The sequence below is a fragment of the Furipterus horrens genome, unplaced genomic scaffold (genome assembly GCF_987537825.1).
Source record: "Furipterus horrens unplaced genomic scaffold, mFurHor1.1.pri manual_scaffold_3, whole genome shotgun sequence".
In the NCBI taxonomy this organism is placed as follows: Eukaryota; Metazoa; Chordata; class Mammalia; order Chiroptera; family Furipteridae; genus Furipterus; species Furipterus horrens.
Window position 1 is genome coordinate 125,954,565 of NW_028327173.1, and position 72,089 is coordinate 126,026,653.

Genomic DNA, 72,089 nt, shown 5'->3' on the forward strand with positions numbered 1-72,089 from the left:
TTATTCCTAATAGTAGTGCCATTGGGAACCTGTTTATTTTTCTGATGCTACTGCTGCCAAAGTGTTCTAAGAGCTCTTCTTTCTTTTATTTATTCCTTCATCAAACATTTGCTGAGAACCTAATTTGTCCCAGGCACTGCTGGGACATAAGCATGAAAAGGCATAGGGCTCGTCACCCAGGAGCTCTCTGAATGGTGGGGTGACAGTGACAAATATAGGTAGCAGGTGCTCTTGGGGAGGGGTGAGCTAAGTGCTGTGTCCTCATGGAGGGATGGAGGATTGTTTGGGATCTGAAGGAGACAGTGAGGGCAACATGAAGGAGGAGGCCGTGGATCTGATCCTTGAAAGGCCAGCTGGAGCTCCCCAGGAGGAGCGGCAGGAGTGGGACTCAGGTGCTTCCCAGTAGAGGGAAGGAATAGTAGTTCTCTTATGCAGGCAGAGAGAGGGTGTGCCGCACAGGACAGGAGTAATTGCTCATAGTGCTCGGGGGAGAGAGGGCAGAGCAGAAGTGTGAAGAAACTTGCCTGTCATGCTGAGATGGTAAAAAATCATAGAGAGGTTCGTATAAAGCTCTCTTCAGCAGTAGTGAGGAAAGATTGGGTTTGGGGACAAAACAGAAAGATGAGGTATGAGGCTCATGCCGCTCATCTGCAAAACTTGGAGGGGACACCGTGGGAGGTGCCTGGGAGAATATGTAACCCCACCCCAATTCCTAGAGGGAGTGGAAAAGCTTTTAGAATTCTCAATGTGGTGGAACTATCCAATATATGAACCATATATGTAGCTGGTGAAATGTAGCCCACAGTTTCATGTGATCTGCAAGAACATAACAACTGAATATTTTTCATCAAAATAGAAAATGATAACCTTTTTTCCACCGTTTCCCTAACCAACAAATGTGTTAGTCATACTGTACCTTTAATTCATCCAGGTGAGGATCACTGGTTAACCTAACAGAGGAACTGGGAAGAAAAGTACTGAGGTGGTCAGGATAAAGGAGTCATTCAATGGCTAGGGAAATGGTTGTAGAGCTTGGTCAGTAATTTAAGGTAAGAGTGGGAGCTGAGGGAGTATTCTAAGATAATTTATTTACAGTATTTCCAGCTTGGTCACTAACATATTTATTTATTTTAAAAATATGTTTATGGATTTATTTTAGAGAGATAGAGGAAGAGAGAGAGAGAGAGAGGAATATCGATGTGAGAGAAACATTCATCAGCTGTCTCCTATATGTACCCTAACCAGGGATAGAACCTGTAACCTGGGTATGTGCCCTGACTGGGAATCGATCAGGAGACCTTTTGATGTATGGGACAATGCACCAACAAATTGAGCCACACCAGTGAGGGTGGGCTACTAACTTTTAAAATTGCCTTCTGAATCCCTTTATGGGCCAAGAAGAACAAGTTCATTACTTTTTTACTCACTTCATGGAGCATGAACCAGTTTGGTAACCTACATGAATCACTAGATTCTCCTCTAATTGCCTTTAGGATATTTACAAAAAAGGATCTTGTTTCAAAGGATAAGGTTTACCTCCAGTAAGGAGAACACACATGCCCAAGCTCTGTCCTAATCTTCAAAATATTTCTTCTTTTATCTGGAACTGGGAAAGCATTTCATAAATGGAAAAATTTAGTGACAACCCAGTCATGAGCTGAACCAGTGTGCTTGCTATTCTAAGAGGCCGGGGACATTCATGTCCTCAGTGCCTCTGGCTCAGGCAGTTTCTTCTGTCTGGAATGTGTCCACATGGCCACCTCCTCCTGATTTCCAACTTCAAGCTGGAGAATTATACACAATCTTTGAGGCTCAGGTCAAAGGTCACCTCTTTTGTCTTCCTGACATCCTCACATCCCAGGCAGGGGAAATTCCTACCTCTTCTAGACTGTTTTCTCCAGTGGACTGTGCCCTGTTTTCATGGAGGCCTTGCATGCTTCTCTTTGAGTAACCTGCATGCTCATCATTCACACACCTGGGAACAGCACAAGTCTGATTTGTTCGGTTGAGTTGTAGAGGATTGAGAAATGTAGTAACCAATGTTCCATCTGCCTAGGAAGGTTGGAACCCAGAGCCCACCATGAGGATGTGAGGGTGCCCAGCCAGGGGGCGGGATCCCCTTGCGCCTGGCAGCAGCAGTAGTGAGAACCAGGGAAGACTGACAGGAAAGCAGGAGGGGGCTGAGTTTCAGGGCCACGATTACTGCTTCTGGAAGGCCTGGAGGAACGAACTAGACAGGGACCGGGATAGAGACTTGGCATGGAGTTGGGGAAGCAGGGGAGGGAAAGTGGCTATTGGGATGATTTAGGGGCGGGCTTAGGGACCAGAGCTAAGGTGTTACCCAAAAATATCAGAAAAATTAAGTGACAAGCAAAATTGTTGGCACCAATAGGCTGCCACTGTATTGGGAAGAGAGGAAATTATTAAATTTGAGAAGAAAAACTTAAGCTGGTCTGTAAGAAGATGATTTGGACATTTAGAGGCAAGTGAGAAAGAAATTACAGGCATAAAAGTGGGAGCAAGCATGTAGTGTTTATGAATGGAGGGGCCATTTGCGAGTGTGGGGCCACCAGCTGGTGTGGAGACAACAGTAACCAGGAGGGTGCAGTCTCCTGTGGAGATTCTAGAAAGCGTGACAAAGGAGCCTATACCAAATGCAGAAGGAAATAAGGGATACCTATGGTTTCTGAGCAAATAGAAGTGTGGTAGGAACAGCTCTGTGTTGGGAAGATGGTGTGAGCACCTAAGTGAAGCCTGTGAATCCTGGATTCCTGGAATTGCCAGGAGACTTTGATCATCAAGTCCAAGCTGAAGGTGAGATGGGAGAGGCTGAAGGCAGGTTTTCAAACTTGAATCTCAGTTGGTGTGTGCGCTAGGGATACTTGAAACCACCATGTGCACAATTCCCATCTTCCTGAAACAGTGGATTCACTGGGGGATAATACTTATATATTGAAACAAGTGCAGATATATAAATACTTCTGGAGTAGAATGCAAGTTTAGAATGAAGGTTCAAATAAATGTTGAGCCTGTTCCTTGGCACCCCATTTTTCATTTTTTCCATTGCTTCATGCATCATAGTACATTTAAGCTGGATTTAAATTAGATAAAGAAACTTAGCTGACATTATTGAAAGAGGACATTATTGAAAGGGGTTTGATAGAGTTACTTTAAAAAAATGCCAAGTTGGGAACTGCTTCCTTTCACAGTAAGTTCCCAGGAGACTAAGACTTTAAAGATAACCGACTGACACATGGAGATTTTGATTATTGGAAAGGACATGAAATAAAAAACATTCATCAACCCCATTGGAAGGGATTTATTAGGTGCCTAACTACAAGTGGACATCTACCCCTCTCTATGGACATCAAAGAGTCCTCAAGGATGGGAAGCTGCAGACGCTGGAGGTAGACAGATATCCGAAAACATAGACAAGGCCTGAAAACCTATAAATTGATACTGAACTCAGAATCCATTTTGTTTGTTTTTACTTAGTTGTTAATGATATTAGTCATAATAGTTATACTTGTTCTTAGATTTTTTATGTAATCCAACTGTTATGCTTAGTAAATACATATAAGACACTATTAATGGTTTATGTAAATGTTATATTAGATGCCAAATGTGGAAAAATGAGACAGAAGGCAAAGCTTGAATTGTGATAGTTCATAGGATAGTAATGATTTAAAGTTGCTTTTTTTTGTTTGTTTGTTTTTTGCAATGAAGTGCATAAGTAGGACCTGACTGCCTTCCACTTACCTGCCCTTCTTTATTGGGGAAAAATTCAGCCTCAACGCAGATCCCCTGGTATTGCCCCATCCCCAGTGGTCAAAAAGATGACATCAGTACTGAGACTTCCTAGGAATAAGCCTTCCTAGCACTAGGAGACTGCACTATTCAACCAAAAGATTGGTTATCAATGCATCCTTTGGATTGACTTATGACCAAGAGGGGAAATGGTGGACAAAAAAAAAAAATAAAACAACAACAACAAAAAAAAAACAAATAAAAAAACGTTTTACTGAAAGAAACCTCAAGGGTGATCTGATCATAAATTCCTAACGGGGCAGGTCATGGTGGGTAGTTATGCCCCAGGCACATAACTATTCCTTTCTTTCTTTCCAGACATATACCTTCTTAGTAAAAGGTTTATCTTTGCCTCAAGCAAGATCTGTCCATTGTTCTATTACTCTTAGGATTTGAGATATTACTCCCTGGCATATGTAATCAGTTTGGTCAATATAAACTCATAAAAATTTTCTATGTGTTTGGACATTTCTTACATCAACAATTTTATATATTAAAATCAAAGGAGAAGACATAGAAAGATCACATGAAACCTATTGGTGGCAGATTAAGGGGACAGGAGAAAAAAAAAGGGGAAATCTCTAGGATTGAATAAAAAATAAAATAGAGAGATACATACTTCTTCTACTTTGGTGGGTGCAGGATAGTTAACATTATACATACCTGGTTTACAAAAGTATACAGGTATAAGATAATAATGAGAAATGTTGAATTTGTCTCACCCATATCAGGTCTAGAGAATAGATTGTTTTCTTTTTGTTTTTAAATTTTTAAATGATATTTTTCCAATTATCATTTAGGCTCCTTACACCCCCTCCCCCTGCAACCACCACGGTGTTGTCCATGTCCATGAGTCCTTTTCCTTTTTGCTCCATCCCTTTACCCTCTACGCTCCCCCTCAATAGTTGCCATCCTGCTCTCTATGAGTCTGTCCCCATTTTCCTTGTCCACTTAGTTTGTTTATTAGATTCCACATATAAGTGAAATCACATGGTATTTGTCTTTCTCTGGCTTATTTCACTTAGCATAATGTTCTCCAGGTCCATCCATACTATCACAAAAGGTAAAACTATATATTTTTTTATAGCCGAGTAGTATTCCATTATTGTAAATGTCCCATAGTTGTTTTATCCACTCATCTACTGATGGACACTTGGGCTGCTTCCGTATCTTGGCGTTTGTAAAATAATGCTGCAATGAACATAGGGGTGCTTGTGTTCTTTTGAATTATTGTTTTGGGTTTCTTCATATATGTTCCCAAAAGAGATTATTTTCATATTTTAAGTATGTTATTATAGATGCACAAAAAGAACAGACAGAGATTAATCTATCATATAGGCATTAGGACATGACTTCCACCATAACTTGCTCAGCCAGGATTAAAAAAAAAAAGATCACAACATCCTGTGTGGTTACTTTTAGTTATTCAGCTTGTTAGGCTTGCCAAAGTAGCCTTTTTTGGTTCACAATTTATTTTACACATATTTTCTAAGAATTTTAAGCTCTCTCCACCCTTCCTCTGCTCTTATGAATGATCACAACAGTATTACATGCTTGTAGGAAAAGCTAAAGCATATAGAATTATGTAAAGTAGTAAGTGGCCTCCTTTCTCCTTCCTTCAGTCTTTCTCCCTCATGGTTAGTTGTGTAACCATTGTGTATTTTTTTAAGGACACAATACAGGATTATCTGAACCAGAGGGTAATTTTCTAGCTTCTGGAAGACTACATGGAACATATAATGGACAAGGTTGTAGTCATTCTAGATCTTATTTTTTATAAACATTCACCCATTTAACAAATATTTGAGCATTTACTGTGTTTCAGGCATTGTTTCAGCATTGGATTGCCTCCATGCACAAACCAGACAATGTCATCATAATACATGTCCTGTTAAGAAAAGAAACAACAAGTCAAAATGGAGTCACTTTTGCCAAGCCATATCACTAAATCAACTAATTGCAGTTTTAGCCTCTCTCAAGAGTGGAATTTTAACCAATCAGTCTGGGATTTCCTAATCAATATCAGTGAGGTAATCAGCATGATAAGACCCCTTCCTGATTTCAGTGTAGGTAGATATGGATCACCTCTTTGCACAACCTCATCAAAATTACAACTAAAATATAGAACAACCATCACTCAGAACTGTCAGAAATTGAGTTGAATGGAAGTCTGACAATTATGGAATTAAAGAAACCACATCCATCCAGACTGGTAGGAGGGGCACAGATGTGGAATGGGCTGATCCCTCACTCATGTGTAGTGGAAAGAAATTCAGGAGGAATATCTTGGGAGTGAGGTGTCCCAGCCCAACACCAGGCCCCCTAGCCCAGGGTTCCAGTGCTAGAAAGATAAGTCCCCACAACTTCTGGCTGCAAAAACCAATAGGGATTGAGTTGGTGGAAGAAACTGCTTGAGCCCCAAGAAGTTCCTCTTAAAGAACCTACACACAGACTCACCTGCTCAGTCTCACTCCCTCTGAGCTCCAGCACCAGGGTAGCAGCATGAAAGGCACCAGTGGTATACTGGGAGGAACTGAAGTGTCTGGCATCAAGGCCAGCAAAGCCATTGTCTCTTTTCCAAGCCCTCCCCCTACAGAGCCACAGAGCTGGCAAGCTGGTGCCATATCTGAGACTCCATCAACCTGGCTGACACACTGTTTGACACACCTTGGAGATCCCCAGAGACTCTGCCCCACCCAACTTACAGGCCTACCCAAGCTGTTTTTCCATATGAATGGCTGGTCTTGGCTCATGCTGTACAACTTCCTAAATCCTCTCAAACAAGCAATAGCTGGCCTCCAGTGAGCCCCAGGCCCAACACTAGCAGCAGCCAGCCTAGATTCACAGTTTGCTTTTGCCTGGGAATCTCTAGGCCCAGCACAAGTAGCAGTCATCTCAGATTACTTTATAGCTTAGGCAGGGTGCCCCATGTGGGGGACAGACAGGCATGGGGAGATGTGGAAGATAGGCAGGCATGGTTCAAAAGACTTTGACCGCTGTGTGGAGCCCCTCCCCTGCGACCCCCGTCCCCCCCGCCCCCCCCCGGGTCTTAACTGGCAGGTTGTCTTCCATGCTTGCTATGAATCCCACCCTCTGGGAGATTTTAAAAATAGAATAGAAATACAAAGTGGCTTTTAAGGAAAAGGGAACCTGCTCTGTTTTTCCCTGAATAGCCCCAAATTTTTGTCAGTAGGATGTGAAAAACAGAATGATTGAGTAAGAGTAAATGTTTTTGAACTTGTGTAAAATACCTGGGTGTTTCAACCCTGTATTAATCTGCATTTCCCTTTGTTATTACTCCCAACCATTTGATGAAGGGCTAGATGTTTTTCTTATGCATTTCCCATGTAGAAAGTAGATAAAAACCCTGGCTAATAAAGAAACAAGGGCAATTTTCCTCAGAGAAAACCCCTTCCCTTCCATCCTCAGATGGTGAGTGTCTGAGTAGTTTCTTATCCGTTCTGAGGGACCCAGAGTCTCTCTCAACCCCAGGCAAAACACAGTGGGGACTGACCTTGGCCTGCACCACCAGGGAAACCCCAGGACTAGTGCACCCAGGGGACACTACAGTCCATGTCAAAGCACCACCACCCTGCCCCTGCATAGCTGATTCCCCCACAGAGGGTGGATGTGGGTGGTCAGTGGTCACAGCCAATTATTGCAGCTGACTGGCCTGGGTAAATCCCTCCCATTGATCTTCCAACAGCAACGAAGGCTTAACTACAAGAGGAGGGTGTCCTCAGCCCACATGAAGGGTGTACCTTGAACACCCAGCTTGGGTGAAAGGGGAGGTTATGCCACGGGACCCTATAGGACACTCAATGCATTAGGCCACACTATCAAGACACAGAGTCAAAGCAGCTCTACCTAATACATGGAAACAAACACAGGGAGGCTGCCAAAATAAGGAGACAAAGAAACATGGCCCAAAGGAGAGAACAGATCAAAACTCCAGAAAAAGAACTAAACAAAATGGAGATAAGCAATCTATCAAATGCAGAGTTCAAAACACTGGTTATAAGATGCTCAAGGAACTTAGTGAGGACCTCAACAGCATAAAAAAAATCCAATCAGAGATGAAGGAACCTGGCTGCTGTGGCTAAGTGGATTGAGCATCGGCCTATGAGCCAAGTGTCGCTGGTTTGATTCCCAGTCAGGGCACATGACTAGGTTGTATGTCAGGTCCCCAGTTGGGGGTGCAAGTGAGAGGCAACCACACAGTGATAAAAAATAAGTAAAAGAAATGAAGGATACACTAATTAAAATAAAGAAAAATATATAGGGAAACAACAGTATAGAGTGGATGAAGCCAAGAATCAAAGTAGTGATTTGGAACATAAGGAAGCAAAAAACAACCAATCAGAACAGCAAAAAGAAAAAAGAATCCAAAAAATTGAGCATAGTATAAGCAGCCTCTGGGACAACTTCAAGAGATCCAACATTTGCGTCATAGAAGTGCCAGAAGGAGAAGAGAAAGAGCAATAAACTGGAACTCTATTTAAAAAAAATGAAAGAAAACTTCCCTAATTTGGTGAAGGAAATAGACATGCAGATCCAGGAAGCACAGAGAGTCCCAATCAAGATGGATGCAGAGAGGCCCACTCCAAGACACATCATAATCAAAATGCCAAAGGTTAAAGATAAAGAGAGAATCTTAAAAGCAGCAAGAGAAAAGAAGTTAGTTACCTACAGGGAATTCCCATAAGACTGTCAGCTGATTTCTCAAAGAAACTTTGCAGGCTAGAAGGGATTTGCAAGAAATATTCAAAGTCATGAAAAGCAGGAACCTATAGTCAAGATTGCTGTATCCTGCAAAGATATCATATAGAATGGAAGGGCAGATAAAGAGCTTCCCAGATAAGATAAAACTAAAGGAGTTCATAATCACCAAACCATTATTATATAAAATGTTAAAGGGACTTATTTAAGAAAAAGAAGATTAAAACTATGAACAATATAATGGCAAAAAATTAAAATCTATCAACAATTGAATCTAAAAAACAAACTAAGCCAACAAGAAGAATAGGGAAATAATCATAGATACAGAGAGCATTTTGATGGTTGCCAGATGGGAGTGAGGTGAATGGGTGAAGAGGTGAGGGGATTAAGAAGTGCACTAGGTCGATACAGAATAGCCATGAGGTGTAAAGTTCAGTATAGGAAATGGAGTAGCCAAAGAACTTATACACATGACCCATGGACATGAACAATGGTGGGGGAATTGCCTGAAGGAGTGGGGGGTACTGGTTGGAGGGGAGCATGGGGGAAAATATAAGGACTACTGTAATAGCTTAATCAATAAAATATAATAATTAAAAAAAAAAAGCCCAGATGCTCACAGGCTTGACAGATATCCTTAAGTACGGCAAATGCATAAGGGAAGAAGTGAAGGCTATGCTAAATGAAATGAAGAAAAACCCACACAAAACCAATGGTGAAGGGAAGGAAACCAGGGTTCAAATCAATAATTCAGAACACAAGAAAGAAAAAAATAGTCAACCAGTACAGAATGAGAATACAAGAATTGAAAAAAATGAGAAGCTTAGGAACCTCTGGGGCAACTTTAAATGTGCCAACATCTGAATCATAGGGGTGCCCAGAAGGAGAAGAGAAAGAGCAAGAAATTGAAAGCTTATGTGAAAAAGTAATGAAGAAAAACTTCCCAAATTTGGCAAAGGAAATAGGCATACAAGTCCAGGAAGCACAGAGTCCCAAACAAGCTAGACCCAAGGAGGACCACACCAAGACACATAATTAAAATGCAAAAGGTTCAAGATAAACAGAATCTTAAAAGCAGCATGAGGAAAGGAGAGAGTTGCCTACAAAGAGGTACCTATAGGACTATCAGTTGATTTCTCAAAAGAAACTTTGCAGACAAGAAGGGACTGGCAAGAAGTATTCAAAGTGATGAAAAGCAAGGACCTACAACCAAGATTATTCTATGCAGCAAAGCTATCATTTACAATAGAAGGGCAAAAAAAGTGCTTCCCAGACAAGGGAAAGCTAAAGGAGTTCATCATCACCAAGCCATTATTCTATGAAATGTTAAAGGGACTTATTTAAGAAAAAGAAGACCAAAACTATGAACGTTAAAATGACAACAAACTCACAACTATCAACAACTGAATCTAAAAAATAAAAACAAAATCCAACTAAGGAAACCAGAATAGAAACAGAATCATAGATATGGGGATCATTTGGAGGGTTATTAGCTGGGAAGGGGGAGAGGGACAAATGAGGAAATGGTGCAGGGACTAAGAAGAAGCATAATTGGTTGGTACAAAATAGACAGGGAAAAGTTAAAAATAATATAGGAAAAGGTGAAACCAAATAACTTATATGCACGACCCATGGACATGAACTAAGAGGGGTGGGATTGCTGGACGGGAGGGGGTATGGGTTGAGGGGAGCAAAGGGCAAAAAAAAATAATTGGGACTACTGTAACAACATAATCAATAAAATATGCTTAAAAAGAAAAAGAAAAAACAAAAAACAAAAAACAAACGCTTCCTTTCCCCTAAATGATGGTGTCCTTGCCTTAAATAATCCACTCTGTTGTACTTAACTTCTTAGCTCTACCTTCTTTCTGCCTATATTAACCTTTCATTTTGTGTTGGTAAAACTGGACAGGCACATAATAAATAAAAAAATAACACCGGACCACCTTCTTCTACTACGTATATAAAAAAAATTCAAAATAGATTAAAGACTTAGATGTAAGATTTGAAACCATAAAACTTCTAGAAGAAACATAGGCAATAAACTCTCTGACATTTTCCCTAGCATTATTTTTTCTGATATACATCCTTGTGCAAGGGAAACAAACAAACAACAATAGCAAAAAAAAAAAAAAAAAAAAAAAAAAAAAAGCCAAATGGGATTACATCAAACTAAAAGTTATTCACCAATGATACATCTACTAATGATATAGAGAGATCTGATCAGATCACTTGAGAGAAGTAGGGAGGTGCCGTAGGAGGAGTTTGCCAAGGCAATGGTAAAGGATGGGATTGGCTGAGAAGCTGAATGCCTCCAGAGTGCATAGAATTATGGATTAGAAGATTTGGAATAAAAGAAGTGCTTTCAGACTCTTGGAGGAGCTCCCTTGCCCCCTCCACTGTCTTTTTTGCTCTCTCTCTCACTCTCTTGATTTCTTCCTCAAGGATTCCTGGATGATTGTGCTGCAGCTGCCTGCATTTCCCAGCGGACAGTGTTTTGGATGGGAGGGAACTCTAGGTGCAGCCTAGGGTCAGGCTGGCCTGGCAAGGGGTGGCAGGGTTATTCTTCTTTAGGTGTTCTAGAAGGAACAGGCTCTGAGGCAGAAGCCTGCCATTCTTCCAAAATTGTGTAGCTTTTGTTTCTTAATATTGTTTTAGTCTGTAAACTAACCTTATAGAAATAAGGTAATTAAAAACTAACAAGGGGAAATGATAAGAGAACTCAGGTATAAAAGAGTTTAGCCATAATTGATAGGTTTAAGTGATTAAAGCTGTAACTAAAGAGTTAAAGAGTTTAGCCTTAATTGATATGCCTAAGTGACTAATGCAGGTGGAAAGCTGTTATTCCAAAATTGGGATGCTTTTGAATAAAGACTCCTTTCCTTTATCACCAAACTATTGCCTCTAGAATTTTGCCTAGAGGGTGGTGGTGGGCAGCAGGATCCCAACTTGCTGTTTGGTAACAATAAGAGATTAATATACAAAATTAAGGAAGAATTCATACAACTAACATCAAAAAATCCCCAAACCATCCAATTAAAAAATGGGCAGAGGACCTGAATAAAAGCTTCTCCAAAGAGGACATACAGATGGCCAATAGACATATGAAAAGATGCTCCAACAACACTAATCATCAGAGAAATGCAAATTGAAATCACAATGAGATATCATGTCACCTGTCAAAATGGCTATCATCAAAAAAAAAAAAAAAAAAAAAAGCAGCCAACAGGTGTTGGTGAGAATGTGGAGAAAAGGGAGCCATCATATACTGTTGATGGGAATGCAGACTGGTGCAGCCACTGTGGAAAACAGTATGGAGGTTCCTCAAAAAACTAAAAACAATGGAACTCCTTATGACCCAGCAATTCCATTTCTGGGTATATATTCTAAGAAACCCAAAACACTAATTCAAAAGAGTATATACATCCCCATGTTTACTGCAGCATTATTTACAACAGCCAAGCTATGGAAGCAACCCAAGAGCTCACCAGTAAACAAGAGAATAAAATGGTGGTGTTACATATATACAATAGAATGTTAGTCAGCCATGAATGAAATCTTACCATTTACTGCGGCATGGATGAACCTAGAGCAGAGATTTTCAACTTTTTTTCATCTCATGGCTCACATACACTAATTACTAAAATTTTGTGGCACACCATAAATATATTTTGCTGATCTGACAAAAAAAAAAAAAAAAAGAAAGAAAAAAGAACATATAAATTTGATTCATTCACACCAGATGGCTATTATTGTGTTGGCTGTTCTTATTTTTTTAAATTTGACAATATAAGGGAAAAAAAGTCAGTGCCCCTAACTAGTCAGGTATTGCATGTTTTAAAAATTCTTGCGGAACAACCAGTGTGCCATGGCACACCGAGAGGGTATTATGCTAGGTGAAATAAATCAGTCAGAGAAAAACAAATACCATATGATCTCATATGTGGTATCTAAAGAATACAATAAATGAACAAACAACATAGAAACAGACTCAGAGAACAGACTGATAATTGCCAGAGGGGAGGGGGTTTGGGAGACTTGATGAAAAAGGTAAAGGGACTCAGAAGTACATATTGGTAGTTACAAAATAGTTACAGGGATGTAAAATATAACATAGAAAATATAGTCAATAATATTGTAATAACTAGTATGGTGCCAGGTGGGTACTGAAAATATCAGAAGGACTACTTTGTAAAGTATATGATTGCCTAACCACTATGCTCTAAGTTGAAACTAACAAAATAATGTTGAATGCAAACTAATTGAAAAATAAAATTTAAAAAATAGATGTTCAATAAACCTCAAAAAATAAAACCCCTTCCATTTTGTACACCTCATGGGAGCTCTCATCTATTTGCTATGTGAAATGTTGCTCAATTTATAAACTGCTTAAAGTTAATTAGATCCTCAGATATCTCAGTTGAATTTTGTCCTTCAACAGTCTTTTCCATTTAGCTGTACCTCTTGGACATCATTCCATTTTAGTACAAAATGGACCCAACTCATTGCTTTCAAAAGCCATTCCATTGTATGAATATATAATGATTTGTATAATCTGCTATATGTGTGCATTTATACTGTGGCCTACCTTTCACCACTACAAATATAATAATAACAGGAGAACATTTTCTTGTTCTTAGCAGCTAGTACAAGCAATCCCACCCCCTGGACAGGGGCAGCATGGTAAGCCCTGCCTGTAGGGTGCACTCCTGCCTCTGCGTCTGGCATTTCAAAACCAGTCAGCATATTTCCTGAATAGGGATCTGGGAGGAGCCACAGGGTTGGCCAGAGGCCCAAGCGAAGGGGCAGATCTTTGGAAGATTTGCCACTGAGAGATGAGAAGTTCGCTTGTATTTTTGTCCAGGTCAGCGGCAAAAATCCCTATGTCCTCCCTGTGCCTGGATTCCTGGGGGAAGCCATTGAAGGGACGAGCTGTGTTATTGCAGTTGTGCAGGCAGAAGTGAGTCAGTCTTCACAGATGAGGCCTGAGGTGGGCAGTCACATCCGAGGTCCTGTAAACAAGGCTTATGAACATCTACCTCTTGGTATGGATTTATTTCCCTAGGGAAAATTCCCACAAGTGAAATATCTGGTTCTCACAGAGTTTGTCAAATCACCTTCTTTCAGAGGCTGCAACAATTTATACTCCCATTAACAGGGACTAAAGGAAGTCCTTCTTCAATCTGCCACCCCATCTGTGACAACAATGGGTATTTATTGGTCTTTTTTACCTTTGCCAATCTGATAGGGTGAAAATGTCCTAATCATTACTTTAGCCTGAATGTCTTTAATTACTGCTGATGGCAAGCATCTGTTCTTATTTATAGGTTGTATTTCTTTTGTAAAACACTTGTTCATTTCTTTTGCCCATTTAAAAAATACAGTTTATCTTTTTTCTTTTTTTAGGAGTGAAGTGGATTTTACTAAAGATTCTGTATGAAGAGACAGGAGGATTTAGGTTATTAGCTTATCTTTTTTATTAGAGACTATTAAAAGTTCTTTGTATATTATTAGGCATATTGGCTCTTTGTCATATATGCTGCAAGTTTGATGAAGGCAAATTATAGATGGCTAAACCAGATTATTTTAATGAGTAATTTCCAGTTTCTTCTCCTTTTGTATAACCTCCTCAAATTCCAATGTAATATAACCATGTTTAATATATTTTTCAATTATTTAAATTTGAAGTAGAGCATTATAAAGATAGTAAGTCACACTTTTATGCAAAGTATGAAACAATGAAAATCTTTCCAAATTACAAATAAACAAGAATCCCATAGTCTAAACTGGTTGGGTTAATAAATTGTAAACTGCATTTAAGTATTGCCAATATGGCACTTATTCTTTAGCAGATAAGCAAAAATAAAGGCTACACTTTGTCAGGCTCTGTCTTGAGTTCATATTTTAAGTTATATTAAGTCTTTAGGAACACAACATTTGCATAAAGTGCAGCATCCCTGTATCCTAATTCAAGTTTTTAATTTTATTGTATTTTTTAATTTTAATTTTTAAAAAGATCTTATTTATTTTTAGAGAGGGGGAAGGGAGGAAGAAAGAAAGAGGAACATCAATGTGTGGTTGTCTCTTGCGCACCCCCAACTGGGGACCTGGTCAGCAATCCAGGCGTGTGCCCTGACTGGGAATCAAACCAGAGACCTTTTGTTTCACAGGGCGAGGCTCAGTCCACTGAGCCACAATAGCCAGGGCTGCACTGTTGTTTTCTTAACCAATATTTAATGTGCAATATGTTTGGAGGATTTCCCTTATTTATACTCAAATTGACTAACTTTGCCTGACCTCTTTCCTTTCCACACCAAGAAACCAGCAATTTCTCTACCCTGGGAACCAGCTTTCACTCCTACTCTCCCCAGAGCCTCAGCTTCTTACTTTCTTTTTTTTTCTCCTTCAACTCACAAATGGTCCCCTCATTGTTCCTGGAACAGCGTGGCCACCAGGGGCCCTGCCCAGCCCCTGCAGGAGGGGCTGGGCCTAGAACCTAGAGGTTACTGTGGCAACTGGTTCAGGAACATATCCTGAAAACCAGGTGGGTAGGATGAACTTCATGTTTTGTTGCCAGTGTGTGTACTCATGGCTCTGCTGGGCCATTAACCCCTTAAAGGCTAGCTCTGTGTGACTGACCTTACCATTTCCATAGCAAAGGGAGGCACTCGCTAAAGTTTTAAACCAATTATAACATTCCATGGGACACACAGACATGTTTCTTAGTAGATTCTGAGGGCAGCGCAGGTTGCATTGGTCTTTCTGAAGCCAGCCACATATGTGAGCACAGCTGGCATACTGTGAGTACACAGTAGTGGGAGGTGAGTGAATGGATTGGTGAACTAACAACAGGGTCATTTAAAATGAAAAGATGATTTAAGTGAAAAATTTCAGGAGACAAGCAACATGGAATAGTTTCTTAAAAACCTGTCATTCTTTTCTCAACTGCTAAAAAGTATGTCCAGGAGGAAAGTTTTCAGGGTTAACAAGCAGGAATAGCTAGTGGTAACAGGTAAGCCAAGTTTGGGTGACAATAGCCTACTCTTTGCCATTAAGAGAGATAAGAAAAGTAAGTTTTGGGTGCAAGATTAGTTTGGACCCAAATATGCCTCTAAACTCCAATGTCCATAGTAATTAAATAGGGGTTGCACTAGCTCTTTCTGAAGAAATGAGATAATAGATGAAAAGCACTTTGAAATTTGAGAACTGGGAAGAACTAGATAATTATACCCTAATGATAACCTTCATTATTATTTTAATTATGTTTAGATATATTCTGCCAGCAGTTAGAATAAACATTTGAGTTGACATTTGGGATCCAAAGGGAGGAATGAGACAGCTGAGGAAGCAGGCCTGAATGGAGAAATATAGGGACCTGCAAGTCTTTAGAGCTGGGTAGGAAGGTAGGGTCTATCAAAGGAGTAGCGAGAACTTCAAGAGAAGGCTAATAGGGAGTGGTGAAAACCAAGACTGCAAAATTTTTAGAAGCTGGAAAAGTTCAGCGGTGTCAAATGTTGAGTAAGAAGAGGAATGATTAAACTCCATGGAAGTTGGAAAATCTTAGTAAATGGTTTCAATACGGGGGAGAGGTAGAATTCAGACTGTATATTTTGGAGGGGTGTTTATTAAGGCTTTAGATCTGATCCCCATCCCACCATCTTCACTTTTATCTTTTCTCTGAGTCTGTAAACTTGCTCACATCTTTCTCATCTGAAAAACCAAACAAAATTCTTACTGTCATCCTATCTCTGTCCTTTTTCGTCAAAGGCAAGTTTCCTGCAAAGTTAAGTCCGATGAACTCTCTTCTCTCCTAACTTCCCACTCCCTCTTCAATTGGGTTCTGCTCCTAGCACTCCACAGTGCATGAGTCGCCACTTGAGCCCCAAGTGGACAAGAAAAACTGGAACTTTCTTTCCTCCTTTTGCTTGTCTTCCCTGAGCCATTTGATCTGCAGGCTGTTCCTTCCTCTCCTGGCTTCCCCTGTTCATCTCTCCTCTTTGCCATTAAATTTCAGTTCCTTCTGAGCGCCCTTGAATGGAGCCCTTTCGACTCTCATCTCCTAAATATCAGAGTCTCTGTGTTTATTCTGTACTCTGCTCTTCTCACTCTGTGTGCTTTCCCGGGGTGGCCTCGTCTGCAATCAGAACCTCAGTTACCAGGAGCTTATTGGAAATTCACATGCCTTTAGCTCCTGTTCAGACTTCTCTTCTAAATTCTAGACCCATATCATATACCAAATGCCCCCTAGACACCTCCACTTAAATGTCACTCAGCAACCTCAGGCTCAGCCTTGCCCTAACAGAATTTATATGTTTCCAGCCAAACTTCTCCTGGATTCTTTGTGAATATTGTCACTATCTAAGATCTCAGCCTCTTGTCCCCATTTCTAGTCAGTTGTCAACTCTAGCAAGATGGGTGTTTGTTCACTAGAATCCCATGGCAGCTGAGGGATGGAGATTGGCTCAGCAGAGCTGCTGGGGGGCTATGTACAGTAGGCAGGATTGCATGGTAGGAATGGCACTTATTAGGGAGCTGGCCCAGTGACGGTGGGGCAGTTATGGGTGATGTTTCCAATCCTGGGACTTAACTGAGTATCGCCAAGTGCTGAGGTACTTCAAGGTCTTGAAGATAAAGTGACAGAGCTTGCCCATGTCTGAGTAGATTTGAACAGAGATAGCTCAGTGAGGAACAGGGGTAGAGAGAAACCCAACACAGTAAGATGCAGAAGTAGGAGGGCCGCTGTACTTTAGCTCCTCCCACAAGGTTCTCCTCACACATACCATCAGGATACGGTCCCTATTTTCTATCTGGCCCCATGTCTTATTACTGCCCATACATTCTTTTTGCTTTTAGCCATGAGGTAGTTCTTCCAGCCCTTTAAATGCATCAGGACTTCATGCTCAGTGATTGGAATGTCTGTCCCACCCTTTCCTCCCCGACCCCATTCATTCTGCCATTTCTACTTTTCTTTCAATATGCAGTTTGAGCACCGTTTCCTAGAAGCCTTTTACAACTCCAATCTGATTTTCTCTGGGCTATTGTGGCATCCTGCATATAACATAAAACAGTCTTTACCACATCTCACTGTAATCAGGAAACCTGCCTCTCTTCCCTAGTAGACTGGGTACTTTACAAAGGCAGATCTTTGTCTATTTGGCTTTCCATCCCCATTGTTAAGCTCATGAACAATGCTTGAAATTCCTAAATGAATAAATAAAACATTATTAACCATGAAAGTTTTAAAGTTTAAGCAGTAGGTGATTTAACCTAGAAACCTTTTAACATTTAAACTAGCAGGCCATTTAGTTGTGTCATTTCACATGCTAACCATGCATCTCATTCCTGAAGGTGAGTGCAATGTTGTTGGCCTATTTGCCAGTGGAAAAACCTGAACATTCAAGAATGCATTTCCAGGAATTACCAGCCCACAGACCGATATCAAGCAACCTGTTATTATCTTCAGAACCCAAGAAACTGCAGAACCCACCAGGCCAGCACCCTTCTCTCGACCTTGGCCTACATACCTATAGCCACTAAAAGAGGTGGGCAGATAGGCATATTTATGGTTATCTCTTTTGTCTTCAGGTTGAGTGCATGGGGTCCTAATGTTGGTCTTTGTGGGTCTGTTTTGTGTGTGTGTGTGTGCGCGCGCGCGCGCGCAAGGGGATAAGAGGGTGGCAATGTGTGCATCACTTCAGATATGCCTTTCCTGACCTCCTTGGCTAGGTGACATTCGTCTCTCTACCGTCTCTGAGCACCTTTTTCTCCTCTCTGCAACCATCACAGCTTTACTTGGATTCGTGTCATTAATACCTGTCCCCCACGCTAGCTCGTAAACTGTACAAGGATAGGAACCTAATACGTACATTCCCGTTCACCCCTGTAATGCCACTGCCAGCAGGATGCCTGAGGCATCACAGATGTTCCACGAATACTTTCTCGGGAGCGTTTCTGAGTCGGATTTGGTGGACCCCAGCCAGCACTAACGCCCCGCCCACCAACAGCCCGGCGGGGCGGGGTGGGGCAGGGCGCGGCGGGGGGTGGGGGGGTGGGGGGATGGGTGGGTGGGGGCTCTCCCGGGGACAGTTCTCCGGCTTGCGTGGGCGCGGCCCCCGGACGGGGAAGTCAGGAGGGGTCGGGTACGATGCAAGACCCGGGCCTGGCCAATGATCGCTGGCCAGGCGGGGCTCGTGGCCGACTACCCGGGCGCGAGCGCGGGGCTGGGCGTGCCCGTGGGTGACGCGCCGGGCTGCGCAGGCCAATGGGCGCGGGGTGGCGGGCGGGCGGGCCTCCAGGCCCGGGGTTTTAGGACGCGAAACGAAGGCCTGCAGGACAGACCGACGTTGGACTGCAACGCAGGAGGCACACGGCGGGAATGGCGCTGGCGCGGGCCTGGAAACAGATGTCCTGGTTCTACTACCAGTACCTGCTGGTCACGTCGCTCTACATGCTCGAGCCCTGGGAGCGGACTGTGTTCAGTATCCTGCCCAGGTCGCGGGTGCCGGGGGCCTGGGTGAGGGGCTCAGGGGTTGAGGAGGCATCCTCCCGGGCGCAAGGCCTGTAGGGCTGGGGGCGGAGGGCGGACAGGCGGCCCCGCTGCCCCGCGGGAACCGTGCGCACGGACTTGCCTCCTCGCTGCGGTCACGAGGGTCGGAGGTCCGGGGGCCGAGGGCGGCGTTCCGTGGTTGGGGCGGGGGTAGGGGGTTGAGACCTCTTGAGATCCCTGGTCGCCTGCGAGTCCCTTGACCCAAGGTAGAAGTCTTTATTACTGGAAACCCCCCCCTAGGGCGATGTCTAACCTGGCTTGTCCTCGCCTGCACTTCGGCCGCGCCTGCCTTTGGTTCAGTCCCCAGTTCCTGTGGGAGGCAGGGACAGTGTAAGTGGAGAAAATAGCTCCCGGCGTGGACGCCTTTGACCTTTAACTGCCCCTGATTTAACTGGCACTGGTCCTAATTAGAAATGCTAACCAGTTTTCTAGCTTTTTAATCAGGTTGTGCCCAGTACCGTGTTTGAATGCGGTTTGTTATCGTGCTTTTTTGGTCCTCAAGATGGGTAGTTTAAGAAGCGTGTTTAATGCATTACTTTGCTGTTTGCACAGCCCCTAGAAGTAGGGCCTCAGAAGGAGTCTGTGGTTAATTTGTAGACAGTGTTTGAAACTGCTTCTCTATATAGCTAATGCCTACTTGTTAATGATTATTGAGTGTTTACTGTGAACCAAGCAATTGTGCTAAGCACTTTGCCTGTATCTTAACTCATCTAACTTTCGTAACAACCTCAATCAGTAACTCAAGCTTGTGAAGATAGGCTCCCTGAAGTCTGTGATGTCTGTCTCTCCACTTGTCTATGTTGACATCCCTTGGTGTCCTTGCAGAAGAAATGCTAATCATGAGATATAACGTTTTTTTCTTTTTTTTAAACTTGGGGACCAATATGAAACAAGCATTTCATCCAACATGCTTACTTCATATAGGGTCTCTCCTTTTCAATGTGCTTTAGTTTGGAGTAGCTTTTGAACAACATGGCAAATGCATAGTTGTATTCTGGTGGAGTGACTGAGGTAATTTCATTCCAAGCCTTAATAAGTGTGTTTATTTTTGTATTGAACTAGCATAAGATTGTACTTAAAGCTGAGCCTGTGTTTCAACACTTTTGAGGAAGCTTAGGTGCTTACAAGTTTAATCACTGTTTGCTTTCTTTCCAAGCCTGGAACTTAAGAACTAGAATGTATATTTTGGGTTTAATGTCTGAATGTATTCTCTGATTTCCTGCACCATTTATTCATAGCTGCAGTTTAGTCTCACTAAGTTATATAGGTTAGATTTCGTGAGATCATCCTTGTGAAAGGTATACTAAAATATAGAAGAACAAACTTCTTGACTCAAACTCATCTTAAAGGTGTATTTAAACAATGTTGTGCTAAATTGAAACTGTTTAAATCAGAAGTTGAAAATAGAGCCCACTATCAGAGTCTACTACAGTGTACCCCTTTATCTGTGGTTTTGCTATGAGTGGTTTTGGTTACCTGTGGTCAACCATGGCTCAAAATATTAAGTAGAAATGTTCAAAAATAAAGAATTTATAAATTTTAAATTGCACGCTGTGATGAAATATTGCTTTGTCCTGCCGGGATGTGAATTCATCCCTTCATCCTGTGTATCCATAGTGTATGCATTACTTGTTCTTAGTCACCATTTTGGTTGTGAGAGAGAGAGAGAGAGAGAGAGACTATATTCATATGTTATTACAGTATTTTGTTATTATTCTATATTATTATTTATTGTTAATTTTTTACTGTGCCTAATTTGTAAATTAACCTTTATCATAGGTGTGTGTGTACAGGTAAAAACAATATATTTAGGGTTCAGTACTGAGGTTTCATGGATCCACTGGGGGTCTTGGAACATATCCCCTTGGATAAGGGGGGACTACTATATAGATTTTACACTTAGAAGATTTTGTTGGCATGTGGATAAATGCTACAGTGTCAATGATGTTGTGGTTTTTCTGTATTATGTTGCAATAGTAATAGCATCCCATAAGTGTCTAGGTGATCGCTTTTTGTGGGGAGATGGAGAAATCAAGTATGAAATGAAATGTAGTGCCTCTTTAGATTTTTGCCTTGGAAGCTTTTGACTTCTCATTGGATTATGTGACCAAATGATTTCAGTTTTTAAAGTACTAGTGAGAACTACAACCAACTAGCATCGGGTACTATAGAAGAATATGGTTTTAAACCTAAGATTTAAAAAAAAATGCTTATTTCAAAGTTCACATTATTAAATTAACTCAGGGTACCCTGCTTGTATGTTTCACTTGGTTGGAGCATTATCCTGTAAACCAAAAGGTCGCGATTCAATCCCTGGTTGGGGCACATGCCTAGGTTGGGGTTCCTCCCTGGTTGAGGTGCATACGAGAGGTCCCCAGTAGGGTACGCAAACAAGAGGCAATAGATCAATGTTTCTCTCTCACACTGATGCTTCTCTTCCTCCCTTCCTCTCTCAAAATCAATAAGCATGTCCTTGGGTGAGGATTAAAAGAAAAAGAATTAACCCAGGGTAGAAATGCAATTCTTTGACATAAGCCTATCTTAAATTACTATTAGCTGTTGAATTTATAGTATATCAACTCAACTTCTAGAGTTATTTTGAAGTCAGACATTCAATTATTTTAAAGTCTGGAACATCAATTTGAGATTGAATCCTCATTCTGGCTTAGAGGAAAGAACTGAATGAGAAAGCTGGATTTTTTCCCTACTTAATGGGGAGCCTTAATTACTATGAAGTAGTTTGAATTTTATAAATTCATTAATAATTAGTGAGCCTCACCCAAAACTATTTTATGGCTAGTTACATTGTTTTGGAAAGAGACAGTCTTAAAAGTTACATTGGCCCTGGCTGGTGTGACTCAGTGGATTGAGCACCTGCTTGCAAACTGAAATGTTGCAGGTTAGATTCCGAGTCAGGGCTCATGCCTGTGTTGTGGGCCAGGTTCCTTGTTGGAGGTGCGCGAGAGGCAATCCATCATTAGTTCTCTCTCTCTCCCTCTCTTTCTCCCTCCCTTCCCCTCTCTCCATAAATAAATAAATAAATAAATAAATAAATAAAACCTTTAAACAATTATATTGAACACAATCATCACTACTCGAAACCTAAAATTTAGTGTAAGAGAAATTTATCTGGCTGTCTGAAAAATGGCTTCTATCTGAGTTAGGAGTCTTGGACAGAGGAAGACTAGAAGAAGGTAAATGCATTAGTTTGCATTTCACTGCTTTAACTCATTTAATAATTTCAAGTTGTCCCCATTTTAGGGAAAATTGGTAGCTATAACTATTTCTGCACCCTTTTTAGGGGTATCCTGGAACACCTGAATTTGCATCTCTGTTTCTTCCCAAATCAAATAGCTAGACATGAATTAATAGCTGTTGTAAATTGAAATGTCAGTCTCAATTGAATATGAGGGCTTTTGAAGTTATCTAAGTAAGGAAGTTGTGATTCATAAAAAAAAAAAAATTTTAAGGAAATGCATCTGTGTCAAGTCAGACACATTGTAAATAGTTTTCCAAACAACAACATTTATAAATTTATTTTATAAATCCTTCCATGCTAGGACCTGCATTCTAAATTTTCTCTTGTCCTCTGATACCACATTTAAAATGATAATTAGCTTTCAGTTTGTCAACCAGTATTTAAACTTTCTTCATTGTCTATCCCACAAAAAATGCAGCCGGACACCTGCATTAAGACAGAAGGTAACAGTAAAATGAATCATGTAAGTGCTAAAGTCTATTACAATGAATCCATCTCAGAGGGGAAGTTTTTAACATGTTTCAAAAGCTTTCTTTACCGATTGGCAGCCATCAGTGCAAAGGAAAAGACCAGGTTTTGTAACTAAGATAGGTTTTGTAACCGGTGAGACACTTCCCGTAGGGCCTCATTGAATAACATTGTAATCATGCTGTTGAGGGCAGGTAGAAAAGTTAAAGATACCTTATTTAATTGGAAGCACAAGTAAAAACCATTTTAGCCTTGTTTTTTTTAATTAAAAAATGAGGTTTTATTCTCTAATCACTGGGTTTTATGTGCCATCTCTCAACGGCTTCTCAGGTTTCCATGTCATTTTATACTTACATTTAAACAAAACGTAGGCAGTTTTAGGATTATATTATGAAAAACAGGCCTTGTTTCTTCAAGGAAAGAGTTTTAGAAACCACAATGCTGGGCACACAATGCTTGAGAAACATTTATTTATATATTGTGTCATTTTAAAGCAATTGCGTAATTATTTGGGAATGGTAAAAGAGACCCGATTTTAAACCACTTTTAAAGTAGCTTTGGAGCTTGGCTGTTCCTGATGAACAGGATTCAGTTCTTGGAGAGATTTTAAATGTAAAGAAGTAGAAAATGCTTATCTTTAAAAGAACTTCTTTAATTTTTTTTTTGGAGATGTTAAAAAATTGCATTGCTCTGTCTATCCATTTGTAAAATGTATGCGTTTGCTGAATTCTGTATTCCAGAAGTATTACATGCCTTCTAATTGCCAGATACTATTTTAGGAAAAGGGACTATAATTGTGAGTAAAAGAGATGAAAGTATTTATTCTAATACCATTAGATAAATGAATAAAAAATAAAGATGATTGGATTGTTAAAGCTGTTATGGAGAAAAATAAAACAGACAAGAGGCTAGGAAGTAAGAAAGAGGGAGAGGTCTTCAGTTTTGGCTAGAGTGGTCAGGAAGGGGGGCATTTAGAAAGATTTAAGCAGAGCAAGAATTCCAGTGGAGTAAATACTGCAGGCATGTTTCAGGGATGCTGAGAGGTCATTGTGGCTGGGGCGGAGGGATAGGGCTATGAGTAGCAGAAGAGGAGGTCAGATCCTATAGGGTCTCTCAGGTGTGGAAGTGTGAGTTTGGGAGATGAAGGGAAGTGCCTTCTGTGTTTTGAGTAGAGTCACTCAAATCTAGTAACAATTTCCTCACTGACATTTTAATATTTAATAGGAAAATAAGACATAAGAATATGTCTTATGACTCAAAGCTCTTTTCATTTTGAAACCAAAAACCAACCCAAGAAGTGTTTTTTTTTCTCATTTTTAATGGCCTGAGTTCTTTAGTATGTTTGCAAGATAATGGACTTCATTTCTTCCTTCAAGAAAATCAGATCTAGGTTTCAGGAAAAATTCAAATTTACACATGCTTTTAGATGGATGCCTTGTGTCAGTGTGGCTCAGGGAGCCTGGTGGTGAGGGCTGTGGAATGCAGGGTAGGAAGAGCATGGGGACCGGAGTGCTCAGAGCGCTCAAGGAAGTATTTTTAGTATTTTTTGTTTTCCCCAGATTGGAAGAGGCTGTGGACTGCGGTACAGAGGTGTGCTGGGATGGTGAGTGCATCCGGCTGACAGGCTGAGTAGGAATTCCATAAGGCAGAATAGGTGGGAAGTAAAATAGAAAAAGCAGGCTGGGCCAAAAATTAATTCAGCTTACTTCTCCATGAATACCTGGTGTCAGATGCTGGCCAAAGGGCTTGTGATACATCACTAAGAAAATGAGACTATATCTCTGTCTTTATGGAACTTTTAATAGTAAGTGAATTAGGTAGAATGTTGGGTGGTAAGCATTACAGAAAAAAAAGTAGGTCATAGGAATAAGAACTATGCAGATGGGATAGAGTTGCTCTTATTAAAGAGCATGCTAAGAGAGGCTTAACTGAGAAGGGATAATTAAGTAAAAAAACATAAAGGAGGTGACGGAGTTAGCAGGGTAAAGTCTGAGGGAAGAGCATAGCTGGCAGAGGGAACAGCCAGTGCAAAGTCCCTGAGTCCAGAGCCTGCCTGGCATATGTGAAGACCATTACTGAGTCAGATATGGCTGGAACTGAGTGAACCTGGGGGGAGAGTAGTAGGTTGTTTTTACTCAACAAGGAGACCTTTCCATGCATGTGGACATATAGCTGGATGAAGCGTTATGTGGCTTCCCAAAGTCAATATCTGCTCTTGACAACTGAACCATGGTCATCACCTCATCTAGGTCAGATTGTCAAGCATGGAGATAACAAGTATGTGCTAAATAAAGTCATGCCAATTTATCGTAGATCATATGAAAAGGGTCGCTCAATCATTGAATTTAAGTTAAATTTTCCTGAAAATGGTTCTCTCTTCTAATAAAGCTCTCTTTCTTGCAAGGAAGGAAGTAGAAGAGGCTGATGCGATGGGCCAGGTAGAATTGGTGGATTTTGATCCAAGTCAAGATTGTGCCATTATAACGGAGAAGCATATGAGGGTGATGACCATCATCCTAGGGGTGGTGTTCAGTTTCAGATTATATATATATATATATATATATATATATATATACACACACACACACACATTTTTAGATTTTTTTTTTATTCTTAGAGGGGAAGGGAGGGAGGTGGAGATAAACTTCAATGTACAACAGATACATCGATTGGTTGCCTATCACACATGCCCAACTGGGGACCTGGCCCACAACCCAGGCCTGACTGGGAATCAAACAGTTCGCAGGTCGACACTCAATCCACTGAGCCATGCCAGTCAGGATGAGTGTCAGACCTCTTAATGAGGCCAGTAAATAACACTGCTGGCATTTTATATACAGTAGTGAATGGGTGAAGGGTTATAATAATATGCTCACTACTATAGTAGTTTTTAAAAAGTTGAATAAAGAATAAACTCAAATATATATAAAAAAAGAAAATGTTTGGACCTCCGGCCAAGATGGGGACATAGACTGACACATTGTCTCCCTGCACAACTGAGAAGGAATACATCTACTACAAAACCAGAAATAACCAGAAGTTCCAGAAAATAAAGATACATGGAACTCCAATGTATGAAGTTATAAACAAGTGATGCTCATCTGCACAGGTAGGAAGGGCGAAACCGGGGCGGAGAGGTCAAGCTGTGCTGGTGGCAGCAGCTGCGGCAATGTGGTGGGAAGGTGGTAAGTACAGACACTGTATTTAAAGAGGCAAGAATCACCTGGGGAGCACCCCTGGCTGCAGACCAGACCCGTCAGCTTGTGATTTGAATGCTAGGGAAGGCAGACCCCCATTGCCTCAGACTGTGAAGGCTGGAGGGCGTGGGGATGGAGGAAGAAGCTCCCGATCTCTCAGCAGAGAGTAAATGGCAAGAATCCATCTTGGACCCGCGCACCCACAGAAAACACAACAGCGTGGTGAGAAGGGTTGCCCGGTAGTGACGAGTGCATGGGACTCTGCTCCCTGTAGCGAAGGAGGTGTAACAGCCCCGAACAGGAAGGAAAGGTAAACACAAAACTGTCAGGATGGCAGAGATCATGATAGAGATCCCAGTGATGCAGCTGACCAGCCAGCAAATATTTGATCTAACAGATCAGTAGATAGGAAGTCTTTCTGAGGCACAGTTCAGAGCTTTGGTCATAAGAATGCTTACGGACATGATAGCAGATCTTAAACAAGACAGGAAGGAATGAAAGCTAGTCCTGCTGAAACGAACGAAAACACATATGAAGCAAGTGGTGAGGGAAAGAAAACCAGGGATCAAATCAACAAATCAGAACATAGAGAAGGAACAAACAGTCAACAAGTGCAGAAAGAGGAAATGGAAAGTGAGGAAAATGAGGAGAGGCTCAGAAACCTCTGGGACAGCTATAAGTGGGCCAACATTCGAATCATAGGGTTGCCAGAAGGTGATGAAGAATAACTAGAAATTGAAAAATTTTGTGAAAAAATAATGAAGTAGAACTTCCCTAACTTGGGGAAGGAAATAGACTTACAGTTCCAGGAAGCACAGAGGGTTCCAAAAAAACTGGACCCAGGGAGAACCACACCAAGACACATTATAATCAAAATGTCAAAAAATTAAGGATAAGGAGAGAATCTTAAAAGCAGCAAGAGAGAAGAAGAGAATTACCCACAAAGGGGGCCCAATAAGACTATCAGCTGATTTCTCAAAAGAAATTGCAGGCAAGAAGGGACTGGCAAGAAATATTCAAAGTAATGACAAGCAAACACCTACAACCGCGATTATCCAGTGAAGCTGTCATTCAGAACAGAAGGGCAGAGAAAGTGCTTTCAGGACAAAGTAAAACTGAAGGAGTTCATCAGATTCAAACCACTGTTATATGAAATGTTAAAGGGACTTGTTTAGGAGAAAGAGGATCAAAACTATGAACATTAAAATGAAAACTGTATCACAACAACCAACGACAGAATCTAGGGAATTGAAACAAAGGCAAACTAAGTAGACAATGAGAGTGGAAAAAGAAATATAGGTATGGGGAACATACTGGGGGGAGGTCAGCCAGGAGGGGGAAGCAGGGAAAGGGAGGGAGATGGTACAGGAATTAAGAAGCATAGTAGGAGGGAGTGGAGTAGACAGGAAGATGTTGAGAAGATCTATATGCACAACCAATGGGCATGGACTAAGGGGAGGGCAACAGGAGGGAGGAGGGTCACTGCATGGAGGGGAACAAAGGGAAAAGAAATTGGGACAACTGTAACAGCATAATCAATGAGGCATATTAAAAAAAAACGTTTGTTTATGTAGAATCACCTGAAACTAGACTTCCAGTAAAAATCATCATGGGGTTTGATGATTAGGTAAACTTCTTAATATCAGATAGGGTTACTTCTAGAAAAATATTCTTAGTAGATAAACTTAATGCCTTCTAGAAAGATTTTCTCAAGGCACTTTCAAACAAAATGTGATTCCAGAATAACCTTGAAATAACCTGGACATTTTGCACTACCTTCAAACTTATGTGGTAAATGAATTTCTTCCCAACAATCTTCAGTATTTTCCTTGTATTTTATGCCATTTCCTTTGTTTTAAGTTATCTTTTCCTTTGATTTTCCTTTTGTAGAAATGAATGCAGCTTTCCATTTCCAGGAAGGACTTAATAGGAAAAGCAGAGGCAGGACTAATTGTAACTGGTAAATTAATACTTCCAATCCTCCAGCACAGTGGTATTTAGACTTTTTGTTTGTGTAGCACTTAAAAGCATGTACTATGTATTATCTCACTCATTTAGTTGACATCTGAAACCTTTCATAATAAATTTAGGCAGTCAGAAAAGGATTTAATTTCCTTTTTTTATACATGTATTTTATTGTTATATATATACACATATATATGTGTGTACATCATATATATAATTCATTTTTTAGAGAGCGGGGAAGGGATAGAGAATGAGAGGGAGAGAAACATTGATGCAAGAGAGAAACTGATCAGTTGTCCCTTGTACGTGCCCCGATGGGGGACCGGTCCTGCAGCCTAAGCATGTGCCCTGACTGGGAATCGAACTAGTGACCTTTTGCTTTGTGGGATGATGCCCAATCAACCGAGCCACACCAATCAGGGCTATTGCTGTATATTTTTGTTAAAACCATAAAAGTATAATTTTCTTACACAATTCATAGAAAATGTTTATCACATAATCTAATTGGCAAAGGCAGCCCTCATTATTAAGCCAGGTAGGCAAAATCAGCCTTAATGTCTGTCAGAAAAAGGCTCAGTGCCTTTTCTCTGTTCAAATAATTATGTAAACACCTTAATTCCTGTCTCACTTTTTTTTTAAACTTTATCTGACAATTTTTCGTTCACACCCACCTTGATTATGTGAAGAATTTTGAAAGTGGTGACAGTTAACCAGTATGTAGAGCTTGTCTGATGAATCTTCATCCTCATTATATTTTCTGGACATTGCATTTGGATATGGTATGGGACATTCTTAGATTTTTTGGCCCAGAAGGCTTTGTTGAGCCTGGTGTAATGAGCACATCTGTAGTTCACATCTCCTTAATGGCAAATTTCTGGATCTCTGAGTGCTTGAAAGGCATGCTTCTGGAAGCCCGCCCCATGGGTGTATTTGTGAATGTTGATAGTGTATTCCTGTCACTACTGCATTGATGACAGAATGGCCCTTCTTGCCATCCTTTCTTGCAGAAATCATTCTGCTGGGCCATAGTTGGAAAGGTGGCTAACTTCTGAATTCAAATTAAATGGATAAATAGGTGAGTCTTAGAGGTGTGCCTGCCTGGCTGGTTTGGCTCAGTGGATTGAGCGTCGGCCTGCGAGCTAAGTGTCGCTGGTTCGATCTTCCAGTCAGGGCACATCAGAGAAGGAAAACTCTGACTCCAAAAAACCTCCGCTGCCTTGCGGCATACCTCTTCAGGGGAAAGGCTAAGGGAGTAAACCCCGACAGAAAATCCGGAGCCGGAGTCCCTAAGGCGGTTTGACGTTGTAGTCAACACCGGCAATTCCTGCGGCGCACCTGAAGCCAAGCTGTATTGACTCCGTCTTTCCCTTGGACCCTTCAGCTGCGAAGAGAGGGGGGGTCTGCTGCATGGGCAACAGCAGACCCTCCATATCACCCTGCCCAGGCTCTGTAGCTTCAGCTTCACTGGAGAGGACACTCCAGCGTCATCGCAAGATGTCGATTCAACACGGGAGGAGACAGATACCGTGTCACTCCCGAGTCGGACTGCACAGCCATTCTCGGCGGTGCAGATAGACTCTTAAGAAGCTACACCATCGTCTCTCGAGACGGACGGCTGCCGACGACGAGAGGTGTGCCAGGAATTTGTTACTTGAGTGAAATAAAGTATAATGCAAGTTAGTTGTATTTTTTTTGTTTGCTATCCTGGACATTCTTTTATGCCCTGGGAGAATGCATAATTGTAAGATTCAGGAAGCAAAGGGGGAGAACTGAAGTTGTAAGGAGGGATGGGAAGGAGAACTAGCAGGTCACAGGAATTCGCAGATCCCCTTCAGGAGAGAGTATAGTGGAAGTTGAAGATCTGTAAACTGATTCCCCTTAATTGATCTTAATCTTCTGGGAAGACTTGGACCCCAGGGCTACTGTGCTTTAGTATGAAGACTGCTCTAGTATATTTGCACTGCCATTATATTTGATTTGGCTGGCTAAGTGAAAATGTTAGACTATCCCCAATCTATGCTCCTTAGGATATTAGAACTATTTCTTTCTTAAAATTTTTAAAAAATTTTTATTTGGTTTTAGAGATAGAGGAAGGGAGGGAGAAAGAGGGAGAGAAACATTGATTGGTTGCCTCTCGCATGCACCCTAACTGGGGACCAAACCCACAACCCAGGCATGTTCCCTGGCTGGGAATCGAACTGGCTTATTTTACTTAGCATAATGCTCTCTAAGTCCATCCATGTTGATGCAAAAGGTAAAGTTTCCTTTTCCTTTTTTTCTTTTTTTTTTTTTTTACAGCTAAGTAGTATTCATTGTGTAAATGTACCAAAGCTTTTTTATCTACTCATCTACTGATGGGCACTTAGACTGATTCCAAATCTTGGTATTGTAAATAACACAGTGATGAACATATGGGTCATTGCAGTCTTTTGAATTAGTGTTTCAGGTTTTTTCAGATATATTCCCAGAAGTGGAATTGCTAGGTCATAAGGTAATTGAGTTTTTAATTTTTTGAGTAAACTCAATACTGTTTTCCACTGTGGCTGCACCAGTCTGCATTCCCACCAACAGTGCACTAGGGTTCCCTTTCTCCACATCCTCTCTAGCACTTGTTGTTTGTTGGTTATTGATGATGGCTGTTCTGACAGGTGAGAGGTGTATCTCATTGTGGCTTTAATTTGCATTTTTCTGTTGTTCAGTGATGTTGAATATCTTTTTATATGTCTGTTAGGCATCTGTATGCCCTCTTTGGAAAAGTGTCAATTCAGGTCCTTTGCCCTTTTAAAAATTGGATTGTTTTTTTGGTGTTGAATTATATAAGTTCTTTATAAAATATGGATATTAACCCCTTATCAGATGTTTATTGGTGAATATGTTCCCCATTAAGTGGGTCGTCTTTTCATTTTTTGGTTTCTTTTGCTGTTTTTAGTTTGATATAGTTCTATTCATTTATTTATTTTTCTTTTGTTTTCCTTGCCCGAGGAGATATATCAGAAAAAATATTGCTTTGAGAAGTGTCTTGAGATTTTACTGGCTATGTTTTCTTCTAGGATTTTTATGGTTTTGAGTCTGACATTTAAGTCTTTTACCCATTTCGAGTTTATTCTCTTACGTATATGGTGTTAAGAAGGTCGTCTAGTTTTTTTTTGCACAATTTTCCTAACACCACATGTAGAACAGACTCACTGTTAACATCACTTTTATTTAATAGGCACTAATGCACATGATGCAGCTAGAGAGACATTGATGAATCCATGCATTAATAGTACCAAGACAGACCGGTACTATTTCCAAACATGCACTGAGTCAATTAGGGTGTTGTTCAAAGTTCTTTGTACTTAATGGTTTCCATGAAAATAAATGCAGAAGCAGAAATATGTACATATCACAAAGCACCTTCTTCATTTGGTTTCCTGTACTTTCTTTGCATTCTGTTTTTCTTTTGCCTTTTCTACTAATGGTATTAATGCTGTTGATCTGATAAAGTCTAAGAAACCCATAATTAAAGAGAGGTAATTATGCTTCTTTCTGATATTTTCAATCTTTTGTCTGTTTAATTTCTGTACTTCTTCAATAAACATCTGATTTTTTGGCAACCTCTGACTGAATAGCATTTAACATATTACCCTGATCTGTATCCAGGGGTTCCTCAGCAAGTTGTCTTTGAACTCTGCCATTTTCTGTTCATATATTATTTTTCTGTTAGACACAATGGCTATTAAGTTGCATCAGATTTCACCTTCACTGTACCTTGGTACCCTTTCTTTTATGACTGGCCTCACATGGTGATCCAGTCATCTTGATTGCATGCACCCAAGTCTGTTAGTCCTTTTCTTTTCTTTTTTAAAAATTATTTATTTGTTTATTTATTTATTTTTAGAGTGAGAGAGAGGGGAAACGAGAAAGAGGGAGGGAAACATCACTGTGTGGTTGCCTCTCACTCGTGCCCCCAACTGGGGACCTGATGTGCAACCTAGTCATGTGCCCTGACTGGGAATCGAACCAGCGACACTTGGCTCGCAGGCCGATGCTCAATCCACTGAGCCACACCAGCCAGGGCGTCCTTTTCTTAATCCGTCTAATTCATAGATTCTTCTATTAACAGGAACATAACCAACAAGATGAAAAGCATCTTCTTTCGCTGATGTCTTTCATCAAATTTAAACATGCTGTCTGGCAGAGCTGTGGTGTACTTGTGCGATCACATCCGAATCACCCAGTGCCAAACCTTTCATGGCTGCATCAAAACTTTGTAAAAATTCTTTCAAGTCTGATAATGGTCTCTCCTAAATTGATGTTTTGATGAGTACAGTTCAGTAACACACTTACTATGGCTTGAGTAGCACAAGCATTATTAATTACCTGCTTGGCAAAGCACATCTTGTCAGGTCTGGACTCCTAAACCACAGAGCCTGCTGGTTCTCCTGGCTACCACTTGAAAAGAAAAATTAGCCCATGAACTGTCTTTAATTTTTCAAAATTCTCGGGCTCTAAATTCCAGATTTCTTCTACTTGGGCTCCTCTGCAACCAAATGCTTTAATGAGCTTGGTGAAGACGCCAGGGTGGCTTTCCATGAGGCACCGCTTCCGGGCATTGCCCATCAGGGCCAGGCCATGCCCTGCACTGTTCCCTCCACCTCAGGGCTCTGGGCGGCTCAGGCACCAGCTGCCGCTTAGCTCTGCTTCATTTCCTAAAGACTTTGTGACCCTGCCGTCCTGCCCCAGGCTTTGAGTGTTGTAACATTTCTGGTACTTAGGAGCAAAGGTAAGTTCTTTTGGTTAAAAAAAAATAGCTCAAATTTAATAATTAAACTGTATGTTTCAGAAGAACTACTTAATATAGTATACTGCATATACTTTTTATAAATTGGAATGCTTAAAAGTCGTAGTTATGGAATGAGAGAAAGATAGTATTTATGATCAATAATTATGAAAAGTAGAAATACTACCAACACAGAAATTTCAGCCATCATGTATTATATGTTATCCTGAAAAAATCCCCAAATAACAGGGTTTATGGTACAATAGCACTGGAGCAGACCACTCCAACTGTATTCTACTTAGTAAGCAGGCACTAACAAGAGCAGTAATTGGCATCTTAGGGATAACTTGGATAACCTGTGCAGGCAGGCTGGGAGCTGCCCCGGGGGACATTAAGCATGTGTGGACAGGGTTGACTGGAAAGGCTGAGGTAATGCAGATGGCATGGGCTGCCATGGGGGAGGTGCAGGAGGCAGTGCAGCCTCCACTAGTAGAGCCTGTGCTAGCCTGGAGGTGCACCTTCCTGGAGAGGGAGCCCAGGCCCAGAGGCTAATTTTTAAATGTCTCAGAGCTAAAAGGAATCCTACCTGTGCAGCAGCTGAGCTGAGGGATGTTTCTTGCTGAAGGTTATAATTCTTTTTCCATGACTGCTTTCACTTAGGGCTTTGATTGGTTTTCACCAAACAGCCTATGGTGCTACTTTGTCAAGTGCTTTATTTTTATTTTCAGTCGATGGTTCCTTAAAATAAATTAGATTTATGAAAACTTGTGAGTATTTCTAAGCTTAAAAGTAGCATTTTAGAATTAATTTTAAAGAAGGAGTCTAATAGAACATAGGATTTTGTTAGATGATATTTTAGCTTTGTTTTTTGATGTAACTAGTGCAATCAGAGACTTAAAGCACTGAAATAATTTAAATTAGTGGAGAGATAAGTCATGCCCACTGGAACAAAGGTCCTTGGCCCTTTCTCAGCGAGAAACTACTGTTGATTTCTCCAGAGTCTTGTGAATATGTTACTGAGGTAGGTGGTGATAATGCAGTTACTAGTTGGGACAAGAGATGTTAGTTATTGCTTCTGATGACTGTGCTTATTTTAAAGCATTTTCTCTCTTATCTAGCGTTTTTTTTTTTTTAAGTTGCTGTTGCTGGAAAAGGGTTGGGGAAGACACTTGTATAGGCAAAAAAAATTTTTATTTTTTTCCTATCCAGTAACTTATCCAGCTCCTGATTAGTTGGGCTTCCCTGTTAAAGAAACAGATAACAACATGCAGCTATATGGTTTCTATTGCTTTTAAATCCATTGAACCCATAAAATATTTGTTATGTCCAGGTTTTAAATAACCTCTGATTGTTCATTCAGCTCTTGGACAAATTTATCTTCAGCGCCTACACATTTCCGGGCACATTGTCTGCTCAGTTTCTGAATGATTTATGAAATGCAGAGAGCAAAGGAGCAGCTGAACCTGCGTGCTCTCCCTCATAAGCACTTAGAATTCATTGGCAGAGACAGTTATAAACGCAGGTCTTTTATTCTAGATTTTATTAACTTTATTCTATATTTCTTGAATCATGTAGCCTGCTCTAGCATGTAGATCTGGTTAATTTGTATACAGCTACTGATACTTATACAAATGACAAGAGCTTGACAAATAGATTACTCTATCATTTTCTGTATTACCTTCCAGTATGTGTGGGTTAGATAACATGGATTATTTTCCCGTTTTTTCTTTGTGTGAAGCAGAAGATGATGTGAAAGATGATTGAGAGGTGGTGTCTAAATGCCCTCTCCAAGCAAGTGGGATCCTAAAATGTTAATGAAGGAAGCAGCCTCATTTTATGGAGAATCTTGGGTCCAGAGAGGTTGTAATGTCCAGGACTGTATATAAATTAATAACAAATTAGTAGCAGGGTGACGTGGGGCCATTCCCAAACATTGGCTTGAGTTGTATCGTTAAATGCCCATGCCCCCAAGTAATAGTTATAATAAAAATTATATTGCCTTTTGTTGCAGAATAGATTTGATTCCAATTTCTCCATCGACCCGGAAAGGTAAGGAGACTAGTGATGAGAGTTTTTGACACACGCAGGGTTGGCAAAGTCACAACTCAAACCTAGGTTGCCTGCACTGTAGGTGTTTCCAGTATCTGTATCTTGTACTTTATAGTGTGTCAAGGATTTAAACTTTGAGAAGTGTGTTAAAGCATGCAATGGATTTAGAAATCCATGTAAGTGCCAGATAGCAAATTATAGCTGGTACACTCTACATGGTATGGTTAGTTCTGTTTGTGAGAATACTTGCAAGGAGGTGAGCATCACATATCTAACCTTGCAAATGTCACAATAGACCCAGTGCCTAAGAGTGTCAATAAAACCACCTTTTTAAAATAGTGCCAAGCATAATCTCAGGGAATATTCAACTCAGTACAATGGAACTATTTCCACTACAGAGCTTTTAAGATAAATTTGGGGAATAATTTTGAAATTTAATAGTATAGAAAACTCATTTTTAGAAGGTCACTTAATTATTGTGATTCTGGAAATAATTAGGTGAGACGGGATCAAAATATAGAAATCCTTTTGGGGGGGCACACAGGATGAATGTTAAATTTAAGAAGTGACTCTGGGTAAAAGGTTAGGTTAAGATTTGTTTGTTTGTTTTTGCCACTTATAAATTGACATTTGTATCTAGGTTCAAGTGACTTTAAAAATAAAGTAATTTCATTGAATCTTTAAAAAAAAATATTTATTTGTTTGTTTATTTTATTTATTTTTAGAGAGAGGGGAAAGGAGAAAGAGAGGGAGAGAAACATCACTGTGTGGTTGCCTCTCACTTGTGCCCTCAACGGGGGCCCTGACGTGCAACCTAGTCATGTGCCCTGTCTGGGAATCAAACCAGCGACACTTGGCTCACAGGCCGACGCTCAAGGTTCAAGTGACTTTTGATAATTTTCTGTTTATCTTGGCCTGAATTGAGAGTTGTTTATTTTATTTCTGGGAACTGAGACTTTCTGTGTATATTCTAGTAACAAATGAGATCTGGTGATACCTAATAAACTTTGTAAAGGAGGAAGATCTTTCACACAAAACAGTTTTTAGTCTTAGTACTATTTGTAATTCCATTTTTCTTTACAGTTCTTATTTATTAAAAAAGTTACTGACTATTTAGGAATACAAGAGCCCCACAAAAATGATATAGTGAATGTGAATGTACTACCAACTAGGTGAAGAAAAACTTTACTAATACATTTGAAGTCCCCTTAATGCCCCTTTCACTTGCTTCTCCATTCTTTGCCCCAGCACTTCACCCCACCAATAACCACTATCCTGAATTTAGAATATATAATTACCATTTATTTCTTTTTTTAATTGTTGTTCTTTTACATCTGTCCCAATTTTTCCCCCATTGCTTTCCCCTACCCGGCCCACCCCTTCTCCCACAGTCATTCCCCACCCCGTTGTCCACGTCCATGGGTTATTTATACATGTTCCTTACACTTATTTCTTATTACTTTTATTCCACATGTATGCATCACAACATAATGCTATCTAAAGTCATGAACTCTAGTATTTTATTTTAATCAGGCAAAAAAGCTTAAGTTTTGATAAATTCTTGTTTCACTTAGGAAAACATCATGCTTTTATATGCATATAAAAATTTAAATGTTAGACAATAAATTGTTCACAAAATTGAGCTTAATTTTCAGATTCTTGTCTTATAGTAGACTCTGTTAAGCTAATTTTTGCACATTCCTTAACTGATATGTTCTCCATACTAAATTGGAGAATCATAGTGCCATAAAGTGAATATAACATAATCAATCCAATAGTTGTTTTTAGTAATCATTTCTTACTTGAATTGAATTTGAGCCAATGACCTGAGGATTATTACTGTACCATTTCATTTGTTTGGTGTATAATTTTGTAAGATTTACATAAAAGCTGTAAAAAACCAAAAAGCATTTTGAAAATACAGTATTGCCTAGAAATGGATTTTATTTTTCTCTTTCATAGTCACTTTAAAGTTTGTCAGTCACATACTGTATGGAATGCGTAGAAAATACCACAGTGTATCTAGAGTCAAATAGTGATTATTGAGCCATTCCTTTATTCATCAGATATTTATTGCGTATGTGTTAGGTTAGATGTAAGAGATAAAAAATAATAAGATGTCGTTCCTGTCTTCAAGGAGCTGACAGTCTGGATGAGATAAACATATCTACAAATAGGTAATGTCAGCTGATATGTGATGTTTTATATGAGAGGTAGGGGTAATTAGCTGCCGGGAGGTTGGGGTAAGAATGGGAAAAATATGAGTGCTAGGGAAGGCCTTATATAAGAGCTGTAAGAAGGATTAGGCTTTACTAGAAGAATAGGACTCTTTATATGTAGGAAGGTATTATAGCAGCAATTTTCAAATGGTGTGCTGCAAGAAATTTTAAAACATGCAATGCCTGACTAGTTAGGGGCACTGACCTCTTTACATCAGATAGTTATATAAAAAAATGATAGCCAATACAATAATAGCCATCTGGTGTGAATGAATCAAAATTATACCTATTTTTTGTCAGATCAGCAAAAATGTATTTTCTGGTGTGTCATAGAATTTTATTAATTAGCTGCTGAGGTATGCCATGAGGTGAAAAAGGTTAGAAGTTGCTGTCTTTATAGTATAGCGGTTAAGAACACAGATTTAAAAAAATTCTCAGCCAAGGGTATGTTCATTGATCTTAGAGAGAGAGACAGAGAGAGGGAGAGAGAGAAAGAGAAAGAGAAAGAAAGAAACATCAATGAGAGAAACATCGATTGGTTGCCTCCTGTATGCACCCTGACCAGGAATTGAACCTTCAACCTTTCAGTTTAAAAAATAATGCTCTGATCAACTGAGCCACCTGGCCAAGGCAAGAACACAGATTTTTGGAGTTAGCTGACTTGGTTGGGAACTGGCTCTGTTGTTTGCTCTGATGTTGGGGATATTACTTGAACATGCTGAAGTGCCTAACTGCTTATCACACACTGGACATTCACTCATGAAAGCTCTGCTATTACTGTTATTCTTATGTTATTATTAAACCATATTAAAAGGCAGAGCAGTAAAGAATGTTGTTTCCTAAGACTCATGTAATATGGCTGTGAATGGGATGGTATGTGTTGGAATGGTTTGGAGTGTTTGGAGGTACAATGGAAAAGCAGCATAGCCCTGACTGGTGTCGCTCAGTGGGGTGGGCGTTGTCCTGCAAAGCTAAAGATCGCCGGATCAGTTCCTGGTCAGGGCACATGCCTGGGTTGTGGGCCAGGTCCCCTGTTGAGGGTATGCAAGAGGAAGCTGATTGATGTTTCTCTCGCACATCAATGTTTTGCTCCCTCTCTTTCTCCCTCCCTTCCCCTCACTCTAAAAATAAATAAGTAAAATTTTTAATAAAAAATACAATGGAAAAGAAGTGTAGTAATGCTCTTGGTCCCTACCTGGATCCCCCAGCTACTCTGAGTGTTGTCTGCTAATGACATCTAGCTGCCCGCTTCTCCAGACTATTGCTTTCAGCCACAGCAGCTGTCTTGTTCAGGCAGATTTTCCTCACTCCATCCTGCAGCCAGTGATTGATAGGTAAAGGGATACAAAAGGTCAGGCCCCTTGCCTCAGAGCAACACCAACTATGTGGTACCATTCATGCTCTAGAGCACCCTTGGGAGCTGAGCCCCTGAACCTGCTCTGTTCTGCTCTACTCTCCTTTTGATAAAACTCCCTCAAGAGTAAGTTATGCTAGAACCTCTGTCTCAGTCTCTCAATTCCTGTCTGCTTCAACCTAAGACAGGTAGTTTAGCCTGGATCGGAGAAGTCCTTGGATGCTTGGCTTAGGATTTCAAGTGCTATCCTGTGGGCATTGGGAAGGCTATGCATTTTAAAAGAATCACTAGTAAAAAGTGGCATGGAAAGTGGCAGCGGCCTAACATGGAAGCTTTTACATGATTAAGAAAAGAATGATAAAGACCTCAGTCATTTATCATTGATTAGGATGGGGAACATTGTAGCTGTTGGGAAGAACCGAGAAGTCAGATAATTTGAGTGTGGGTACAAGGAATCAAAGACCTTTGTAGATTGGATGACTAGGCAAATAGTTAATCAACAGTTATATCAAATAGTTTATCACAAATAGTTATGTCAACCATTTTCAAGTGGTTGAAAAATAGGACTTACAGGAAGAGGTAGTTTTGGAGAAAATAAGTCTAGTTTTGGCTCTGTTGAATTTAAAGTACCTTATGGATGTCATAGGTTGAAATGTTCAGTAAATTGTAGGAAATATTTGTCTGCAGAATGGAAGATGGGGTCAGGTCAACGACATGAAGGTGTATAGGGCCCAACATAAGATATTGGGAACTCCATTTTTATCACTTAGAATGCTTTCAGTTGCAAGTAACAAAGAAAATCTAACTCAAACTGGTTTAAGAGTGAAGGAAATTCATTGTTTTATGTATCAGAAAATTTAGTGGTAGGGTGGGCTTCGGGGTGATCTGATCAGGGTTCTGGCTCCATTTGTCTGCCATTGTGTTTGATCCACCACCTTCCTGAGTCAGCTTTGTTCTGAGTCTCACTTTCCTCATGGAGGCAAAGTGATACCCATGATTCCAGGAGTCCGTCAGCAAATAGCATGTTCTAGGCAGAGAGGGAGAGAGAATCTGCATTCCTAAACTCCTGGCAGAAGTCCTAAACTTGGGGCTGGTTGATCAGATTTGGGGGCAGGCATTGTTACAGAGAAAAGGGTTTACTAATTGGTAAAGATCCATTAGGACTTTCCCCTGAAAGTGGATAGGCCTAGGCCCAACCAAAGATCTTGGCTGCTCTACTAGGGGGAGGGAGGAGTAGACATTAGAGAGAAAAACACAAAGTTCACAAAAGGAACAGGCAGGGAGAAGAGCCAGGGAAACAGAAAAATGGTGAGAGAGATGGGAGGAGGGCCCTGGAGAGTACCTCAGCCCAGGGTGGAAAGAGTTTTGAAGAGGTAAAACTAAAATAGTGTCAGTTCAAATAGCCATTGGATTAGCTAGGGTGTTGTTGGTGACCCAGAGCAGTATCTATAGCCTGGGGGTGGGGGCAAGGTGGGGCGGGGCGATGAACAATGAATGATAGGAAAGCAGCAATTTAAAAAAAGAAATTAAGTGGTAAATAGAACGTGGTAGTTTAAGAAAGAACTGGGTTAAGGAAGGCTAAAAAGGAGACTTAAAAATGATTGTGGGAGAGTTTTTACCCATGTTTGCTGGATGAGGGGGATGAATTTAGAATTTGATTCAGAGAGCTTGTTTACCCTCTGTCTCTAAGGACAGCTTCTTGTGTGGCTTGGAACAAGTCGCTCAGTGTTTTGACAGCCTCTGAGAAGCAATAGTCATAATAAACATTTCGCAGGAACTCTGTAAGGGTCAAGAAAGATAATATATAACAGAGATTTGTCATCTAGACTGTTATACAAATATTAGTTGGTTGTAAGCACATTGTTTATTTAAACCCTATCTTCTCATAAAAGAATGTAATATATTACAGAACTACTAGTATGTACAGCTGAAAGGTATGAGACAGCTGAGGGGAGGGAGAGAGAGAAAGAGAATATGAATGAATGAAGAAAACATGGTCCCAGTTCAGAAGCTGTTATTTCTTAGCATGGCCATGTGATTCTGCAAAGTGAAAAGCTCTTAGATTTTACTTCATTTTGTTAGAGCCTTTTGTTGATGTGCATATACAGTTTCATTTCACTTTTGAATGAGAAGGAAGGAACACTGAACAAAATGTTTATTGTTTAGGTTATCAAGATGACTTATTTGATGTTGCAAAGTTTAGTGATAACATGTTTCATAGTAGTAGTAGTTGCTGTCAGTTTGTATGTCAGTGGTGTATGATTTATTTTACTTTAGTTTTTTTTTTTTGGTATATGATTGATTTTAGTTTTGGCTCCAAAGCAGAAGTTTTTAATCACATTCTAGTTGAAATCCAAAAGTGTTGGATCAGCCCTGACTGGTGTAGCTCAGTGGGTTGAGCATTGGCCTGAGAACTGAAGGGCTGCTGCTTTGATGCCCTGTTGGGATTCATGCCTGGGTTGTGGGTGGCATCCTCCGTTGGGGGCATGCAGGAGGAAGCTGATTAATGTTTCTCTCCCTCTCTTTCTCCTTCCTTCCCCTCTCTCTAAAAAATAAATAAAAATCTTTAAAAGTCTTGGATCATATGTTTTTATTACTTATTCAGGTTGGTAGACCTTTTACAGTCATTAAGTACAATTTTATTTATACATTTCTGTTTCTTAGGCTGAAAAGTGTCACTTTCTATGCTTAACTTTAAGCAGTCTGATGCTTTGAAGTATAACAGGGAGAATAACGGCAGCTACCTTGTAAGGTGATAGTGAAGATAAAATGAGCTTAAAAATTTAGTTAATATTAGTGGCTACCATTACTAGTTCTTTATACATACTTGATATATATATATAAGAAACTATCAAGTGATGGGTACTTTAATATAACACATTTGTTGAAAAAAGGGTGGGATTTAGTTTTGAGTCAATTCAGAAAAATAGTAAGTTCCCTTAACTACAGCTCAGATTCCATGCTGGTCTCCATCGTGGGGATGGCGTTGTACACAGGCTACGTCTTCATGCCTCAGCACATCATGGCGATACTGCACTACTTTGAAATTGTACAATGACCGAGATGTGACCAGATGCGAGAGGTTCCGTAGGAAAGAAACACCCTCTGAAGTGGGAATAAGACTTCATCAGACGTCATGAGAAACTACTAGATGTCAACGTAACCAACCTGATGAATATAAAGACTAAAATTCATGAGTAGAACAGGAAAATAATCCTGACTCATGTGTTGTGTTCTTTATTTTTAATTTTAAAAAAGGCTCTTGTATAGTAGTTTTTGTCTATTTTAACATTGTAGTCATTTGTATTTTGATATCAGTATTTTCTTAACCTTCGTGACTGTTTAAATATTACCCCATGAAAGCTTTTCTTAAAGTAATTTGGAGTACATTTTAATTGCCTTCTATTTCTAAAACCCAATGTCATTAGTTGGGCTTTACTGTTCTTGCTATTGTATGGCATAGACATCTGCCTGGATATATTTCTACTCTCGACCAAAGTTTTGTAAGCACTGGGGCAGGGCATGGGGAGGGAGAATATTTTATTGAGAACTATTTACAAAAGACTTACCTGTAAGTTTGAACTCAGGAGTACAGTTTTAGTCATCTAGACTCTTAACAGCTTCGCTTTAAAACTATCAAAGTTTTTCTTAACAATGAAAAAGGCAGATCTTGCTAAAGTTAAAAATAAAGAATACTTCACTTTTTAAATATCTAATATATAAACTAATTTCCAGAAAACATTGGTGATGATTCTTGTGACAAAAGGTGGTTAAGTAGCATTATTGTGTAATGCTTATATATCATAGAGATTTTAATAGAATGTAAATCAGTTTCCTCTGAGGGTCATTATTAACAAATACACTTCTTTAGGTTTAGTTTCATGATTGTAATGGGTGCTGCAAATGCATTTGAACATTGTAACAAAAAATGATGTGGTGAATTGTTAAAAGCTGTAGCAAAAGAAATGTAAACTTGGTTAAAATCCTTTCTCTCCCTCTTTGTATTGTTTTTTAAAAGATTTTTATTCCTTAAATGTAAAATGACTTAATTTTTTTTGATGTTAATTCATTAAATTCCAAGAGAAAAATCAGCTTCTTGTAGCAGTATATTTTTTTCCTCAGTTGTTAAATATTGATCTAGTGTTTATATTTCTGAACTATTTGCTGTGGACATATAAGCAGTAAGTATATCTTAACATGTCTCTCAATATAAAAGTATTGCTGATTTAAAAAACTAGACATATTATATTTTACCATGTTTTCCAGAACACATTTTGCTATTTTTTAAACATGTAAGTATGTTTGGTTCTAAATTTTAAGAACTAGACTTGTGAAGTATTTTCTAGTCTGGAGGTATGAGTAATGTATAAAATTTTGTTTTCTTTTAAAAATTATTTTTTAATCTTCACCCAGAGACATGCCCACTGATTTTAGAGAGAGGGGAATGGAGGGAGAAAGAGAAGGAGAGAAATATTGATTATTGGTTGACTTCCATACACGCCCCGACGAGGACCAAGCCCATAGCCCAGGCATGTGCCCTGGCCGGGAATCAAACGCATGACCCTTCTGGTCCATGTGACAATGCTCCAAGCAACTGAACCACACTGGCCAGGGCAAATTTTGGTGCTTTTAAAGAGCCAAGATTTTATTGGTTTAACTTCCAGGCCAGATGGAGGTGTAGGAAGACACACTTCATATCCTTGCACAACCATAAGAAGGATCGCAACAAATCTCAAAACAAAAACAACCAGAAATGCCAGAAAACTGAACGGTGTGGAAGTCTGACAACCAAAGATTTAAAGAAGAAATATTCATCTAGATGGGTAGGAATGTGGAGCCAGGGAGCTGGGGTGTAGAGGACACGGTGTGGCAGTGGTGAGGTGGCAAGGCAGCAGTGTGGCAGTGGCCAGTGGAATAGGCAATCCCACATTCATGTGAGGTAAAAGCAGGAGTGGCACCTGGGGAACGGTACCAGCTCCAGGGCAGACCATGCAGCCCAGGGTTCCAGTGCTGGAAAATAAAGCCTCATAGCTTCTGTTTGTGAAAACCAGTGGGGGTTGGGGTGGTGGAAAAAACTGCAAGTCTCTCAGGAGAGTCTGTTTAGAGGACCCCCATGATCCTAGAATGTCTGCAAACCAACCCACTCTGGAACCACCACCCAGGGAATAGCTAGAGGGGCTCCAGTCACATGAGGGAAGTGAGCAAAGTGACTGGAAAAGGGGTGAGTGCTGAGCAAGTGGCATTGTTTACTCTCTGACCCCTCCCTCATATACAGTGCCACAACTAGTGAAATGGGTCACCCTGCACTGATGAATACTTAAAGCTCTGCCCCTTACAGTGTAACAGGTGTGCCCAGACATGGAGTCAAAGCAGCACTACCTAATACACAGAAACAAACACAGAGAGGCTCCCAAATTGAGGAGAAATACGGTCCAAATGAAAGAACAGGCAAAACTCCAGAAAAAGAACCAAGTGAAATAGAGATAGCCAACCTATCAGATGCAGAGTTCAAAATACTGCTGATAAGGATGCTCAGAGAACTCACTGAGTATAGCAAAAGCAAAAGGGAAGAAATGAAAGCTACACTAAGTGAAATAAAGCAAAACTCACAGGGAAATAGTGAAGGGAAGGAAGCCAGGATTCAAGTCAGTGATTTGGAACATAGGAAGAAATAAACAGTCAACCAATACAGAGGGAAAAATCAAGAATTCAAAAAAAAAAAAAAAAAAAAAAAAAAAGGAATAGGAAGACTCTGAGACATCTCCAAAAAGTGCCAACACCTGAATCACAGGGATGCCAGAAGGGGAAGAGGGAGAGCAAGAAATTGAAAACTTATTTGGACAAATAATAAAATAAAACTTCCCTAATTTGGCGAAGGAAACAGACATATAAGTCTAGGAAGCACAGAGAGTCCCCAAAAAGTTGGGCCCAAAGAGGAACACACCAAGGCACATCATAATTAAAATACCAAAGGTTAAAGATAAAGAGAGAATCTTAAAAGCAGCAAGAGGAAAGAAGAGAGTTACTTACAAAGGAGTTCCCATAAGACTATCAGCTGATTTCTCAAAAGAACTTTTGCAGAAATGAAGGGGCTGGCAAGAAGTATTCAAGTGATGAAAAGCAAGGATCTACAACCAAGATTACTCTTATCTACCAAAGCTATCATTTAGAATGGGAGGGCATATAAAGTGCTTAAACAAGGTAAAGCTAAAGGAGTTCATCATCACCAAGCCCTTATTATATGAAATGTTAAAGGGACTTATTCAAGAAAAATATTAGCAGAAGCTAGGGAATGGAAACAAAGGCAAACTAAGCAGACAACCAGAGCGGGAACAGAATCATAGGTATGGGGAACATGTTGGGGGAGGTCAGCTGGGAGTGGGAAGGAGTGAGTGAGAGGGAAATGGTGCAGGAATTAAGAAGCGTAGTAAGAGGGTGAAGAATGGACGGGGGGATGTCGAGAAGAGCTTTATGCGTGACCCATGGACATGGACTAAGTTGGGAAGGGGCTGCTGTAGGGAGGGGGGCTTCTGGGTGGAAGGTAGCAAAGGGAAAATAAATTGGGATAACTGTAAGCGTAACATTGGGGAACACAATTTTTGTTGAGTTAGAGCTGACACTTGATTTTGACTAACTTTTGGCATCTGAATCCAAAAATGACTGCAGTTTTTCTCTATCACGTCAACTTTTTTTTTTTTTACGTCAACTTTTTAAGGTACAGAATACCCTCCCTTTGTCCCCCAAATCATACAAAATGTACATACAAAGAAAAATAAAGAAACAATTATCTGAATATACTGTTTATTTAGAGTTATTTTATTCATATAAAGGCTATATATTGTTACTGTAAGTCAAATTGTGTTCAAGTAGTAAAGTCCTGCCAGCAAACGTACATATTAAGGTATTTTATCTTTTTAAATGACAGGCTAGGAAATGCCAAAACGATATACTTGAAATAGTCTTCTTCAGTTGGCAAAGCTTGAACAAATTGCTTCATGAGACCCAGTTTTATGTGCAGAGGTGGGAATATAATGTTCTTTCTGTCAACAAGTTGCCGCTGCCACTGCCACCACACTGAGTCCCCTCCGCCCCTCCACCCCCGTCTCGAGCATTTCCCCTCTATATTCTTGTTTGCTGGACTTCCACGCACCTCAACCCTCTGGAACCTCTGGTTGTCTCCAGTCCCGAGGCAGTTGTATTCCTTCCTAGCTGTGGAGGGAGATGCAGCGTGTGTCTATGCCTCCATCTTGGCTGGAACTCTCGTGCAGTCTTGATGCTAGGAGTTCTGAAGCCTTTTTGGATAGTCCCAAATCTCGTGCCACATTATTTAACTCATGCTGATCAAATCCCTTATGAACCGAGTCGCCTTCAATTTCAAAATCTTCATCGTTGCTGTCACTTAGTTCTTTACCATACTCCTGTTTTTCGAAAGAGGGTAGTTCAATGAAAACTGGCACTGGGCGTATAGCTGATGGTAGACTAGGATCCTCTATTTTACATTTATTTTTCTTGTTATATCCTGACGTTTTCACTATACAAAATTAACAGTCACTTAAATGATCTCTGGGATCTCGCCAAACCGTAGGTATTCCAAATGGCAATTTATCACGTGTTCCCTTCATCCACATCCGTAAACTCTTGACACACTGCTTGCACCCCTTGTGAGGGGCCCAAGACTTATCCTGATCACCAAGTTTTACTTTAAAATACGCAAAATAGGCTTGTCTGCAAAATGTGCTGATGTTTGTCCTTTGGCTGGTAATGATGAAACTGCCACAGGTATAACAAAACGAATCAGGGTTGTTTAGGCACTTATGATGAAAATAGCAGAGGCAGACATGATCTGAAGGAAAGGAAATAAGTACATATGTAAATAAAAAAATAAATTCTGCTAACTCCTTGTATACAGACATGAACTCAGACATATTCTTTGGAATATGATTCACTATATAGAGCAGCACACAACTTCTCACCACACTGTCTCATGTGTAACTGAATAGCCTAGACAACTATGAACCTATTGCTGGTCTTCAAGGTTGTCCCCCACCCCTCCCCACTCGAGGGAGGTTTGCCCTCAGCCAGCAGGAGAGCACTAGTGCTTCCTTCAATCCAGGCTCGATCCAGCCTAGAATGGTCACATTAAGATAAGCTGTAGACACCAAGAAGACAGCCCAATTAAAAAATGGGCAAAGGACTTGAACAAACACTTCTCCAAGGAGGATACACAAAGGGTCCATAGACATATGAAAGAATGCTCAACATCACTAGCCATCAGAGAGATGCAAATAAAAACCACAATGAGATACCACCTCACACCAGTCAGAATGGCCATCATCAACAAATCAACAAATCAAACAGGTGCTGGCGAGGATGTGGAGAAACCAGAACTCTAGTGCATTGTTGGTGGGAATGCAGACTGGTGCAGGCACTATGGAAAACACTATGGAATTCCCTCAAAAAACTAAAAATGGAACTGCCTTTTGAACCAGTGATTCCACTGCTAGGATTATACCCAAAGAATCCTGAAACCTCAATTCAAAAGAACTTATGCACCCCTGTGTTCATAGCAGCGCTGTTTACAATAGCCAAGTGCTGGAAACAGCCTAAGTGCCCATCTGTAGATGAGTGGATCAAAAAACTCTGGTACACTTACATAATGGAATACTATGCAACAGAAAGAAAGAAGGAACTTCTACCATTTGCGACAACATGGATGGAACTAGAGAGAATTATGCTTAGTGAAATAAGCCAGGCAATGAAAGACAAATACCATATGGTATCAGCTGATACAGGAGACTAACGAACAACACAAGCAAATGAACAAAATTGAACAAGAAACAGAATAACAGTTATCAGGGGGGAAGGGGGAGGGAGAGAAGGGGGATAAGTAGGGGAAGGGTCTAGTCAAAGAACATGTAAAAATGACACATGGACATGGACAACGGGGTGGGTAATGACTGTGGGAGAAGGGGTGGGCTGGGTTGGGTGGAGTAATGGGAAAAAGGGGACAACTGAATTTAAAAGCAAACAAAAAAGATAAGCTGTAGAAAAAAACGACATGATAGAAGAAAACTAACTGCAGTTTTGAAATCAGCATGCCTATTTAAGTCTAAAACAGCTGAAAAATCGAACTCAACAGGAATTATGTTAAAAATTGTTCACCTGTGTAATCAATAAAACATACAATAAATAAATAAAAAAGAAAAAGGTCAAAACTATGAACATCAAAATGACAACAAACACAACTATCAACAACTGAATCTAAGGAACAAAAACAAAAACAAAACTGAGCAAACAACTAGAACAGGAACAGAATCATAGGTGTGGAGATCATTTGGAGGGTTATCAGCTGAGAGGGGGTAGTCATTATCCTATCCAGTTGTGTGGGAGCAGTGGGCACCAGAATCCCACTGATGAAATTTGGGCAGTTTTTGCAATGGGTCAGGGAAATTAATGTGACCCTGTTGGATGGAGCCCTTAGGGCCTGTTTAATGTACTGTTGTAGCTTCCATTGATGATTGCATACCACAGGTTCTTGAATCATGTTATTTTATTTAATGTTGTTTCACTATGACATTATGAGAAAAAAAAAAAAAAAAAGGGTTCCCAGCTGGGGTCACTGTCAGTGTGGAGTTAGCACATTCTCCACATGTCTGTGTGGGTTTTCTCCAGGGACTCTTGTTTCCTCTCACATCCCAAAGATGAGTACATGAGGTGTCCAGTCTGAGTGAATGAGTGTGTGTGTGTGTGTGTGTGTGAGTGTGTGAGTGGCTCTTCAGTGGAAGGTCATCCAGTCCAGGATGGGGTCTTGCCTTGTGTACTGAGTTGCTAAGACAGGCTATAGCCGCCTGACCCTGGACTGAAGTAGACAGGTTGGAAAAGAACTATTTTACTTGTTTTTATTGATCTTTCTTAAATGTATGTATAGCTCACATCTATTTAATGTTTAATATTAGAAGTGTTTGGGTCTTTATTTAGAAGTTTGGTGATTTTTTGTGACCAAATATGCCATAGAAACTTAACTCTTGTTTATATCAATATTCTATGATAAAATTAGTTATGTGATATATCATTTTGCTTAAAGTTCTAGTTTCCAAGAACCTATTGACAACATGAAGTGAGAACTTCCTGTAATTTGTATCAATGTTTACATGTCTGTATTATATGATCCTCATTATTTGGGAAGAGATGCATTTAGAGAAGTACTAGTATCTGGAGTCCCCACAACCTTAGTGAGCCCTTTGAGTTACAAGCCTCTGTGACTAATGATTTAAGCAATTACATTCTGGCAAAAAGAGGCATCCTCCATCTGAGGTGCTTATTGGATATTTGAGAATCCTTGGCCCCCTTGCCCCCCTGAAATAGTTATCCTTTTGAAAAGCAGCTGTTAATCTGCCATTGGGCTGTTTTTGAAACTGACTTGTGAAGATCTTGTGACTTTTCATCACGACAGTCCCATTTTGGGTGGATCAACCAGACTCAGACAAGCAAGATGGGAGGTCCAAACAAGCCTCACTGTCCAGTGGAAATGCCAGAATTAAGCTGAGCTGGCTCCAGGAGCTTCTCAGGTTTCCAAGAAGACTGGCAGCTGTCTCTCTGGGGTGCTTTATCTCTTATTCTGCTTCCTGAAGCAAAACTGTGGATTCAATGGAGACCTCAGTCCACAGAGATTGCCCTAAGTGCAGGGGCACAGTTCACTGATGATTTGGCTAAGCTTAAACCTCATGTTTCCACTGAGCTTCTGCTACTGTTGAGCCTCAGTATCAGCTTTGCAGAACCCAATATGAGTACAGTTGCTCCATTCATGTGCAAAACTCAAGGTTGTTCTCACAGCCCTGGCCAATACTCCCCTTGATAAAACTTGTGTTTTTTACTGACCTTGGAGATGTAGCTAATGGTCTAGTGGTTTGGTTTGTCACTTAGAAAACTACAAGTTAGTAGGTTAATGACACCTCTCTTTGGGGCTGCAAAATGTGATAAATCACAACTGCAGATCAAACTGTCTGGGACACTCATGTCGATGCCCTCAATAGGGGGCAAGGCTACCCTGCCCATTACTGCCTGGGGGCCTCCTATACTGAACTTGGCAACACAGGTGCCATTTTGGGCTCAGCGCAAGGTTCTGGACCCCATTGCTGATTCAGAGGCCACTGCAAGTCAGACTTGGGACTGCTGCTGAAAGGGTTTCAGTGAGGGGCGGGGGTCACACAGCATGGGCCTTCACCCCCAGCTCCTTGGCCTTGGAAGATTGTATATGACAGACTTTGACCTCCTCTAGGGCTATCTGTTGTGCCTTACTTCTGTTAACACTTTTTCAGCTTACAGTATTGCTCTTCCAGCCTCATCAACTAGTTCCAACCATTCTATTGTGGCCTTTGAAACTAATCTGTGTCATGTTTTCAGCTTTCTGCACCACTTATAGCTTGATGATCATATGCTTTTTATTAGAAAAGTTACCTGGCAATGTGCTCATAGTCAAAGTATTTGATGGACATGTCATGCTCTCTATTGTTCACAGGCACCTGATAGTATTGAATATTGGAATGGCTGCCTCAAAATAATTTCAGGTTTATTTTTGACTCCAGCTTCCTCATTTCTTCTTGGTTTGCACACTTTGGTTTTGTTTTATTTTTATTTTTTAAGGATATTTCATTGATTATGTTGTTATAGTTATCCCAATTTCTTTTTCCTTTGCTCCCCTCTGCCCAGTACCCCACTTCCCTCCAGCAATCCCACCCCCCTTAGTTCATGTCCATGGGTCGTGCATATAAGTTCTTTGGTGTCACCCTTTTCTATATTATTTTAAAATCCCCCTTGTTTTGTACCAACGAATTATGCTTTTTAATGCCTGCACCATTTCCCCATTTCTCCCCCTCCTCCCTTCCAGCTGATAGTTATCTCCAAATGATCCCATACCTATGATTCTGTTCCTACTCTGGTTTTCTTAATTAGATTTTGTTTATATTTTTCAGATTCAGTTGTTGATAGTTGTGAGTTTGCTGTCATTTTAATGTCCATAGTTTTGATCTTCTTTTTCTTAAATAAGTCCCTTTAACATTTCATAGAATAATGGCTTGGTGATGATGAACTTCTTTAACTTTACCTTGTCTGGGAAGCACTTTATCTGTCCTTTCATTCTAATTGATAGCTTTGCTGGATAGAGTAATCTTGGTTGTAGGTCCTTGTTTTTCATCAAATTGAATACTTCTTGTCAGTCCCTTCTTGCCTGCAAAGTTTCTTTTGAGAAATCAGCTGATAGTCTTTTAGGCATCCCTTTATAAGTAACTCTCTGCTTTTCTCTTTATTTATTTATTTGTTTGTTTATTTATTTTTAGAGAGAGGGGAAAGGAGAAAGAGAGGGAGAGAAACATCACTGTGCGGTTGCCTCTCACTTGCACCCCTAACTGGGGACCTGACATGCAACCCAGTCATGTGCCCTGACTGGGAATCGAACCAGCGACACTTGGCTCACAGGCCGACGTCTGCTTTTCTCTTGATGCTTTTAAGATTCTCTCTTTATCTTGAACCTTTCGCATTTTAATTATGATGTGTCTTGGTGTGGTCCTCCTTGGGTCTAGCTTGTTTGGGACTCTCTGTGCTTCCTGGACTTGTATGTCTATTTCCTTTGCCAAATTTAGGAAGTTTTCCTTCATTATTTTTTCACATAAGCTTTTAATTTCTTGCTCTTCCTCTTCTCCTTCTGGGACCCCTATGATTCAGATGTTGGCATATTTAAAGTTGTCCTAGAGGTTTCTAAGCCTCTCCTCATTTTTTTCAATTCTTGTCTCCTCATTCTGTACTGGTTGACTGTTTTTTTCTTCCTTATGTTCCACATCATGGATCTGAACCCTGGTTTCCTTCCCTTCACCATAGGTTCTGTGTGGATTTCCCTTCGTTTCATTTAGCATAGCCTTCACTTCTTCCCTTATGCATTTGCCATACTTAACCATATCTGTCAAGTCTGTGAGCATCTTTAACTCCAGTGTTTTGAACTCTATGTCTGTTAGGTTGGCTATCTCCTTGTCTGTTAGGTTGGCTATCTTCTTGTCGCTTAGTTCTATCACTGAAACCTTGATCCATTCCCTCTTTTGGACCATACTTCTCTGTCTCCTTATCTTGACAGGCTCCTGTGTTTGTTTGCCTCTGTATCTTAGGTAGAGCTCTTGCACCTGTTATGTTTGTAAGGGGTGGGGCCTTAGGTGTTCGTCAGTGTGAAGTGACCTGTTTCACCACGTTGTAGTGCTGTATGTGGTGGAGGGGTCTGGGAGGGAACAATGCTGCTTGCTCAGCACCTGCCCTTTTTCCAGGTGCTTCTGCCTCTTTTGGTATGGGACTGGAGCCCCTCTAGCTGTTGCTCTGGTCTTGGTTCTCAGAGTGGGTGGGTCTGCGGATGTTCAAAGACTATGGGGGCCCTCTAAACAGGCAGACTCTGCTGAGAGATCAGCAGTTACTTTCTCCACATGAACCTCCACTGGTTTTCACAGTCAGAAGCAATGAGGCTTTATTTTCTATGGCGCTGGAACCATGAGCTTCAAGGTCTGGTCTGGTGCTGAGAGCACTCCCGAGGTGTCCCTCCCTACTTTTTTAAACACGTGACTGCGCTTTCTGCCGGCCTCCCGCTGCCATTGCTGCCACTGCTGCCACCACCACATCTCATCCTCTCCACCCCGGCTCCGCCCCTCCTACCTGTCTGGATGAGTATTTCTTCTTTATATCTTTGTTTGTTGGACTTCCATGCAGCTCGATTTTCTGGAACTTCTGGTTGTCTCTAGATTTGAGGTAGTTATATTCCTTCTTAGTTGTGGAGGGAAATGTGGCTTTTCTCTCTAGACCTCCATCTAGGCTGGAAGTCAGTTTGCACAATTTAATAAGACACTTTGATCACTGAACATTGCTGTGCTGAGAAAGTGATTATCTCCTCTCTGCCACTTCCTGGTTAATGATCAGGAATTGCATGTTTTATGAATTTTTGTGGCACACTGGTTGAAAATCACTGCTTTAGACCTTGGGAGGTGGAGGATGGGAACTCAACTGATATTTTATCTTTCAGAGCCACCTTAGATCCTTATTCAGGAAGGAAAATGCCTTGGTGTGGCATTTCCAAACTGCCGCAAACACCTTAAAGGGAACTTACTGCTGAGTCTACCATCTTTCTCCCACTTTCAGATGGCTTTGACCATGATTTTGATTGCCCTTCACGTCAACCTTACAAAGAAATCTATCAGCTAAAAAGAGGATAGCCTCAGTTTCTGTATCTCCCATGAAAAACACTGGTTAACACCTGTGGATGTCTTTTATTCCCATAGCCATTGCTCAGTCATTAGGGAGTGGGGGCAAATGAATGCCACCTTTCTAGTAGTGTGGATAGACGGAACAGGTGGGACTGACAGCTCTCAGACAATTCCTCCAAAAATTGACTAGATTCAATTATTTAAACTGAATGGGGAGTCCTAACGAAGGCTTACCAGCTTGCTAGGAGGCCCTGTTGGAGGAATATCAACCTAAGCCTTTTGAATGATGTAGGTCCCACTTGAGGAAGCCAACAATTGAAAACATTTTTGTCCAGGGATATCATGTGTGCCTTCTGGACTTTATTGGGTGGAAAACAGGAGTTAACTTGCTTCTTCTGAATACTCCTTATGGACAATCCTAAGAGACCTTTGAGTATTAAAGGAAACACCACTGATAGATCGTGTGGCCCTCAGATGACCATGAAATCTCTCCAAAATGAAGCTCCCTAGAAAGATAATTGATTTATTGTTTATTCACGCCTTGTGGGCAGTTATCCCTACAATAGGAGTCATTCAATTAGGAAAGGTTGTACAAAATTTATCCATGATTTTAGCTGAAGACAGTAATGACACTGCCTTAGCCCTGGAAGGAATTCAGACAGGCTTCAGCTCATTAGCCAAAGTTGTTATAGCTGGGAGAACTGCCCTGGACTTCTTCCTCATGGGCCAAGGTGGAGCCTATGCAATCTCTATAACATCTTGCTTTGTCTAGTTTAATGCCTCGGGCCAAGTGGAAAGGTCAATACAGAAACTAAAAAAAAAAAAAAAGCCACTTGACTTTCTTAGGTAAACCCGGATGGTTTATGGGATTTTTTTAATTGGTTGGTTTAGGACTCTGGGGACCACGGTTGAGATCAATACAGGATGGCCTCATCCTGCTGCTTGGAGTCCTATTGATAGTAGCCTTAATTAAATGTTGTGAGACAAGTTGATTTTGTTCCAGCTTCTCTGTTGGTTAGACTAATCAGAGCGGTGATGGAATGCCATAATGCTGTGTAGAAACAAGCGTGTTTGGGGAGTAAACATTGTTGGGAAATAGTTCCTTGCGGGCCTCTCACATTTCTGCATGTCTTGAGAACAGTGGCTCTAATTGTCTTTGTTCCAGACTGTCTTTTCAAGGATGTTTGTAAAGGGAACAGCCTTGCAAGATGTAATGTCTCCTTACAGAGCTAAGGGTGGATTTGCATAGAACCTTGGAAGAGATAGCATTTACCTCTGGAAGGAAGGGTTGACATGCTTACTGTCCAGTTTCAAATGAGTTGGGTTCTCTAAGCTCAGGGGTTCTTGACTGTATTGAGACCCATTGTATGTAGAGATGTCACCTAGGTCCTTATTGTGTTTCCCTTTGGGACTCAGAGCTTGAGAAGCCAGAACAAAAAGATACTAATACCAGCTATTGCTGTTTTTCTGGGCAACAAAGACTTGTCTCTAACCTTGGAGTCTCCTATCTTTTGTCTGCATCCATGAAATTGTTATTGGGCTAACTTATGAGCTTTAAAGAGGGATAAAATCTCAGTCCCCTTATACTTGCCCAATTTACTTTGAGTAATAAAATAGTACCATAGTTTAATTAAAGCATAACTCTTTTCTTGGTATTTGTTTTCTTGCTTTGTCAGCTTATAGTCTTCTTGAATATATATAAAGCCTTGATTATGTGAGTTTTCAAAAATAGTTTACAAGGAAACTCTAGTTCCCATGAACCTGTAATGTTGTTTACCAGGGTTTTTTAGAGCATATTATATGTTCTTACACATTTTTTACAGTACAAAATTGAACTCTTTATAAAGCCTAATTGGTCAAGCTATTCATAAGAACTATCTGTTTTACTCCCTCAAAGAGGGAAAGCTAGTTTAGTAGTCCAGGTAGACAAAGATGGTCACTTGGACCAGGGTGGTGGCACTGCAGGTAGAAACAACAAGATATGGTGACTAACTAAATTTAGAGCAACGGTTCTCAACCTGTGGGTCGTGACCCCTTTGAGGGTTGAACGACCCTTTAACAGGGGTTGCCTAAGACCATCGGAAAACACATATATAATTACATATTATTTTTGTGATTAATCACTATGCTTTAATTATGTTCAATTTGTAACAATGAAAACATATCCTTCATATCAGATATTTACATTACGATTCATAACAGTAGCAAAGTTACAGTTATGAAGTAGCAACAAAAATAATTTTATGGTTGGGGGTCACCACAACATGAGGAACTGTATTAAAGGGCTGTGGCATTAGGAAGGTTGAGAACCACTGATTTAGAGGGTGAGATGGGGAGAGAGTCCAGGTTTTCATTTTGAACAAGTTGGTCATTATTGACATTCACTAATATAGGGACTGGGGGAGGGAGGGGAGGATCAGATATAGGGGTGATCATGCAGGAATTAAGAGGGGTTGTAGAAGATAAAGGACTTTGTAAGTCTTAATAAGTATGGATTTTATCCTGAGAGCCACTGGAGAGTTTTAGGTGAGGGAATGATATCAGATTTGTATTTTTGAAAGATCACCCTGGTTACAATGTTGAACATGGATAAAAACTCAGTAGGAAAACTATTTAGGAGGCTGTTAGAGTAATTCAGGAAATGCATGGAGATGACAACTTTGTTGCAATGGAGATGAGACATGGATAAAATTGAAAGATATCAAGGTAGAGGAGAGCTGGAAGTCATGGTTGCTGACTAGGTTTGTGGCTGACTCATTTGAGTGGTTAGTGGTTCCATTCGTTAAAAATTAATATAAAAAGATGAATGGGTTTGGCATAGGAGAAAATGATTTTTTTTCTTTTAATTTAATCTTTACTGTATTTTTTTCCATTACCATTTAGTCCTCTTGTATGCCCCTCCTATAGAATTTGATATTAGTGAAATATTAGAGTGAAGTTGTTTAGTAGTCTGATGAGTATGTAGATATGATAATCAGGAAATGGATTTAGGTTGGAGATATATATATATATACACACACAGACAGTCATACGTACACATAGATATGTATTATATATATTAAGGAGTCATAAATAGGTGATAATTGAAATCAAAGGAAAGGATGAAAAGTTCCTAGGAAGTGTGTAGAAAACAGAGGTTCTTTTTTTTTTTTGAGGAAAACAGGTCTTTATTTACAATAGTCCAACCTGGGGAGGGCAGTGAGCACTTCAGCTCAGAGCCCTGTTCTCCCATGGGACCCAGCACTTCCCTTGTTCCCCAAAAGGGTAGAAGCCAAAAACATGCCTAGAAGTTCACCATCCCTTATCTGTCAGCTCTCTCCTTCAGGATCTGAGGTACGATGTCATCAGCCTCTGTATAACAGTCCAGGAAAACATGTGCTGTGTTGCACTGGATCATGCATGGTTCTCTCTCTGCCCTTTCAAAGCTGCATGGATCTCTCTCTCTCTCTCTCGCTGCCTCCTTGCAAACCGCGTGGAGTTCCCTCTACTCCTTCTACCTCCTTGCAAACCGTGTGGTGCTCCTTACTCTCTCTCCAAACTGTGTGGATCTCCTCTCGAGTTTCTTATTTATTTGTAGTATATCTTACTGCTATTGCTATTACAGTTGTCTGAGAATTTGCCCCTTTTGCCCAGTACCCCCCTTCCCTCCAGCAATCCCCACCCTTAGTTCATGTTCATGAGTCTCCTGCATATAAGTTCTTTGGCTTCTCTATTTCCTATACTATTTTTAACACCCTCCATGTCTATTTTTTACCTACCAATTATGCTTCTTAATCCCTGTACATTTTCCTCCATTTTTCTCCTTCCCACTGATAACCCTTCAAATGATTTCCATACCTATAATTCTGTTCTTATTTTAGTTGTCTGCTTAGTTTGTTTTTGTTTTTTAGATTCGGTTGTTGATAGTTGTGTTTGTTTTCATTCTAATGTTTATTGTTTTAATCTTCCTTTTCTTAAAGAAGCCCCTTTAACACATTTCATATAATAATGTCTTGATGATGATGAACTCCTTTAGCTTTACCTTGTGTGGGAAGCACTTTATCTGTCCTTTCATTCTAAATGAGAGCTTTGCTGGATAGAATAATCTTGGTTGTAGGTCCTTGCTTTTCATCACTTCGAATATATCTCGCCAATTTCTTTCTGCCTGCAAAATTTCTTTCAAGAAATCAGCTGATAGTCTTATGGGAACTCCTGTGTAGGTAACTCTCTCCTTTCCTCTTGTTGCTTTTAAGATTCTCTCTATCTTTAACCTTTGGCATTTTAATTATGATGTGTCTTGGTGTGTCATTCTTTGGGTCCAACTTGTTTGGGACTCTCTGTGCTTCCTGGACTTGTATGTCTATTTTCTTTGCCATATTAGAGAAGTTTTGTTTCATTTTTTTCAAATAGGTTTTCAATTTCTTGCCCTTCCTCTTCTCCTGGCATCCATATGATTCGAATGTTGGCATTTTTGGAGATGTCCCAGAGTCTTCTTATTCTCTCCTCCTTTTTTAAAATTCTTGCTTCTTCATTCTGTACTGGTTGACTGTTTATTTCTTTCTATGTTCCAAATCATTGATTTGAATCCTGGCTTCCTTCCCTTCACTACTGGTTCCCTGTGAGTTTTGCTTTTTTTCACTTAGTGTAGCCTTCATTTCTTTCCTTATGCTTTTGCTATACTCAGTGAGTTCTCTGAGCCTCCTTATCACCAGTGTTTTGAACACTGCATCTGATAGGTTGCTTATCTCCATTTTGTTTAGTTCTTTTTCTGGGGTTTTGTTCTGTTCTTTCATCTGAGCCATATTTCTTTGTCTCCTCAATTTGGAAGCCTCCCTGTGTTTGTTTCTATGTATTAGGTAGAGCTGTTTTGATTCCCTCTCTGGATGCACCTGTTACATTGTAAGGGCTGGTGCCTTAGGTGATTACCAGGGTGGGAAACCGGCTTCACAGCTTGGGGGAGGATTTGGAGAGGGGACAATGCTGCTGCCTGGCTACTGGAGGCTTGCTTGGCACCTGCCCCTTTTCCAGTCACTTCACCCACTTCCCATATGCGATTGATGCCCCTCTAGCCGTTCCTCAGGTGGTGCTTCCCAGAGTGGGTGGGTTTGCGTACATTCTAGGACTGTTGGGCCCTTTAAATGGACTCTCTTGAGAGGCTGACAGTTTCTTCCACCTCCCCAACCCTCACCGGTTTTTACAGCCAGAAATTATGAGGCTTTACTTTTCTGGCACTGGAACCCTGGGCTGTGTGGGCTTGCCTGGGGTTGTGATTGCTTGCTCCCTAGGTATCCCTCCCAATTTTTATCCACCACATGTGAATGTGGGACCACCCATTATGGGGGCTGCCACTGCTGCGACACTGCATCCTCTCTGCTCAGCTCCCCATCTCCACCCCTCCTACCCATCTGGATGAATATGGCTTCTTTAAATCCTTGGTTGTCCGACTTCCATGCAGTTCAATTTTCTGGAAGTTCTGGGTGTTTTTTGTTTTGAGGTAGGCTGTGATCCTTTTTAAGGTTGTGTGAGGAGGTGGTGTGTATAACTACACCTCCATCTTGACTGGAAGTCAGAAAGCAGACACTCTTAATCTGGTGTCTTAAGTCTGAAAAGCTTCTGAAATTATGTGCAAAATTATATGTAAGTTTCTTGAGAAGCTTTCCCAGTATTTAATCATTTTGAAAGTCATCATTGACTTGATTAAGAACCACTGTTATAATCTATATTTGAATATTTTTGCAATGAACATGAATTAGTAATTAGAAAACCCGATGGCACATTAAGCTAGATTGGAATATGACAAAATAGGGAGAAACTGGTACTATTTCTCACCTAAAAACAGTTTGGAAATCAATAAGAAATAGAGTTATATAATTTCATATCAAAAACCCTTGGGACTATAAATATTTCAGAACTCTATTTTGGGGGGGCTTTAGAAAGGTAAATGGTATACATTATTTAATATGCTCAGTGAGGTTCAAGGCAGTATGCAGTTAATCAAATGTAGTTTTAGTTCTGCAGTGAAATAATGTGAATATTCACACAAAATGAGGTAAACAGAACTATACACATCTTTGTATCAGTCGAGAGAAGGCTTTGCTGACAAATGAGTTTAACTCAAGCTAAATTTTGCTACCAAATGGGTTGTGAACAACTGACAATTTTTGGCATTGAAAAAATTTTTTTGAATTGCTGATAAGAGATCATTGATTTGTACTAACATTTAGTAAAAGTTGGGGCAAAGAGCAGAAACATCACAAAAGATGAAATAGGAAATATCCAGTAACATATAAAAGGGTAATTTAGCTTCAGTGGTAACCAAAGAATGCTAGTTAAAACAAGATAGCTTTTGTTACCTGTCAGATTGGCAGAGGCTGCTAACCTAGGATTGGCCTGGGAAGCTGGACACCTCATTGTGGGGAGCGGAATTCTCTGATGGCTCCGTGATCTTTGCCCACTGGTGCTGTGCTCTGTAGAATCCCCTTTCCTTGAGAGTGGGTGGGACACATGATTTGCTTCTATAACAACAGCAGTGATGAAGGTTACATTTTATAAGGCTCTTTGGTGGCATACTGGAGAGAGCCTTTTGCTGGCTTTGAAGCAAAGAATCATGCTATGAACTTATTGTGAAGAGGGTGCTGCATCAGGGAACTGTGGGCAGCCTCTGGCAGCCAGTAAGAAGCCAGACCCTCACTCCTACTGCACCGAGGGAGATAATTCTTCTCTACTTGAGTGTCCAGTTGACACCTTGATTGCAGTCTTGTGAAACCCTGAGTGCAGGATGCAGGAAAGCCGTACCTGCACTCCTGAACCACAGAAATGTTAATGCTTTTCAGTTTGTGATAATTTATTATGCAGCAATAGAAGACTAATACATCCATGCTGGTAGAAGTACATATAGTCTCAAACAAGAGGTGTCAATATTTAAAAAGAAAGAACACAAAACAGGCAAACAAAAATATGTATGCCTTTTGACCTAGCAATTCTACTCTTGGGCTATAGACAGTTGTGTAAAATTTTATGTTCAAGAGTAGTAACTGAGATGAGTCTTAAAATAGTAGAAAAGGGGTAGCAAGATGAACGGCTATTCATAGAGGACTAGTTAAATTATGGTGTATCATACCGAGGACTGTTAAGGAACCCTTAAAAATGATGTACACATCTAGTTTTTGTTATGGAAAGACAGCACATAAGAAATGTTATATGTGAGATACCACAATGGGTCAAAATACCATCTTTTTACTGTTGAAGGGCATGATGTATTGTAGGTCTGTTATTCAAATAGGCTGGTTCATCTCTAAGTCCAGAATTAGACATAATTTCTGTCTCAGTTACAGGCAGTGCTGGACCAGGGCGGGGGGAATGGCCAGCCTCTGAGAAGCAGCTGAATTGGTGCCCCCTGTGAGTAGCTCATTCTTGAGAAGACAGGTGAATATGGGTCTTGCATTCCCAAGTTTCCAAGCAGGGAAGTCACTTTACTTCCCCAGGTGGAGAGAGGCCAGGAGTGCCTTCAAGCAATTCTTCCTTTGGTGGCAAAACTGGCATCAGATTCTTCCCTCCCTGGAGCAGGTACAGCTCTGAGGGGTACACCTGAGTCCTCTGCCCTCACTGTGGTGGCAGCAAGAGACATGGGGGTCGGGAGAGCTGGGCCAATGTGAATAGCCCTGAGAACCTTTGGATATTTCTGGAGGAGAGCCATGGGAAAGGATGAAGCAATTTAGATGTTCAAGGAGATGTGGTCTTACTTGCAGTTAGAGGAGGTAGGGTCTGGGAGCATATTGATTACACATCTCTGTGGTGACTACTCCCAAATTTATGATGCAATTCAGACATCATTTCTGAGCACCTATCTTTATTTCCTGCTATGTATTGGACACTCTGATTTCCTCTTTTTTGCCCCCAAGACCTGATCCTGCTTCAGTGTTCTCCATCTCAATAAATTGTATTCCCAAGCTCGGTTACCCAAATCAGAAACCTAGGATTTACCCTTATTGCTTCCCTTTTCCTCTTTTGCCATTTCCAGTCAACTACCAAGTTTTGTTGATTTCACCTCCTAACTAATTAATCTGAACTGTCCACTTTTTATTTATTTTTCCTACCTACACTGCCATCATGCCATCCATGCCTATCTCAGGTGAATCTATTCTTAAAATAAAACTCTTTTTCTGTGCTCAGAACACTTCTGAGACCAAATGTGTGGGTTTGTTTTTTCCTCACACCCAAACCGATTTTCTGACACCAGCTGAATGTCCTACATTTCAATTACATTCTGACATATCTCCCAGGAGATAGATCAGTTCCAGAGGTTAAGGATCCAGTCACATAAAACTACCCCTACTTTTAATGCCAATGGAAAGCCCGGATCTCCTGTACTTCTTATCTATTAGCTATAAATCGGAGCTTCCTGTAAACCCTTCCTCGAGCTTGATAATTTGCTAGAACTCAGGACAACACTTTACTTTCTATTCCTTGTTTATTATAAACAATACTCAGGCCCTGGCTGGTGTGGCTAAGTGGATTGAGCACTGGCCTGTAAACCAAAGGGTCACAGGCTCGATTCCCAGTCAGGGCACATGCCTGAGTTACAGGCCAGGTCCCCAGTTGGGGTGCACGAAAGGCAACCACACAGTGATGTTTCTTTTCCTCTCTTTCTCCCTCTCTTCCTCTCCCTCTAAAAATAAATAAATAAAATCTTTATAAAGAATGCCCAGGAACAGCTACATGGAAGAGGTACACAAGGCAAGATGTGTGGGAAGAGCATGGAGCTTCCCTGCCCTCTCCACATGCACTACTTTCCCAGCATCTCAATGTGTTCACCAACCCAGAAGTTCCCTCAGCCCCATGGTTGAGGGCTTTAATTGGAGATTTCATTTTGTAGACATGACTGGCTAAATCATTGACCATTGGTAGTTAATCTCCAGACCCTCAGCTCTCCCTGAAGGGATGTGGTTGGGGTGGGACTGAAAGTTCCAACACTCAGATCACAAGGTTGGCTCCTCTAGCCTCAGTCCTGAAGCTATCTAGGGTTCCATCAAGAATCCCACATTAACTTAAACACAGGTATGGTTGGACAATGGAAAACAATTCACCTTTATCACTTAGGAAGTTCCAAGAGTTTTAGAAGCTCTGTGCCAGGAACATAAGATGAATATCAAATGTGTCTTTCTTATTACAATAATCTCAATTCTTTATGATGTGCCCAGACTGATCTCTGAAAGAAGAGTTTAGGTTATATCACTTCTACCTAAAACCTACCATGGTTTTCTACTGTATTTGGGACCAAATCCTAAGTCCTTACCATGTTCCACAAGGCATGGGTGACCCCCCACTCTGTGCTTCAGAAGTTTTTTCATGTGATAGTCAACACTCCCCCGCACCGTCCATGGGCCTGCTTCGCCTCTTGGCACGTTTACTTGGCTCTTTCCTCTGCCCCTCCAGTGCTTCCCCACTCTCCTTCCAGATGTGCTCTTGTATAGCAGCACAGGGGTCTCTTCCTCAGGAAAACTCTGTGACTCTCCAGACCAGGTGAGGGGCCCTGTGACACAGTGTCACTTAGCACAATTTTCGTGATGTCTGAAGTTGTTTCTTTCCTACTAGCCTACAAAAATGTTGAGAGTAGATCTTGTGTCTGTCTTGTTCATTGTTATTTCAGTATCTGTAAATCTAACTGGGATGAAAAAACTTACATTTCAAAGGGATAAAAATTATTTTTTCCTTAGTTCCTATTCCATGAAACTGATCCACATTTTCCCTTCCTTTTAAAATTTTAATAGCAGATTCTATAATGAATACTTAAAGGCTATACTCTTGAGGAAGCAAGAGCCATTAAACATAGAAGTAGCTTTATTTTTTCCTTAGTATAAAAAGAATATGAGCTTATTTAAAAAAATGTTTTTAGGGAAATTAGATGGCACTTAGCAATTTTTGTTAAAATCATCATCTTATTTTAATAAATACTAATTGTTGAGAACCTATTTTGTACAAGTACTTTATATACAGAATCCTTACATTAGTCCTGCATGGTAATCATCATCTCTAGCTTATAAATAGAAAGCAAGAGACTTTCAAAGGTCACTTACTGACAAGTGATGAACCTGTGCATGTGAGTGCATGAGCAGATTTATGCCCCAGGCTCTCAAGCTGGGAAACTGTGTACCTCCCTCTGTTAAGTGGTTCCTGACCAGGGTGATCATCTTGATTGTTCTGATTCAGGAGATCTGCAACGGAGCCTGAACATCCTTACTAGTCAGTTACGCTATTCTACAATTATAGTTCTGCAGTATCAGACAGTTTCCTTTTCTTAATCTAGAGAAAAGGACAAGCAGGCTAGGTTTATTTTTGATCATTCCACTTAGGATGTGAAGTTGTTTGTGTCCATGTAATTCATTTTTTTTACAAGAAATCTTTTTCTTTTTTCTATTGTTTTATTACAGTTGTCCCAAATTCACCTTCCTTGCTCTCCACTGCCCTACCACCCCCCTAAAAAAAACTTTATTGTAACTACCATTTAGTTCCCTTATAGCCCCCTCCCCTCAGCAGTTACCACACTGTGGTCCATGTCCATGAGTTCTTTTTCCTTTCAGCTCAGTCCCTCCCTCATATCTCCTACCTGCCCCCAGCTATCATCCTGCTCTCCATTTATGAGTCTGGCCCATTTTCCTTGTTAGGTCAGTTGGTTCATTAGATTTCACATGTGAGTGAAATCGTATGATATTTGTCTTTCTCTGACTGGCTTATTTCACTTAGCATAATGTTCTCCAGGTCCATCCTTACTGTCGCAAAGGGTAGAATTTTTTTTCTTTTTTACAGCCCAGTAGTATTCCATTGTGTAAATGTCCCATAGTTGTTTTACCCACTCATCTACTGATGGACACTTGGGCTGCTTCCATATCTTGGCAATTGTAAATAACACTGCAATGAACATAGGGGTGCTTGTGTTCTTTTGAATTATTATTTTGGGTTCCTTTGGATATATTCTCAGAAGTGGGATCACCGGGTCAAAAGGCAGATCAATTTTTAATTTTTTGAGGTATCTCCACACTGGTTTCCACAGAGGCTGCACCCATCTGTATTCCCACCAACAGTGCAAAAGTGTTCCCCTTTCTCTACATCCTCGATAACACTTGTTGTTTGTTGATTTATTGATGATAGCTGCTCTGACAGGTGTGAGGTGATATCTCATTGTTGTTTTAATCTGCATTTCTCTGATGATTAGTGATATTGAGGTAATTCACTTTTGCCAGCAAATCAGCACTAAACATGGAAGCGCTCCTGCATATATCTGCTTGTTGAGGTCTGGGTAAATCCTTCTATGGTTAAGGTCTCATTTTGTCTCCAGGGTCCTTTACCTCTCTACTGCCCAGCTTTTGGGCCTGGGGCATCTTGCCTGGGGACTGTGAGCCCTTGGGAGCCTCAAGCTATAGGCTCAAGTTGAAGAGGAAGAAAGGAGAGAGAACTAAGCTAAGCAATGTTGGGAAACAGGGAGAAGGAAGAGGAAAGGGAAAGAGGGAAGCAGGGGAGGTAGAAGAATCTGTCAAATATAGGACTATGTTGTGATTACAGAGTAATGAGATTCATTTTCTTGTGTGGATGGTAATACATCTCCAAAGGCAGTTTTATTAGGTGAGTCCTAAATGTAGATTTTAAACATTTAGAAATGTCACATGAAAGGGATCAGGATTGAAACGATACTTTAGAGGAGAAAGGTTGGACTAGTGCCAAGACAAAGGTTTTTCATTTAGTGGATTCAAGGCCATCGATGGTTTTGAGCACTTGCATTTGGCTACTACTCAAGCCAAAGCTTGACCATATGGAACAGCCCCGAGGCAAAGAATCAAAGCTAAAATGTGCAGTGAGAATGAAGTTGGGGTATGCACTTTCAAGGGAAAGCTATTTCAGATATTATCTAGCTGAAGGGTGAAGTTGCTGATGCAGGACAATGGCAACTCAAGAATGCAGGTGCCCATCTGTTTCAAAGGCACCAGAAGGACAAGCAGCCTGATTGTTAGTGCCAATGTATGCTCAAGGAGACCTTGTGCCGAATGGAATTTTTTGTAATTTCTTGAAATGGTCATATAGTGACACTAACTCTTCAAATATCTTCTTACATATAACTGTTAAAAATGTCCTAAAATTGATAAAACTCAGTGTTGGTATGTAGAGAAATGAGAGTTTTCAGTCATTATTGGTAGGAGTGGGAATTGATACGAGCATTTGAAAGGTAATTTAGTACTGCTAAATTTTTTTAAAAGTATATTTTATTGATTATGTTGTTAGAGTAGTTCTAATTTTTACCCCCTTTGCTCCCCTCTGCCCAGTATCCCCCTTCCTTCCAGCAATCCCACCCCCCTTAGTTCATGTCCATGGGCCATGCATGTAAGTGCTTTGACTTCACCATTTCCTATATTATTCTTCACCCCCCCGTCTATTTTGTACCAACTGATTATGCTTCTTAATCCCTGCATCATTTCCCCATTTCTCCCCCTCCCCCCTCCCAGCTGATAACCCTCCAAATGATCCCCATACCTATGATTCTGTTCCTATTCTGGTTTGCTTAGATTTTGTTTTTATTTGTTAGATTCAGTTGTTGATAGTTGTGAGTTTGTTGTCATTTTAGTGTTCATAGTTTTGATCTTCTTTTTCTTAAGTAAGTCCTTTGACATTTCATATAATAATGACTTGGTGATGATGAACTCCTTTAGCTTCACCTTGTCTGGGAAGCACTTCATCTGCCCTTCCATTCCAAATGATAGTGTTGCTGGATAGAGTAATTTTGGTTGTAGGTTGCTTTTCATCACATTGAATACTGCTTGCCAGTCCCTTCCTGCCTGCAAAGTGTCCTCTGATAAATCAGCTGATAGTCTTATAGGCACCCCCCTGTAGGCAACTCTGCCTCTCTCTTGCTGCCCCCAGGACTTTGTCTTTATCTTTCACCTTTGGCATCTCAGTCATGATGTGTCCTGGTGAGGTTCCCTGTGGGTCCAGCTTGTCCAGGACCCTCAGTGCTTCCCAGACCTGTATGTCCATCTCCTTCACAAAATTTGGTAAGTTTTTCTCATTTGTTTCAATTCTTGCTTCCTCATTCTGCACTGATTGACTGTTTTTTTCTTCCTTATGTTTCAAATCATTGATTTGAACCCCGGTTTCCTTCCCTTCACTATTGGTTTTGTGTGGATTTTCCTTCATTTCACTTAGCATAGCCTTCACTTTTTCTCTTATGAGTTTGCCATACTCAAGCATATTTTTCAAGCCTGTGAGCATCTTTATTACCAGTGTTTTGAATTCTTCATCTGTTAGGTTGTCTATCTCCTCATCTGTTAGATTGGCTATCTCCTCATCGCTTAGTTCTCCCACTGGAACCTTGATCTGTTTCTCTTTTTGGGCCATACTTCTGTATCTTCTCATTCTGACAGGCTCCTGTGTTTGTTTGCCTCTGCGTCCCAGGTTGAGCTGTCACTCCTGTTATGTTGTAAGGGGCGGAGCCTTAGGGATTCATCAGTACAGGGTGACCTGTTTCACTACGTTATGGCCCTGTGTGGGGGGGAGGGGTCCGAGAAGGAACAATGCCGCCTGCCCAGCACTCGCCCATTTTCCAGGCACTCTCCCACTTCCGCACCAAACTGGGACCCCTCCAGCTGCTGCCATGGCCGTCGTTCCCAGAGTGGGTGGGTCTGCGGATGTTCTAGGACCATGGGGGCCCTTTAAACAAGCGGACTCTGCTGAGAGACTGGCAGTTTCTGCCTCCACCCCAATCCCCACTGGTCTGCACAGTCAGAAGCAATGATGCTTGATTTTCCCTGTTGCTGGGACTGTGGGCTGCAAGGTCGGGTGAGGAGCTGGGAACACTCCCCAGGTGTCCCTCCTGACTTTTAAAAACGTGTGACTGTGCTTTTTGGCAGCCTGTGGCTACAACTGCTGCTGCCACTGATGCTGCTGCCGCCACCACACCATGTCCTCTCCTCCCCGGCTCCGCCCCTCTTACCTGTTTGGATGAGTATTTTTTCTTATATCTTTGTTTGCTGGACTTCCAGGCAGTTTGATTTTCTGGAACTTTTGGTTGTTTCTAGTTTTGAGATAGTTGTATTCCTTCTTGGTTGTGGAGGGAGATGCAGCATGTCTGTCTACGCCTCCATCTTGGCCGGAAGTCTAAATGTTTTAATATTTGTATCATTTGATCCAGTAGTTTCACTTCTATAAATTTATTCTTCAGAAATACTTGCTCAGGATTATGATGATAAATGTACAAGGAAATACATTTAGTATTAAAAAATTTTTTTTTGTGAAACAAATCATATTCAAAATGTTCATAAAATTCACACATATGGTTTAATGAGTAATGATGAAGCAAACTTCATGTCACCAACACTCATACCAAGAGAGATATAACAATGCAAGTTCCCCAAAAGTCCCCATGTGTCCTTCTCAATTACAATCTTACTTCTCTCTTGTAGAGAGAGCCTCTTTCCTGACTCTCATATTTGTTAGAACTGGGTTGTTCGGTATGGTAGACACTAGCCACACATGGCTAATAAGCAACTGAAACATAGCTGGCTGGAATTCAGGTGCGCTGTAAGTGTAAAATTCATACATAATCATGAAGACTTTAAAAAAAAGTATAAAAAAGAATGTAAAGTACTTCATTAATAATTTTTAATATTGATTACATACTGCAATGATAGTATTTTAAATATATTGGGTTAAATAAAATATATATTAACTTCACTTTTTTTCCCCTTTGTTTAATATAACTACTAGGAAGCTGAAAATATCATTGAGAGCTTGCTTTTGTGGCTCACATTATATTTATATGGGACCTCACAGCTCTACAAGTGACTACTATCTTGACTTTTTGATAAGAATTTTCTTCCTTTTCTTTAGATTACCACCTGTGTATGCATCCATAAAATAATATAATTTAGTTTTGCCTACTTTTGAAACTTACAGAAATGGAGAATGCTTTATGTATTACATCTTGCTTTCTTTGCTTATGTTTGTGCAATTAATCCTGCTCTTACATATAATGGCAATTCACTTATTTTCATTGTTGTATACAGTATTCCATTTTATGAATATATACAATTTGTTTATCTACTCTACTATAATAATTTATACTTCTACAGCAGTGTTTGAGAATTACAGCATTATTTTTAATAGTGAAAAATTGGAAACATCATCAAAGCCCACAAGTCAGGATTGATAGGTAAATTATAGTACATCTGTGCAATGAAATGCTGTACAATTACTGAAAAGAATGAGCTAACTCTCTCTGAAATGACTTGGAAGAAAGCTCATAACATATTATAAATTAAAAATAAAGAACACACAAAAATTTGCAAAATAAGTTTATAGAAGCATCCCATTAAATAAACCTGCATCTGGGCCTAAGTGCAAAAGTCTAGAAATGTAAAAGTTTTTGCTGCAAAACAATAGACTCGGGAGGCTTGGATTGTAGGAGAGAGGAGGGTGCAGAGTGAAGAGGTTAGAGGCGTGTCCTCAGAGACTTTTTCCTGGAGATGGGGAGCTATGTTAGGTCAGTCGAGAGGAGCACTAAAGGCAGGAGAACTCTAGGAGAAGACTACCTCTCAGACTGTGCATTGCCGACTTGGGGTATTGCACAGCAAAGTATACTTTTTGGTGAGCAGGAGAGGGAAGCCTTGAATTTGAGTCTCCCTGGGCTGCTCTAGTTTCCCTTGGAGTTTAGAAGAGACCCAGAAACTTCTGAGAGACAGATTGGGGAGTTTGTCACAGGGGAGTTCCTAAAACAGAGTGGCCCTCCAGGCTAGGACCTAATAGGGATCACAGTCAGAAACTGGAGGGGCCTATTGAGACAGCATAATTTAGAGGATGGTGAATTAACAAGAAGTTGGCCAATAATCCTTGGGAACATCCCGTGAGTCAGAAGAGCAGACCATGGAGTCATCAGGGAGGCCAGTGAACAAGTTGCGTCTGGGCCATCTTCAGACAAGGAGAGTCAACCTGGAGCTTGGAAGGTGAGGTAGCATAAACCCAGGGATCAGCACAATGCCAGCTCAGCACCTCCCTTCCCCCTACTACTTCCTAAGGAGGTGTAATCCTATTTCAGGGGGAAAAGCAAGGGAGGGAGAAGCTTTCTGATATCTTGAGCATCTTTATCCAAACAGAAGACTGAAGGGACTGTTTAAGATACTGGATCCGACTAAGTTTAAGCTACGATAGATGTTTAACAAAATATTTGTCTTATTTATTGGTGGGTAGGGTCTTAATGCATGAGAACATAACTATAACACATTGAATTCATTTTTCTTTGCAAATATGCACTGCAGCAAATTAAACTTTGTATTAAAACATAATACTCTAGCCCTGGCTGGTGTGGCTCAGTGGATTGAGCACTGGCCTGAGAACCAAAGGGGCACTGGTTTGATTCCCAGTCAGGGCACATGCCTAGGTTGTGAACCTGGTCCCCAGTTGGGGGCGTGTAAGAGGCAACCACACATTGATGTTTCTCTCCCTGTCTTTCTCTCTTCCTTCCCCTCTTTCTAAAAATAAATAAGTAAAATCTTAAAAAAACATACTTTGTATAAATACATAAGTATGTTAGTATATCCATAGAAGAAAGTGTCAGGAGGAAGACATGCCAAATGGTTGACAATGGTCAGTCTTCAGGGGGTGGAGTTCTTGGTGGTTTTCCTTTTCTATACTGTGTTGTTCTATAATATTTCATTTTCCTTGTATTTTATTGAGATATAATTGTCATATAACTTGTATTAGTTTAAGGTATACAATATAATGATTTTATATATGTATATATTGTAAACAGTAAGTATAGTTCACATCTATTATCTGACATGGTTATATGTTTTAAAAATAAGTATGTATTAGTTTTGTAATTAGGAGAAAATTATAGGAAAATGTTAAATATCTTAAAACCTTTCAATTTTATCATTAATTTTTGGGTTAAAAACCAATGGTCTTTTAAAATAAATTTAAAAAGAAAAAATACAAAATAAAGATACTGTTTTTCATTTTTTATATATTTTTCAGATAATATAGCCTTTCTTTTGCTCTTCATTTTTTTTCTGCAGTACTAAAGTTCTATAAGGTTTTATTTTCTTTTGGCCAGAATAATTATCTTCCACATTTCTTTTTTTTTTTTTTTCAACCAATCAAGATACCAGGCCTTTTTTCTTGTGGGCTTTTATTACCTTTGCAAGTCAATCCCAGCTCCTCAGGGCTTTTTGGTGACAACCAGAGCCCAAGCATGTCTCCTTTAGGCATGATATTCCAGTCAAAGTCATGGTCAACAAAACCTCTATTAACAACTGTTCTTATTAGTTTTATGCAAAGAACCTTATGTCATTGCTTACTTTTTCAAAATGCCAAATTCTGGAGGGATCAGGGAGGGAGAAAAATATACAACAAATCCTTGTCCTTCTAATATTCACTAAAATTGCATTTCCATACTTTACATTTTCTTTTGTTCACTGTCCTACATGTGAGGTTTTTTTGGGGGGGTAGTTTGCTGGCTCATTTATTAATTTATTTTGCTTTCATTTTTTTTCCCCTCACTAAAAAGTTTTGTTTGTTTTTCTGTTACAGTTGCTCCACTTTTTTCCCTATTGCTTCTCTGCACCCTGCCCACCCCTTCTCCCACAGTCAGTCCCCACCCAGTTGTCCATGTCCTTGGGTCATTTTTACATGTCCTTTGACTAGACCCTTCCTCTTCTTACCTCCTTATGTCCCTGCCCCTCCCACTTTGTCATTGTTAGTCTACTCCTTGTTTACATACCTCTGGTTCAATTTTGCACATTTGTTTGTGTTGTTCATTAGTCTCCTGTAATAAGCGACAGCATAAGGTATTTTTCTTTTGTTGCCTGGCTTATTTCGCTAAGCATAATTCTCTCTAGTTCCATCCATGTTGTTGAAAATGGTAGAAGTTCCTTCTTTCTTTCTGCTACATAGTACTCCATTGTGTAAATGTACCACAGTTTTTTGATCCACTCAACTTCAGATGGGCACTTAGGTTGTTTCCAGCACTCGGCTATTATAAATAGTGCTGCTATGAACATAGGGACGCATAGGTTCTTTTGAATTGGTGTTTCAGGATTCTTTGGATATAATCCTAGCAATGGAATTGCTGGTTCAAAAGACAGTTCCATTTTTAGTTTTTTGAGGTAATTCCACACTGTTTTTCATAGTGGCTGCACTAGTATGCATTCCCATCAAAAGTGCACTAGGGTTCCCTTTTCTCTACATCCTTGCCAGCACATGTTGTGTGTTGATTTGTTGATGATGGCCATTCTGACTGGTGTGAGGTGGTATCTCATGTGTTTTTATTTATTATTTATTATTTTTATTTTATTGGTTATGCTGTTACAGTTGTCCCAATTTATTTTCCCTTTGCTCCCCTCCACCCTGTGACCCCTCAGTTGTCCCCCCCCTTAGTCCATGCCCATTGGTTGTGCATATAGTTCTTCTCAACATCTTCCTGTCTACTCCACTCTCTCCTACTATGCTTCTTTTTTTTTTTTTTTTTAAATATATTTTATTGATTATGCTGTTACAGTAGTTCCAATTTTTTTCCCCTTTACTCCCCTCCACCCAGTATCTCCCTCCCCCAGCATCCCCCCCCAAGTCCATACCCATGGTTCGTAAAAAATAACTATCCCTCCCTCTCAGATATTAAGACCCTTTGTAATCTTGTAAAGGACAATGGGCGAAGGTCTCAAGCTCCTCTAGCTGCTTCAAGCTGGACATGGTCGTCGTCCTACCTACCCTTGGGTCCAGAAATCCCTAATAAGAGTGGGGGTGTGGAGGGGAGGGTGGCCTTCCCACATGGGGAAGGATCATGCAGACTCCAGGTCAGTTGGCTGTCTCCGGACAACGGCGTGCTTGGTTTAGCAGGCTGGCATCCTTGTTGTGTTCTGGGGGCAACAGATTTGGCAAAAAGGGTTAAAAAGCATCATTCAATCCATAACTACTAGGTGGCAAAAGGCAGGGATTAATTTTTCAATGTTCCACATTAGGAGAAAAAAAAAAAAAAAGGGGCTTCTTTGGAGGAAGGTGTGCTAGGCACATCTCTCCTGTCCAAAACCCTTTTGCCCATTTTATTTAGTTTGGGCTGAGGGAAATAGTTTATGTTTCCCCCCTCTCAGACCTCTGGGCCCTTTCTGTCCAAGCCATTAGGATAGAAAAGAGAATTCAGTTTTAAAGTGAAGCCCACAGACCACCCCATTCTTCACCAACCCAGCCATTTAGTTCAGCCAAACTGTTGAGTCTCCGGAGGCAGCGCTGCAGAGAGGATTAAGTGAGGCTTATGCGTACAGACAATCACTCAGGTAATGCGGTCATAGGCTTATGCCCTTTGAAAACAGAAAACACATGTTAATTTATGTAACATAACTAACAAAAAAGTCTCTAAATCTGTAAGACTGTCTTATTGGGAAGACATACAGTTGCAAGGCACTTGACATTCTACTTGCCTGCAACTTGAATCTCTTTGGTGATATCACAGATATGGTTTAATTTTCAAGTGAAACCATTTTTTAAATGAGAAGAAACT

At 40.4% G+C, this 72,089-nt stretch overlaps 1 protein-coding gene and 1 pseudogene across 1 annotated transcript; one reads left to right on the top strand and one right to left on the bottom strand.

Moving 5' to 3' along the window:
• The first annotated feature begins 18,771 nt into the window (after positions 1 to 18,771).
• On the top strand, positions 18,772 to 42,436 carry SPTSSA (serine palmitoyltransferase small subunit A). The gene is made up of 2 exons (XM_090271853.1): positions 18,772 to 19,004; positions 41,300 to 42,436. The coding sequence occupies exons 1-2, from the start codon at positions 18,902 to 18,904 to the stop codon at positions 41,401 to 41,403; spliced, it is 207 nt and encodes a 68-aa protein (XP_090127979.1). The 5' UTR covers positions 18,772 to 18,901; the 3' UTR covers positions 41,404 to 42,436.
• LOC150015904 (ubiquitin carboxyl-terminal hydrolase isozyme L5-like) lies at positions 31,363 to 32,196 on the bottom strand (annotated as a pseudogene).
• Positions 42,437 to 72,089: the final 29,653 nt, after the last annotated feature.

Coding starts and splice junctions, on each gene's coding strand:
- SPTSSA (XM_090271853.1), top strand. CDS start 18,902: ATGGCGCTGGCGCGGGCCTGGAAACAGATGTCCTGGTTCTACTACCAG. Junction 19,005..41,299: donor CTGGGAGCGGACTGTGTTCA/GTATCCTGCCCA, acceptor ACTACAGCTCAG/ATTCCATGCTGGTCTCCATC.